We start from the raw sequence: 72,089 nt of genomic DNA on the forward strand, positions 1-72,089 counted from the left end.
ATTCTTGATGTAACCCTATCTTTATTAGAATTACTTTAGTTACTCCTCTTGAAATCCTTATATATATCCTTAATTAGCTCAATATATATTATGCTAACACCTTTATTTTTTAAAATTTTCTACATAATTTCTCCTAAACTCTATCATAAGTTTTTTTTAAGTCAGAATATCATGTGTAAATCTTATTTTTACTCCCGATATTTTTTTAATTAGTTGTTTAAGAAAATATATAGTTTTTATTATCGCCCTTCTAGGCATGAACTCAAATTGATTTTCGGTCACCGTGGTCTCCTTAATCTTTTTTTCTATTACTCTTTCTTAAAGTTTCATGATATGACTTATTAGTTTATATCCTTATATTTTGTATAATTTTGTATTTGTTGGTGCAATCATGCCCTGGAAGTTTCAATGTGTTGACATTTATTTAAGTTTAGGTTAATACGGTGGAACTAACATGCATTGTGAGTTTGCAGGAGGAGTTTCTTGCAGGTCAGAAGACCAGATGCAAGAGAAGACCAAGAAGGTCGAGGACTGGATTCTTGGCAAAAAGAGTTCTTGCAGGTCAGAAGACCAGATGCAAGGCAAGAGAAGTCCAAGAAGGTCGGGGACCGGATTCTTGGCAAGAGAAACCTCCTGCAAGTCACAAGATTATGTGTGTGATAGGCTCACTGTCAGAGATCGACTGGAAAATCAATTCAGACATGGCTGTGCGGCAAATTGCCTCTGAATCGATCAGCCGATCGATTGAAGGTAAGACAATCGATTGGCTGATCGATTGGTAAAGTTCTGCGCAGCACAGAATGCGTCTGGATCGATCAGCCGATCGATTCAAGGTACTGAATCGATCGGCCGATCGATCCGTGAACATTCTGTGCGAAGCACAGAATCGTTCTGAATCGATCAGCCGATCGATTCAAGGGATTGAATCGATCGGCCGATCGATCCGTGAACATTCTGTGCGAAGCACAGAATCACTCTGAATCGATCAGCCGATCGATTCAAGTTATTGAATCGATCGGCCGATCGATTCACGCAGCTGCTAAATTCATGAGCAAGCGTTTGAATCGATTCAAACGCTGCCCCAATCGATCCAAGTCAAATAAAAGAATCTGCACCGTTGATCTTGACGCGATGGCTTCCAACGGATAGTTGTGAATCGATTGGAATATGACCTCAATCGATCCACGGCGACGGCGGCGTGAGAAACGGCTAGTTTTCTCAACGTATAAAGCACGGAAAGAAACGGGAAAACAGATACAAAAAAAACACTATACTGTTCCATTGCTCTCCAGGCCTTTTGAAAGCTCTCAAGTGATAAAGATTCAAAGCAAAGGGTCCAAGCTCCTCACTACTACGTACTGAAATCTCACCTGCAAAGAAGAAGCTGGTTAAATCTTGTAATCCTTCTCTACTTCTTCTTTGTAGCTTTTGTGATATTTATTTTGAAGAAAAGGGAGAGGTGTATTTCTGTTAAGGTTTCTCCACCTTCGGTGTAATTCCGAGAAGGAGGGGTTTTGATAGTGAAAGAGTGTGAGTGGTGTGGATCCTTGGACTAGTCACCTCCTTGAGGAGGTGGATACCAAGTAAATAACGGTGTTAGCATTGCCTTCGATTTCCGCTGTGAACAAACAAAGTTAATCAGAAAAGAAGTGAGTCATTCACCCCCCCTCTAGCTCAACCGATCCTAACAAGTGGTATCAGAGCATTGGTTTGCTTTTGAGGATTCATCGTCAAGAAAGCACAAGTTAAAGAGCTACAAGATGTCAATGAAGGAGGGACATAGTACTTCACGACCACCATTCTATGAAGGCAGCAATTTTGCTTATTGGAAGAGCCGCATGGAACACTATCTCATGACCGAAATTGATATGTGGTTCTCAATCACGGAGGGATTCATGGCGCCAACTGAAAATGGAAAAATGCTTGAGTCATCCAAGTGGACTGTTGAACAAAAATTGAAGGCTCAAGCAAATGCAAAGGCGATTGTGACTCTTCAATGTGGATTAAGCTCGGAACAACTCAACAAAGTTGGACCCTTTAAGAGTGCCAAGGATTTGTGGGATAAGCTTATTGAACTAAATGAAGGCACCAAGGATTCAAGAATTGCAAAGAGGGATTTGTTGATAAATCAACTTCAAAACTTCACCATGAAGGATGGAGAAACGGTGAGCTCACTACATGGGAGATTCAAGGAACTCCTAAATGGTCTTCATTCAGTTGGAGAGAGTGTGGAGAACCGAGATCTCATAAGGTATGCTTTAAAATCTTTCCCAAGAAACTCTTTATGGTCATCCATGGTGGATGCTTATAAGGTTTCAAGGGATTTGTCAATAGTGAAATTGGATGAATTATTTTGTGAACTTGAATTGCATGAGCAAGCTAACACAAGCCATAAGGAGAAAGGTATAGCATTGGTTGCAGGTGAAAAGAGCAAAAAGAAGCACAAGGAAAAGAAAAAGGAGAAGAAGGAGTCATCTTCAGAATCCGAACAAGATAGTGATAGTGATAGTGATAGTGATGAAGAGCTATCATCAAGTGAAATGGCAAACTTCGTTCGAAGAATGATGAGACATTCAAGGAAGTTTGACAAAAAGGATGTTAAGAAAATCTTCAATGATGAGAAAAGAAAAGGTAAATCTCTTGTAGATTCTAAGAATAAAACTGATGTAATTTGCTATGAATGTAAGAAAAAGGGGCACTACAAAACGGAGTGTCCAAAGTTGAAAAAGCAAGAGGAAAAGATCAAGAAAAAGAAGAAGGCGTTGAAAGCCACATGGGATGACTCATCATCAAGCTCATCGGAAGAAGATGAAAGGAAGAGCTCAAAGCACATGGCTCTCATGGCCTTAAGTCATGTAGAAGATAGTGAAGATGAAGATAGTCATGAAGAAGATGTGGAGTCTTCAAGTGAGTCATCTTCTAGTGATGATGAGGTAATTTCTCCCAAGCTTGATAAGATGTCTGCCACCATTGCATGCTTAACCAATGCACTAGCTAAATCAAAAGGGAAGGTCAAAAGATTGCAAAGTGAATTGAAATCACTCAAAAATGAAATTGTGCCATGTGAAAGTTGCATGCTTCATGAAAATGACAAAAATGATGTTGATGATCTTGAAAAAGAAAATGTATCATTGAAATCACAAGTTGATGATCTTAGATGTGCTCTAGTAAAATTTACTTCAAGCTCAAAATACTTAGATATGATTCTAGGAGCTCAAAGAGGCGTGTACAATAAAGCGAGACTAGGTTTCAAATCTCAAGATAAGGAAGTTAAATTCATGTCCCTAATTAGTAGAAACCATGCTTCAAGGGTTAAGGTTGTTCAAGCTTGGGTACCCAAGCAATTTGTTATTGATGCTACCGGACCCAAAGTGTGGGTACCAAAATATTTGGTTCATCGTGTTTAAACAGGCATGCAAAAAGGGGGAGCATCCAACAACATGGTTCTTAGATAGTGGATGCTCTAAGCATATGACGGGAGACTCATCAAAATTTTCATCATTTAGACACAAAAGTAAAGGTACCGTTTCTTTTGGTAATAGTGGTGAGCTAAAAGTTATTGGAATTGGAGATATTAGAATTTCCGAGAAATTTGTAATAAAAAATGTGTTACTAGTAAAAGGTATGACTTTTAATCTCTTGAGTGTTAGTCAACTATGTGACTCGGGGTATAGAGTTGAGTTCAACTCATCTCAATGCCTAGTCAAACATAGTGAACTAAACACCAATGTTCTCATAGGCCATAGAAAAGAAAATATTTATCAAGTTGAACTATTTGGTGCTACTAATGTGTTTGCTAAGTGTCTCATGTCCAAAGAAGAGGAGACGTGGCTTTGGCACCGGAGACTCGCTCACACCAACATGAAGAATATCAAAAATCTCTCAAGGAAGGAGTTGGTGCACGGATTGCCAAAGTTGAAGTTTCAAAAGGACAAAATATGTGATGCATGTCAAATGGGTAAGCAAACCAAAGCTACTCATAAAGGTAAAAATGTTGTAAGTACTTCAAATGCTTTAGAGCTCATTCACATGGATTTATTTGATAGTAGCAAATATATTTCTTTAAACGGTAGTAGATATTGCTTTGTGATTGTGGATGATTACACTAGATATACATGGGTGTTTTTCTTGAAACATAAGGATCAAACTCTAGATACCTTGATTGCTTTTTGTAATAGAGTAGAAAATGAAAAGGCTCATAAGATAAACAAAATAAGAAGTGATCATGGAGGTGAGTTTGAAAATGATAGATTCACAAGTTTTTGTATGGAAAAAGGCTACAAACATGAGTTTTCAACCCTCAACAAAATGGAGTTGTTGAGAGGAAAAATAGGGTGTTACAAGAGGCCGCTAGGAGCATGTTAAATGAATATTCACTACATAGTTTCCTATGGGCCGAAGCAATCAATACGGCTTGTTATGTCCAAAATCGAACTTTAATACATAGGTTTCTAGGAAAAACACCTCATGAATTGTGGTTTGGTAAACAACCTACAATTAAGCATCTTAGAGTATTTGGGTGTAAGGTCTATATTCTAAACACCAAGGATCACTTGGGAAAGTTTTCCGCTAAGGCGGATGAGGGGATTCTTGTAGGATACTCAAGTCATAGCAAGGCATACCGAATTTACAACAAAAGATCAAAACTAGTTGAAGAATCACTAAATGTTGTATTTGAAGAAAATCCCTCTTTAAACGCTATAAGAACAAACAATGAAGGATTACAATTTGAGTTAGAGAAACTAACACTAAATGAGGTAAATCATCAAGGAGAAGAAAATCAAGAAAGTGATGGTGAGAAAAATGAACCTTTGCCACTTGAACCCGAAATTACAACAAATCAAGACTCAAGACCTATTAGGACTCATGTAAATCATCCCTTAGATCAAGTAGTAGGAGACATTACTCAAGGAGTGAGAACTCGATCTTACTTTAGAAATGAAGGAAGTCAAGTTGCCCTAATATCTCAAATAGAACCAAAAACCATTGATGATGCCTTGTTTGATCCGGATTGGATTTTAGCAATGCAAGATGAATTATCTCAATTTGAGAGAAGTCAAGTTTGGGATTTAGTTCCTAGGCCTAACAACAAATCAATTATTGATACAAAATGGGTTTTTAGGAACAAACTTGATGATAAAGGAATAGTGGTGAGAAACAAAGCTAGATTGGTCGCTAGGGGTTTCAATCAAGTAGAAGGGTTGGACTATGATGAAACTTATGTACCCGTAGCAAGATTGGAGTCAATTAGAATGATGCTGGCCTTTGCCGCCCACAAGGGCTTCAAATTGTACCAAATGGATGTAAAATCAGCATTTTTAAATGGTGTGATAAAGGAAGAAGTATATGTTGAGCAACCACCGGGATTTGAAAATTTGGAGTGTCCAACCCATGTATATAAACTTAAAAAGGCCTTATATGGACTAAAACAAGCTCCTCGGGCTTGGTATGAACGATTGTCAACATTTCTAGTATCAAAAGGGTTTCATAGAGGCAAAATTGATCCTACTTTATTCTTGAAAAATAATGGTAATGATTTGTTTGTGGCCCAAGTATATGTAGATGACATTATTTGTGGTTCCACAAATAAAGATTTTTAAATGAATTCATTAATCACATGGAGAGTGAATTGAAATGAGTTTGGTTGGTGAGTTGACATTTTTCCTAGGATTACAAATTAAGCAAACAAAAGAGGGCATTTACATTCATCAATCCAAATATGTCAAAGAGCTATTTAAGAAATTTGGAATGGAAAATGCAAAGGAAATATCTACCCCCATGGCCACAAATACTAAGTTGGATAAAGACATTGAGGGGAAAGAAGTTGACTCCAAAGTGTATCGTAGTGCTATAGGAAGTCTTCTCTATCTCACGGCTAGTAGACCGGATATACTTTTCACCGTAGGTATATGTGCTAGGTATCAATCTTGTGCCAAGGAGTCACATTTGAGTGCCGTTAAGCGAATTCTTCGTTATCTCAAGGGGACTCAAAATGTTGGTCTTTGGTATCCTAGAACCGAAACTTTTGACCTAGTGGGCTATACCGATTCCGACTATGCCGGATGCAAGTTGGATCGCAAAAGCACTAGTGGTAGTTGTCAATTTCTAGGGTCCTCTTTAGTAAGTTGGTCAAGTAGAAAACAACATTGTGTAGCTCTCTCCACAACCGAAGCGGAATATATTGCCATGGGAGAGTGTGTATCGCAATTATTGTGGATGACTCATACTCTAGAAGACTATAAACTTACCTATAACAATGTTCAAGTACTTTGTGATAATGTGAGTACAATCAATTTAACAAAAAATCCCGTTCATCATTCAAGAACGAAACACATAGAGGTTAAGCATCATTTTATCCGTGATCATGTAACTCGAGGTGATATCATTTTAAATTATGTTGGATCAAAATCTAACTTAGCCGATATCTTCACCAAACCTCTTCCCGAAGTTGAATTTAGCTTTCTTAGAAGAGAATTGGGAATGTGTTATATTGATTAAATCAAATCCTCCATGGTCACTTTATAGATAGAGCCTTTGGGTTCTTCACCTTATTTTTTTTTGCCTCTCACAAATACATAGGGTTATCTTCTTTGTGTGATTTAGATGGGGGTGAGAGGTTAGGAATATTTATCTTGGTCATAATGCTTGTTATGATGCATTAAGTTGGCCAAGAAAAATGATTTTACATGAAACATTCATTTGTCCAATCATAGGGAAAGCAAGTGTACAACTCATGTGCCCGTTGCTCTACATTTATGATTGGAAATTTCCAATTGATCATGTCACAACTCACTTCTGAAACATTGGTTGAAGTGTGTTATTGGATGGGGATTATTATGAAAAAGATAGATACAAACTTCCTCATATCTTTGAAGTTTTCAATAATTTGTGGTTTTGTGTAAGTTTTCACTAAGACGAGTTTATTTTTATTAAACTTTATTTTTCCTTGATAATATGGGACATATATAGTGTCTATGCAAAATTTCGTGATTTTTGGAGTAGTGTACAATTAGTTGTGCTTTTCCAAATCTTGGTTCTGAAAGTTTTTCAGACATGCACAACTATCAGGCTTCCCAATCGATTGGTCAATCGATTGGGAGGCTCGCACTTGGCCTCAGAAGGCACCTGAATCTATCAATGGATCGATTCAGAGTACCTCGATCGATCAATGGATCGATTGAGACGCTCGTCGGTTTTCACAGAAGGTATCTGAATCGATCAATGGATCGATTCAGAGAACCTCAATCGATCAATGGATCGATTGAGACGCCTTTTCGGCTTTCCACAGAAGGCGTCTGAATCGATCTATGGATCGATTCAGACGTTCGTTCGATTTTCACAGAAGCATTGTGAATCGATCGACCGATCGATTCAATTACTCTCAATCGATCGGTCGATCGATCGAAGCCCTAAAACCCGTCTTAAACCTGTGGATCCGAATCGATCCCTTACCTTTTCCTTTTCTCTTTCTCTCTCTCGACGCGGCTTTTGCCCTAGGCGATTTTCCAGGCGACGGCTCTGCCTGTCTCGATCGTCACTCCGGCGTGCTTCTCCGGCGAAGAGGAGCTATCCCACTTCTCTTCCAGTTCTCTCTCGACACACTGGGCAGCTCCTTTCCTCTTCTCCGCGTCCTCACACAAAATGCGGACTCAAAACCCTAAACCTAGGTAAAACTCGTTGCTCTACTCCTTGTTGTTCCTTTTTGCTGCTATTCTTGACCTAATCTGTATTTTTGTATGTCTTTGTGCATTGCATTATCCCTCATTGCACTTATTGCATTACCCTTAAATCTTTGCATTACTGTCAAACCATTCACTGTCTTTTTCTCACGCACTTTGTATTCCTTCCCGTTCACTGTCAACCCTGGGCATCTCGTGCATTTGTTTTCTATCCCACAGAAAGAAGCAAAAGGTCCGTGAATCGGGCGAAGGGTCGTCTGTTCCTTCCTCACGCCCTCAACCTCCCACTGACCCTAGGTTTCCAAATGCTGCAATGCAACAATCTTTCACCAAAAACACCTTCAAACTTATTCCCCCTCGATCAGTGAATTTGCAATATTATAGATCTTCTTGTTTTGATACCTATAATAGGTTCAAGCATTATAAACTTGGCCCTTTGTTGACTTGTGAGAGGGACATCAATATAGGTCTTGTCTCCGAATTCTATAATAATTTACACACTTCAGATGGTGTAAATTATCGCACTCGTGTTGCCAAACGGAGCCTGGACTTCTCTTATGAGATTCTTCAATCTTATCTCGAATGTCTTCCCTCAAACAATGACTTTGTCTTTTATCCGAATCTTCCCGATGAGTTGCCTCCACCTTTTGAGCATATTAGCATTGACTCCATGCATCAGTTCTTCTTTGGTCGTCCTCGTCCGGATGGGCCAGATGCTCATATCACTAAGTTTTCTTCTCTTGAGTTATCGGCTGAAAATGCCGCTTTGTTTAAAGTGATCATCAACTGTCTTTTCCCCATTGCCTCTCGTGCCCTAGCCATTCTACGACCGCCTCATATGTTTGCTCTTTACGCCATTCGTCATTCCCTTGACATCAACATCACTCTGAATATCTTTCATTGCATCATCCATTTCACCCAGCCCGTGCAGCAGACGATCCATATGCCTTTCGGGCATCTTATCACCGATTGGCTGGCGTCCCAGAAGGTTGATGTCTCCCGGGGGCGGTTGGAGCACATGACAGTGGCTTATTCGCGGATTTCTTCCCGCTCTTTCAAGAAGTCGGGTCTGATTGGTGGTCCAGCTGGAGTTCGATGGATCGATGGCCGTGCTTTTGGGGAGGGACCCCGGGCTCGCCAAAGGGGGGATGCACAGGCCTTGGCTCCTGCGGAGGATGAGGCTGAGGAGGAGTTCCACGGGCCAGCTTCTCCGACTCTTGAGGAGACGGTTTCCACTCGTCTTGAGGAGCTGACCTTGGAGGTAGCCAGCCTGCGTACCACGTTGGATACTGTGGTCCAACAGCAGACTTCGATGCAGGCGACTATGACTTCGATGCAGCGGACTCTGGATACACTGGTGGACTTAGTGGGCTCGTGGGTGACGGTTCACCCGTCTCAGTCTGGTCCATCCCCCGCCCCTGTTCCTCCTGCTGAGGATGCCCCTGATCCTGACTCTGCGGCGGTTCCTGCTCCGGCTACTACGTCTGCTCCAGCTGCTGATCCTGATCCTCCTCCTCCTGGCGACGAGCTTATCGAGTTTTATGTTCCTATATGATATGTTTTTATTTGTTGTATGGATGGTTATTCTGGAGTCCTTTTTGTGAACTCTATTTTATTTTGAATGTATGATATTTTTTTGCTACACTCTCCTTTTGATTCTACATTTCAGTGTTGTTATGTTCTGTTGATATATGTGTTTTAGGGGGAGCATTCCTTGGATGTATCATATTTGCCTTGTGCACTTATTGAGGGGGAGTTATTCGCTTTTGATTTTTGACAAAGGGGGAGATCTATGTTGAAGTTCATGCTTATTGCTTATGCCTATCGTAGTAAATTAAAATCAAGCTTACTGCAATTATGCAATTATTATTTCAGCAAGCTACAATCATTATTTATCGTTGTATTGGAAATTAGCCTAAACTTAAATAGATTGTCAAACATCAAAAAGGGGGAGATTGTTGGTGCAATCATGCCCTGGAAGTTTCAATGTGTTGACATTTATTTAAGTTTAGGTTAATACGGTGGAACTAACATGCATTGTGAGTTTGCAGGAGGAGTTTCTTGCAGGTCAGAAGACCAGATGCAAGAGAAGACCAAGAAGGTCGAGGACTGGATTCTTGGCAAAAAGAGTTCTTGCAGGTCAGAAGACCAGATGCAAGGCAAGAGAAGTCCAAGAAGGTCGGGGACCGGATTCTTGGCAAGAGAAACCTCCTGCAAGTCACAAGATTATGTGTGTGATAGGCTCACTGTCAGAGATCGATTGGAAAATCAATTCGAGACATGGTCGATTGGCTCAGTTCAATCGATCACCGATCGATTGGATGGCAATCGATTGGTCGATCGATTGGTAAAGTTTCTAGAAAGCGTCTGGATCGATCACCGATCGATTCAGACTGAATCGATCGGCCGATCGATCCGTGAACATTCTCGTCTGAATCGATCACCGATCGATTCAGGGATTGAATCGATCGGCCGATCGATCCGCTGAGTCACGAAGTCAGAAACTCGAATCGATCAGCCGATCGATTCAAGTTATTGAATCGATCGGCCGATCGATTCACGCAGCTGCTAAATTCATGAGCAAGCGTTTGAATCGATTCAAACGCTGCCCCAATCGATCCAAGTCAAATAAAAGAATCTGCACCGTTGATCTTGACGCGATGGCTTCCAACGGATAGTTGTGAATCGATTGGAATATGACCTCAATCGATCCACGGCGACGGCGGCGTGAGAAACGGCTAGTTTTCTCAACGTATAAAGCACGGAAAGAAACGGGAAAACAGATACAAAAAAAAACACTATACTGTTCCATTGCTCTCCAGGCCTTTTGAAAGCTCTCAAGTGATAAAGATTCAAAGCAAAGGGTCCAAGCTCCTCACTACTACGTACTGAAATCTCACCTGCAAAGAAGAAGCTGGTTAAATCTTGTAATCCTTCTCTACTTCTTCTTTGTAGCTTTTGTGATATTTATTTTGAAGAAAAGGGAGAGGTGTATTTCTGTTAAGGTTTCTCCACCTTCGGTGTAATTCCGAGAAGGAGGGTTTTCGATAGTGAAAGAGTGTGAGTGGTGTGGATCCTTGGATTAGTCACCTCCTTGAGGAGGTGGATACCAAGTAAATAACGGTGTTAGCATTGCCTTCAGATTTCCGCTGTGCAAAACAAAGTTAATCAGAAAAAGAAGTGAGCCATTCACCCCCCCCTCTAGCTCAACCGATCCTAACAGTATTCTCCATTGATTATATATTATTTTCATTTTTAATATCATATTAAATAATTTTGTAAATCATTTAATACCTTATTCCTCTAGGCACTTCCGTACCTCTATTGAAATATCATCTGGTCAAACAACTTTTCCATTGTGTATCCCATTTAAAGTTTATTTTACTTTTAAAGTTTAAATTTTAAGATAAAAATTAAACTTTGTATACTCATTTGACTTAGTTAAATTACGTAAGTTATGTTGGTTATTTAAACATTTATTAAAAAGTTGATAAAAATATATTTTTCATCACTTTTTTTTATTTCTTTATCATTTACTTAATACCCTATTACATTCATTTTTAATATATTTTATTTAGATAAAATATGTTGTCTTCATTTCTTATTATTCTATAAATGTCTTGTTCTTCTTCTTTTATATTTAATTTTTAATATAATTGTTTAAAATTTTTATCATTTATTTTATTCATGGATTTTTTTTAAGTAAACTAATTAAATTTTCTCTAGATTTCTTAAGTGAAGTAAAGGAGCTTGCCACAGGGAAATTAGACTTAATTCTACCTTTTAAAGGTAAATATGTCATTTTTAACGGTCTCCTAGTACTGACCCTACGGATATGGATGAAAGTAAATATAAGTATACAAATATTAGACGTATAATGTGATAAATCATAAATTGTCATTTTTTAAAAATCGATCCATTGTCTACCGTTTATGGTGCGCCTTGGAGGCTTAATTCTACCTTTTAACGATACATGATCATCGCCATACTGTTTTCCTAAAAACAAAAAAAGGGTTGAATCTAATAATCAACACTAATGCTTGGGTTGGTATATGCGAGTTCATTATCAGTAATTAAAACGGTTTGAAATAACTGCTTTGTTTGTTTAACTCTAATTTTGTTTTTTTCTTATCTAATTTTAATTTAGTTGTTTCCGTTTAATAACTTAATATTTAAAAAATCATACTTGTAGTTTCTTCCATAATAACTAATAAATATTCGTGTTAGAAATATATAATTTCTTAAATATCAACTCGTGCCAAACGGCTGAGATTTTTTTTTGAGCTGGTCATAAATATGACAAGAAAAGAACTCAAATGTCAGTCCGGAGACAAAATTACACTTCTCATAAATAAACAAATTGACAGTAGCATTACAACAATCAGACAACTTTAGGCATCTGGGCGTTTTCCTTCAGGATGTGTCGATTGGCTCTTGGTTTTACACAATACTTGGGGCATCTCCAACCCAACTGCACACAGCTCGAGGCCAACGAGTTCTGATGCAGTCAACTAGCGGTGCATGCTGAGGTAGCTGATTGAGCTCTAAAATCCCTGGATCTCTCACACTTTGCTCATTGCCTGAGCTACTTACCACATCGGCGAGAAACTCTTCTTGTGTCCATCGAGGTGGCACTACCACGCTCAATTTACAGAGCCTTGGCTTCTGCAGGGGGCTCTCACCGCCGGCAGTACTGCTGGATACTGATTTTGCAATGCCATTAAAATGGTAGAGATCAAATAGCTTCTTGCCCATTAATCCGGATGAGTCCTTTAGGCCTCCACAACTTTTATCTAATTCTAACAGCACCTGCCAGAGTTCACTCCACACTATGAACTCTGAACTGCAGAGGTGATCAAACTTTGCAGGAGGAAGGTTGATGTTTGCCTCCCTGAGGACTTGTTGAAATCCTTCCACACCAATAAACCCTCCGCCACCACTTTGGTCCTGGGCATCAAATGCTTTCCTAATCTTTGACTCTCGCTCTTCCAGCTCATTCTCTTCTTGCACGGCCGGATTGAGAGCAAAAAGAACAGTGTAATGTGACTCGCTACCCACTACCCATATGGGCCATCTAGGGCATTTTAGATGCTGACCAACTTTGCAAAAATTGAGAGATTCCAGAAGTAAAAGGAACCCAATCTCTGGGGTCATAGCTACACCTTTCACGAACAAGCCATCACCAACATCCATTCGGCCATCAAATACATTGGACACAGCCTCTCCACAAATCAGCAGATTTACAATTTCCTGTGATAACCGGTTACAAGAATTAGATGGAAATGTATTAGGATTTGCGGATTATAAATTCCTGAAGCACAACTTAGCAATTTTCAGGGTCACTAGGGTTTTCAAGGGGAAGTGCATGTGATCGTAGTATAGAAAAACAGGGACCCAATTGTTTCAATCTCTCTATTTAGCATGTTAGTACGTGGTTGGAAAACCAAATGCAAAAGGATTACCATGAATAACAGAAGTAAAAGATATACAAGAATCCAGAGTAAAAAGGTTTAGTAGGAAAGAAGTGGTGGGTACCAATTACAGGAAAATATACATCAAGGCAATAAGAGAAAGTACTTTGTACAATCACTCAAGTAACAAGTTTTAGATGCACTCAGTCAGCAGCAGATTTACTTTGCATTGAACAGAGATTCATATGATTGACCACGACAGTATGATCCTCACCAGAGGGACACATTTACTCAAAAAGGGAGATTACCTCTGTGCAATGGCAACATTTGTACAACTATCACAATTTTATAATATCTTTCATATTTTTTTTCAGTAAACTATTGGAAATCATGAAAATTTTGTGAAATAAAAATCTTCCAGCATGAGCAGTTGTGAGGAAATGATATATACCTGTGAGGCATGCCCGAATGGAGCTGTGACCAATGGCTGGCTAGGGTCATCTCTATCTGCCTGAATGGACTCCTGGAATAAATGATGAAAGAAACTTCGGCAACAGGTCTTTCCAAATACCAAATAGGTTCCAAGCACAAACTAAAATACTTATTCCATTTACATATCCAACAATTGCTATTTTAGCAATTAACTGTGGATGCACTATCCAGTTATTCAGTTGTGATTCCGATGATGAACATATGATTAGATAAAAAGAATGATATAAATATTTCATCAGTTTGCAACAATGACTACTCTCCTAAATATTGGTCCAATATTAAGCAGCCACATAGTTACTACAAAAACCCAGAACCAAAAGATAAAATAAACCCTAGAAGCAAGTTGCCAACTAAAAAAAAGATATGAACATTATGCTTCATGTTTTGTATGGTGTGTAAACCATGATTAATTTAATAAAATGGAAAGTTAAACTTGCCTATAGGCCAGAGGCAGAAAGCTTTGTCAATGTAAAAAATCTTCTCATTAGTTAAATCGACCAACCAAATTTGTATCTTAGTATAGTACCTACCAAGGTCACTTTTCTGGTCTGATTTGAAACCGTAGTGTACCCAGCTTCCAGGTAGTTAAACCCTTTTTTTTCTCATACAATGGATCCTCGTTCAGTCATCTTACTTGCAGCACTAGACTACAGTCACTATCATTGCCAGTCACTAGGGTACAGGCACAATGTAAAATCCCTAGTAATTCCATATTTAGACCACCAACTCAGCTACACAGTCACTATCATTGCACCTCTACAATGATCAACACAACGATTTCTAAAATTTGCCCCTGAGCAATAAGGACGGCAGTGGTGTGGGAAGGAATTTAACTACCCATCCATATTTGCTTCCATATTTGGAGTAGCTACAACTGGTGGGGACACCTATTAGGTGAGAAAACTTGTGACCCTAGTACAAAGCAATTAAGTGTTGGTGCAATATCCCTCAGGTCAAGGTTGACCTGGGTAACCAAGCTGAGTCTTGGTTTGGGTTTAGATGTTTGACAATAAGATATTGATTGAAGAAAAGTCAAGTAGGTCAAGGTTGACTGGATACTTGACCAGGAAATCCTAACTGGGATGTTAGGCAAAATGAAAGTCCTGGTGAGTGAAGCCAGGCAGAAGAAAAGTCCTGGTGAGTGAAGCCAGGCAGATGAAAGTCCTGGTGAGTGAAGCCAGGCAGAAGAAAAGTCCTGGTGAGTGAAGCCAGGCAGATGAAAGTCCTAGTGAGTGAAGCTAGGCAGATGGAAACCCTGGTGAGTGAAGCCAGGTGAAAGTCCTAGTGAGTGAAGCTAGGCAGATGGAAAACCCTAGTGAGTAAAGCTAGGTGAAAGCCCTGGTGAGTGCAGGCAAGGGAAAATCCGGATGGATCAAGGATGATCGGACATCCGTGGGAAGTCCAAGAGATTGACTGGATACTTGGCAAGGAAGGAAGACCGGATGGGTCGAGGTTGACCAGACATCGGTGGAAGTCCAAGTAGGTCGATGGAGTGACCGGATACTTGCACGACGAGTAAAAGTCCAAGTGGGTCGAAGGGATTGACCGGACACTGGTGAGTCTGCCGGTCAAGGGAGTGACCGGATGCGAGGCATGATGTACCAACAGTCGAGGTTGACCGGATGTTGGTTAGGGAGGTTGGAACTTGGTTTTGGGCAAAACCAAGTCGGATCGATCCGTGGATCGATCCAGTCGTGATCGATCGGTGGATCGATCTAGATTCTTCCAGTGACGAAGCACGGATCGATCCGTGGATCGATCCGGAGGTCCCGATCGATCAGCCGATCGATCGGAATGTCTTGATTGGAATAGCCGGATCGATCCGTGGATCGATCCAGCGCTTCTTCGAATCAGACGCTCGGATCGATCCGTGGATCGATCCAGCCCCCGATCGATTCGGAACATTCGAATCGATCGGGATCCGACCGCTGCGTCGATTAAAGCCGCAGGCGAGCGTGGTCTTCGGAATCTCTTCACGAGCTCTTCTCAGATTCATTCCAGCTCCTCCACAGCTCTCTACAAGCACGTGATCGCCAGTTCTTGAAGGTTCTTGGAGGCTTTCCAAGTCAAGAGGCGGATCTATTGCAAGAGGAAGAAGTTAGGGTTAGGGTTTTTACTGCACATCTTGTAAGCTTTTGCTTAACTTGTATTTCCCTTTCTTCTTCTTGTATTGAGAGTGTTGTAGGCTTCTCCGCCTTTGGTAGTTACCATAAAGGAGTGTTATTCATAGTGGAGGGTGTGTGCGTTGGTGTGGATCCTTGGATTAGTCACCTCTTGTGAGGTGGATACCAAGTAAAATCCTAGTGTTAGCGTGTTTGTGTTTGTTTCAGTATTTTCCTGCGCATTCTTGAAGAAACAAGCAACACCGAGCAACGAGCACGTGACGAGCTATTCACCCCTCTAGCTACTTTTGGTCCTAACAAGTGGTATCGAGCGAGGCCGCTCTTCACGGAATCATCGCCGGAAGGGTCAAGCATAACAACAAAAGCTAGAGGGTGAAGAAGTGGAGCAAATTCATCAAAGTCAAAGAATTCGAAGCTCGACTTGAGATGCAATTCCAAGATGGACTTGGTTTTGATACAAGGGTGGCTCCACCATACACTTCCATGAGTTTCGATTCTTGGAAATCAAGAATCGAAAATTTTCTTATGATGGAGATGGAGCGATGGTTTGCTCTAATGGAAGGCTTCAAAGCTCCAACAAACTCCAAGGGCAAGTAAAGCGGATGGAGCTCGGAGCAAATTCAAAGGGGCGAGGCAAATGACAAAGTGACCAAGCTTCTGGTCAACTTATTGCCTAGCCACATCTTGGCTCGAGTTGGAGAATTCGAAGATGCCGAGGAGCTTTGGAGCAAATGGGCAACGCTTCAAGAGATCCCTCCACTGTACAAGATCATGAAGAATCCAAAGAGGGTGACTCTATGGAGCAAGACCAAAAGGAGGATTCCGAGGTTGATAGATGCTCGACCTCCAGAAGAGGAAATCCAGAAGCTTCATCCTCGAGGGAATGCAACGAAGGGACAAGGAGGGAGCGTACTCCTTGTTTCATATTCAAGATGATGAAGCCTCCACCTCAGGATTGAGGGGAGCAATCCGAGCCGGATCAAGAGGAAGGAGAAGCACATCCGGGTCAAGAGACGAAGAGGAGGAAGTAGATTCTACCTCCACAAGTCAAGAAAAATCAAATGGAGGAGAATCAAGGTCCGATCAAGAGGAAGCTTCTACCTCCGGATCCAAAGAAAAAGATGCCACCCCTACAAGCAAAGGTATAAATATTTCAATTAATAATAAAAATCATATAATATGTTTTGAGTGTAGGGAACATGAGCACTATAAGAGCAAGTGTCCCAACTTGGCCAAGAAGAAGGGCCAAGTGGCACAAAAGGGCAAGGAGAAGCCCAAGGAGACCACCCCCGGGACAAAGAAGAGCAAGGAGCACATTGTGTGCTTTTTGTGTCAACAAAAAGGGCATTACCGAAGTCAATGCCCTAAGGGGAAGAAGATGGTCAAGGCTCAAGGAGGCATTAGGCAAGGGGGAGCCTCCAAGGTAAAGAAGAAGGTAACATTTATTGAGCCTACCCCTTTACATTATGGTAAAAAGCATGATAGTTCTAACTTTTATCATTTTAATGCGATTTACCATAAGAATAGGAAGCATGAGGGCTTTAAGGAAAAGCATGTGGCCCTACATGCCAAAACTACTATCCATAAGGCTAGGAATGTAGGTAAAAACCTAGGCGATAACTCTAAGGATGTAAGATACAAGCCTAGAAACAAAAATGCTCATGGATCAAATGAAAAACCAAAAACTAAGGACTTAGTGAGAGAAAATCAAGTCTTGAGGTCAAGACTTGATAAAATGGAAAAGACCCTAAAAAGGATGGAAAATATCCTATTAGGGCAAAATGAGCATAACCTAGGTCTAGGAGCACAAAGGTCATCTAATGGCCATAGAGGTTTGGGATACAAACCAAAGGCTAAGAAGGATGTGCCCTCTTGCCATAGAGTTCCATATAGTTATGGAACAAACCCTAGGTCTAGTGGTCAAGCCAAAAATACTAGGGAAGTCATCCCTAAGAGTATTTTTGCAATAAATGTGACTAAGACTTCTAAGAAGTCTAAGAAAGTCACAAACAAGGTCACAAGGGAGGTTATCCCTAGAGTTGACCTAGAAAATGTGACCAAGGCTTCTAAGAAGCCCAACAAGGTCACTAGGAAGGTATCTAGGGAAGTTATCCCTAGTGAGTACCTAGAGCATCCAAGGAGCACCAATAGGTGTTGGATTCCTAGGAGCATCTTCTCTACCCCATAGATGGGTTAGAGAGTGTCAACTCCGATTAGAAGGGTAGTTAACCCAACTTTGAGGAAATTGACACTCAAGGAGCATTTTCAAGGTTTTTGTTAACCTTTGAAAATGAAATGGAATTATTATTTACTCCTTGAAAGAGTAAAATGTGCCTAATGGTGGAAGAATTGATTTTAATCTTAAATGGCACATATTGGGAAATTCATAAGAACTATCAAGTTGGGATTTTGGTATGTTCTTAGGCAATTTAAGGCAATCCGAGCCTTAATTTAAAAGTGCTACTCTTGTGGAAAAATGGAATATGCCAACATTTGAGGAATATACTTAATTTTAATTGGCATAAATTAATCAAGGGAATAAGAAATGCAAACTTAGGCTTTGGCATTTTCTTGAAGCACTTTAGGGCAATCTAGATTTAAGTTGTAAGTTTAGCTAAGACTTTAAGGATACTTAGATAGTTAATCTAGGTATATTTTATTTATGCTAAATCTTGCCATGATTGTTTGCCCATCATATGCCATGACATCATATTTTATCTTATTTGTATTTTGCATTCATGACTTATCATGAAAAATACAAAAATACCATGTCATGCCATACATACATCATGTAGTTATAGGAATCTTTCTTTTGAAAGCTATTTTATTTTGATGTATGCCATAACATTATCATGCATTATGTTTATTTCCTTAAAAATTAAGGACATATGGCATTAGTTAAACAAGTGACATTTGTTTAACAAGTAAATCAACAAGTGACATCCTTTGTGGATGTCTACCTCTCAAAATGCCTAGATAGATATGCATGATCCCTAGAATAGGGCAAAACCAAAATCCTACATCTCACAAAGACTATAAGGTGACTTGTATGTGTTTTAGTGCACATTAGATACAAGTGAGATGTTAGGATGATGAACAAAACTCAAGATGTTGATTTAGTGCATTCTTCTGAGTTTTAGATTCATCAAAACACATAGTTATGTGTTTTCCCATCATTGGGAAAACTAATGTACAAGTCATGTGCATTAAGCCCAAGGAACATGATGGGATATTGGTTTTGAAAATGTTTTTAAAATGTTTTTGGAAAACCTTGATGAAGGCTATCTTTTGATAGTAATCACCATTGAATAGTTAGACACAAACTTGAAGAAAAACACTAAAGTTTTTGCAAGTTTTCAAGTTTGTGTCAATCTTTGAAAATATGATGTATTTTCATAGAAAACTATTTTTCCATGATTAAGTATGCCCTAAATAATGTCTACACGAAATTTCATAATTTTTGGATTTTTGTAGAATTTTCTAGGGGTTTCTGAAGTTGACTGAAATGGAATTTCAGCAACTATCAGAGCTTCGATCGATCCATGGATCGATTGGAGTTCCTGAATCGATCCGTGGATCGATTCAAATGGCAATTCCCGCGAGCAGAAGCTCGCTGGATCGATCAGCCGATCGATCCAGGGAGTCTGAATCGATCCGTGGATCGATTCATAAAGGTTCAATCGATTGGAACCCAACTTCAATCGATCCAAGTTGCTGATTTTGGCTGGGAAGGCCTGATTTCAGCATCTTTGAACCTCTTCGAGTCTAGGTAACCATTCCAAACCCCTTAAATACATTTGTATACATACAAAGGGTGTTTTCATGTTGAAAACAAGGATGGATTGGTTAACGAAGACTAAGTAGAAGTTTAGGTTGAGGTTGTCTCAAATTTTGAATATTTGAACCTCAAAACTTCTAAATTTGGGTTTCCTAAAGGTTTAGGGATTCCAAGTCATTGTTGGTGCAATGACAGAAGTTACCACCATGTCTTTAGGGGGAGGGACTCTTTAAAGACATGAAAATTATTTTTCATGAACCTTGGAAGGTGGTTAACCTTCTGTTGTGAACTTGCTCAAGGTTGAGCATTTAAACTTGAAATGGGGAGAAATGGGGAGTGGATATCCTCATTATTTCAAGTGGACACTCAAGTGGTAGATAATGCTCAAGGTTGAGTAGTTGTCTACATTGAGGGAGACGTTAAGGATAAATGAAGGGTATGGGACCTTCATTATCGTGTTGATCACAACGAGTGATGTTGTGAACAACGATGAGCAACTCTTCGGGGAGAGTCTTCAACAAATGGATTTGTTGAAGTGTGCCCAGAATTGGAGCATAGGTTGATGTGTGTCCAACGATGGGTTGATGTGTGCCAATAGGGGGAGAATGTATGGTTAAGCTTAGTCCTTCATTACCTATGGGAAGGTCATAGGGGGAGAATGAAAGGACTCATGAAAGGGAGTAAGTTAGGCTTTCATTACCTAGAGGGAGTTTGCCCTCTTAGGGGAGAATGAAGAGCTTAATTTATGCTTTCATTACCTAGTGGCAAGAAGGAGGCTATGGGATTAGCCTAACTTACATATGGGATTGTAAGTGTTATTGTATTGTCAAACATCAAAAGGGGAGATTGTTGGTGCATATTCCCTCGGTCAAGGTTGACCTGGTAACCAAGGTGAGTCTTGGTTTGGGTTTAGATGTTTGTGATAAGATATTGATTGAAGAAAAGTCAAGTAGATCAAGGTTGTTGGATACTTGACTGGAAGTCCTAACGGGATGTTAGGCAATGAAAGTCCGGTGAAGCCAGGCAGAAGAAAAGTCCCGGTGAGTGAAGCCGGCGAGATGAAAGTCCGGTGAGTGAAGCCGGGCAGAGAAAAGTCCTGGTGAGTGGGCGGATGAAAGTCCTAGTGGTGAAGCTAGGCGGATGGAAACCCCGGTGAGTGAAGCCGGTGAAAGTCCTAGTGAGTGAAGCTAGGCGGATGGAAAACCCAGTGAGTAAAGCTAGGTGAAAGCCCCGGTGAGTGAAGCCAGGCGAGGAAAATCCGGATGGATCGAGGATGATCGGACGTCCGGTGTTGGGAAGTCCAAGTAGGTCAAAGGATTGATTGGATACTTGGCGAGGAAGGAAGACCAGATGGGTCGAGGTTGACCAGACATCGGTGGAAGTCCAAGTAGGTCGATGGAGTGACCGGATACTTGCACGACGAGTAAAAGTCCAAGTGGGTCGAAGGATTGACCGGACACTGTGGGGAGTCTGGCGGTCGAGGAGTGACCGGATGCGGCGTGATGTACCAACAGTCGAGGTTGGCCGGATGTTGGTTAGGGAGGTTTGGAACTTGGTTTTGGGCAAAACCAAGTCGGATCGATCCGTGGATCGATCCAGTGGATCGATCGGTGGATCGATCAGATTCTCCAGTCAGAAACTCGGATCGATCCGTGGATCGATCGAGGTCCCGATCGATCCATCGATCGACGCGGCTGCTTCGCGCGATAAGCGCCGGATCGATCCGTGGATCGATCCAGCGCTTTCGCGTATCAGAAGCTCGGATCGATCCGTGGATCGATCCAGCCTCCCGATCGATTCGAACATTCGAATCGATCGGGATCCGACTGCGTCGGGATTAAAGCCGCAGGCGAGCGGTCTTCGGTATCTCTTCACGAGCTCTTCTCGGATTCATTCCTCCACAGCTCTCTACAAGCACGTGATCGCCGGTTCTTGAAGGTTCTTGGAGGCTTTCCAAGTCAAGAGGCGGATCTATTGCAAGAGGAAGAAGTTAGGGTTAGGGTTTTTACGGCACATCTTGTAAGCTTTTGCTTAACTTGTATTTCCCTTTCTTCTTCTTGTATTGAGAGTGTTGTAGGGCTTCTCCGCCTTTGGTAGTTACCATAAAGGAGTGTTATTCATAGTGGAGGGTGTGTGCGTTGGTGTGGATCCTTGGATTAGTCACCTCTTGTGAGGTGGATACCAAGTAAAATCCTAGTGTTAGCGTGTTTGTGTTTGTTTCTGTATTTTCCGCTGCGCATTCTTGAAGAAACAAGCAACACCGAGCAACGAGCACGCGACGAGCTATTCACCCCCCCCTCTAGCTACTTTTGGTCCTAACATTAAGTTCCTAATTCATTCATTCATTGTGGCAAAAAAGATGATAATTTTCACCCCGGGTTCCTCCAAGACCGCCCCAAGCACATTGGAAGGAAGTAAATCACAAGGGTCATTCAGCCAGCCGAGCAGCCTCCTAGGTGAAGGGGCCTAGCACGAGGTAAAACCCCACGATTTGAACTCAAGACCTATTGTGGCAACTCCACACCCAAGTACCAACTTGGCTACGCCCGTGAGGCCCTAATTCATTCATTCATGAATCTATTAAACATGTTACTCTTAAAACTACAACATAATACTAATCTTTCCAAGAATTAAAATAACTTCTCTATATAGATAAACTACTAGTTTTTACTTTGATTGTATGACCCCTTTTTAAAGCTTAAGTGGCCTGGAAGAACTCTATTGTTCAATACCCATATTAAGTTTGATTGGATGACCATCTATACTCTCTTTAAGTTTAACCCAGTCAAGACTCAAGATACAACATTGATTTTAAACATTGAGTGTTGGTTGCATATAAATATAGGATTGCATATGAGATAAATGCAATCAACAATAATATGGTTAATTCTCTCATTTTCCCCCAAAAAGTACACAAACAAGGTAGTGGAAATTTAATGATACTTCATGTCACAAAAGGGTATGCAAAGAAAAATATGCTGACAATTATGCATACCAGTCCTCTTGAAAGTAGAGCAGATATAAGGAACAACATTGCTCCCATGCGGCTTTGAAACAAAGGAAGTGTTTTTATGAGTTGACGCATTGCAGTTGCTTGTGAACTGTATGTACTAATTCTTAAAATTTTCTGCAAATCTGAAGCAGTTGCAATAGAGAGATCTTTCAGAGCTTTTGCTAACACCTACTTACATGCAGAAACCACAAATAGTGATATAAGATAGCATATGCATGAAAACCAAAAAGACAATAAGGAGATAGTTGAGATAGTCACCTCACTTTGATCACCTTCAGATCCCTCCAGATCACGGCAGTCAACTCCTATGGTTGCAACCACAGCCTGTTTACCGCTTCCACATAGGAATAATATTTCAGCCATACTGTAAACCAAAGCTCTGAAACAAAAAAGCATGTTATTAGGTCTTCATGCCCAAAATTACGCCATTGAAGAAAAGGAATAACTCATAAGTTGATTATAACTCAGGTTCTTATCAACACTAATCAAAGAACTTGTCATGACTTTGGTTAGATTTAGATCAAAAGTTATCTCTGAGAACTAAACATAACAAAACACAGTCAAACGGGGGTATTAGTTGCTGGTCAAGTCCTAATTGGCTAGTTTACGAATTTTCACCTTTCCCTGTGGTTTTGATAAGACTATAGATTTCAAGGCAAGACAATTTATGAAGTTACTTCTATAATTCATAATTGACAATCAATCATGCCTTTCATAAATAGTATATGACCACATATGAATGGAAAAAAAAAAAAACTCTTCAGGAATTTTGTTCATTAATTTGTTTTCTGGAGTAAGTGTATTCTGCATAACGGTGCAATCCCATTCTTGTAGCATCATTACCACTCGGTTATCTCCTGCTTGTCAAATATTCTGTCCTTGCTTCTATTTCATCTCACAATTCCTTAATTTTTTCTTCTCCACTTGTTCAATGAAGCAATGCCCTTTAATTTCTTATGCCACCTTCCAGTGAAATTAGTACAATTGATTGTGATGAGACAAAATTTCCATTTCTTTTAAGCATATGAAAAAGTGTGTGGAGCTTGCAGAAATCTACTTGGATTAGCAGTATCAACACTGACGCAGGTATTTCTTCAAAAGTAAAGGGACTATATCACAGAATATAATTAATAGTGTGCTGATAAGATATGTGATTAAAGTTTCGAAATTTGAATAATTTAAGAATTCCCGAAGAGACAATTAGAAGCATTAATCTATGGTGCAAGCGTTACTCTAGGATTCTCTCTTTGATGAGAACAATTCACCGTTCAGATAATGTCACAAGACAAAGAAAAATTCAGATTGAAACATTAATGGAAAATTCAATCACCTCTCCTTTTTGTAGTCAGTAATAGATGCAAAATTGTTGCTTGCTATTTGTGAATCCTGATGAACTTTGTTCTGACCTAGTTCATATAGTGGTGTGTTCACATCCACTTTACCAAAATTGTGCGAGAAAAACAGTAGATACTTCAAAACATAAGCCTGCAAACAAGATCAATTATAAATTGTGCTTCACTGGAGTACTAAAAACAATGCGAAAGATCAGAACTTGCCAAATATATAAACCCAGCCAATATCATGAAATTCCATGTACTAAATTTCCCATTACTATGGCAGAAGATATGAGCAGTACAGTCCAAACAGCCCATTAGAACAATTATATAATCTCAATAATGCATGAATTTTAGATTGAAAAATGATTTAGTTGGAGCATCAAACCTCAACTGAATTTTTCATGTAAAATGAACCATGTTTAAGATTCCATAATATGTAGAAGCAAGAATAAAATGAGGAAGAGTTATCATATAAATTATCTTTCAAACGAAACCGAAGCACATTTCACATACCCATGATTTAAAAAGTGGAGTAGGCTGCCACCTAGGCAGAATTGAAGAGGGCCTGTTTGCCTAGGGGATAAGCAGACCCTCTTAAGCAGGTCATTTAAAAGGCAGGCCAGATAACCTGCCTAGGTGCACATGCAGCCCACCTGGGCGATGGTCTGATTTAGTATGGAGGAAAAAAAACTGGCTTTTTGAAATAGTTGGTTCACTTAATAAGACAAACCCTAAATCCTCTCCTGTTTCTCCCAAGTCCCAACCCACATGACCCCACAAGCATAACTCCTCTGCTGCTTCCGACCTGACAACCACAGGACCCTCCTCCTGAGGGAATTTTTTGTCCATCTTCCTCTTCTTACTCTCCACATCGATTGCTCCCAATCACTCCCAACCCAACACCCCTTCATATGCCACAGCAGCTAATTTTCTTACAGTAACCCCTTCTGGTCTAATCAGTATTAAGGTCAGCCATCAGCATTTATTTAATCTGAAAAATACTGAGATATTCAGTTTGATGAAATACTGAAATGATGAGTATTAGATCAGTATTAGATCACTATTGTAATTGATCTGGGAAATACTAATCAAGTAGCTTTGAATTTATCTTGCAATTTACAATTGTTGAAGTTTATCTAGCATTCGATGTAGTATTATTGTTTCAAATTTTGCATTTTTTCTTGCGTTTTTTTTGTTTAGTGACTTCAAACATGGGAACAACTTTCAGCACAAGATGGCAGTTCTAATTGCTACAAATCATCCTACTCAACTTATGAGGTGTAGAATTATGGATATCTTTCTAACAAGAAAGAACTTAATACCATTAAGTGCAAAAAGCTAAGAAAGTGATCCTATATACATAGTGTCAGCAAAAAAGAAAAATAATAATAAGACAGTTGCATGAAGAACAAAGAGGAGAAGTTCATATTTCTAGGGATGGGATGAAATCCAAGAAGTGCCATAAACAACTAAGAACTAAAAAACAAATGGATCGATTCACAGCCAGTGATCCAGAAATGGTCATGGCATCCCAGCTGAGAGGGTGGCAGTTCAAAAAAACTATCAGGATATTTTGATAATTACCCATTTTTAATTCATTTTGTCCCGATATACCCTCCCACATCCATCTTAACATCTCCGTCTCGTGTCAACTACATTTGCATTTTATTTTTTGTAACTGTTTAACATTGACTCATAAAATGCAATTATTTGTACTACAGTTAAGCATAATGATAAACTCCTCCGTATTCCTGTTACATATATTATTTGTAGTACCCTTATCAATATTTATTTCTTATTGAAAAATATATGCTAGGGTATCTTCCAGAATTCTTGCACATTCATATTAACAATTTTCCCACTTCTTTTCTTATATATATTCCCTTTAAAAATAAACTAGCTAATTCCTATTTCATAAACAACGACAACAATAACCAAACCTTATCCCACTTGGTGGGTTTTGTTTCATAAAATAAACTCTAAAATAAGATAAAATGTTAAGTTAAAGTTAAAGTTAGTTTGACCTTTAGATTTTTTTTACACCCTAAAGCTTATTTTCATTTAATTTGCCTCCTCTAATTCAGAAGGAGAGCCTTGGAACAACTTTAAGTTGTTGCCATGTGACCCACAAGGTCACGGGTTCGAATCCTGGAAACAACCTCTTGCAAAAAAGCAGGGTAAGGTTGCGTACAATGAATCCTTCCCCGAGACCTAGCATGGCGGGAGCTTCGTGCAAGGGTTGCTTTTTTTTTGCCTCCTCTAATTCACAAAACCATTTAATAAACCTCAGGCCACCTCAAACCAATAATAAAAAGTAATTTTCCGATAAGACTGTATTGGCTAAACTTTAAAATTACTTTCAAGCAGCCCAAGGCAATTAATAGTATAAATAAAAAGTTACATTTAAGTACCATTTTTAAGATATAGGACCTAAATAAATTGATTTAGTATCTATTTTCTATTTGTTATAAATCAAGATGATAAAGCACCATTCTATTTCAATGGGAGATGTCACATTATTATTTTGAGATTGTTTGGGCTAAATTGAGGCACTTTTGTAATTTATAGGGGGGTAGAGTCATCAAATTGAGGTTATATATTGAATTGATTTAATTAAGATCCATATCGAAAATAATTGAGGTCCATATCGTGAATTGTATTAGTTGATCTTCATAGCATGAATTATTTTCGTAATTTTGCAAATGATGAATCCTAAATTTCATGTTAAATTATAAATATAACTAAAAAAAATCACCATACTAATACATATAAGAACATCTTATTTTACACCATAGTATGTTTGATGAAGTACATTGCCAAAATATCAAAAAGTAATAAAAGAATTATACCTATATTAATTCTTCAAATTAATTATGTTCAAGCAGTAAGCTCAAATTAAATTCAAAGTAGCAATAAAAGAAATATACTTATACTTTCAAATTAATTAAGTTCAAACAGCAATAAAAGAATCAAGCATTCCAACAGTAATAAAATTGCAAAACAATTATACACTTCTAAATAGTTATACACTGATATACCTTGACATGAATAAAGTAAATCATTAATTTAAATTCTTCTACAAGAAAAAGAGTTTTATATGACTAAACTTAAGATAAATAATTTTATACATGAATGGCTGAATCCGCACTTGGAAATCTCCATTGTCCACCACTGTTCAGTTGATGTATTGAACTGAGAAGTCCAGCAAAAAAATTGTCATCAAAGTCTATTAGGAAATAAAGCTGCGGCTTCACTGGCATCATATGGTTGAGGGTTGTAAAAGGTAGCTTGGCTGGGAAAAGTTGCAGTGGAGGAGGCGGAGCTACACAAGGTCGTGAGCAGTGTCAAAGAGAATTTGAAGCAGCAATTGATGAAGAATCATGGCTAGGATGCAATTTTAAACCCTAAACTACTATGAGGGCCCCTTTTATTCGTTGATGAGGGATTAAGATGGATTTATATAATGATAGTTGAATCATTGCTCTTGCAATTCATTTTGTATTAGTCCGTCAAATTGGACTGATTCATAATCAATTCTGACTATGAATTTACATCTTAAATCGATTGAATGAGAAAATTTAAATCGTGAATCGTCCGATTACAATTACCATGAATTGAGACAACAAACTTTGATGGTAAATTCAGAAAACTGTAAAATTCTAGAGGCTAAAATGGTATTTACCGCTAAACCTTGCATATAAAAAGTCAACTCAATTATCTAGTGTAAAGAAACTACTGTATTCAACTAGATAGAAATTTACCTTAGATACGTGTGGCAATCAAATGGAAAGAAAAAAAAAGCAAACAAGTTGTTACTGGTGACATCACTTCTTTATCAAACAAATTTCTTTAACATGAGTGGTGCAAAGTACAATTATAGGAGGGTGTAATGTGCACAAACTATAAGATGTCGAAATATCAATAGAATAAAAATTAAAGGAGGCTACTCTCTACTTCGTAATATTAAATATTTAAAGCAGTAAAATCTTGGTCTGTGGCTGGTGATTTTAACAGATCAGCAGAAAAAAAAAATCACAAATCATAAACAATCGTATATATTTCATAAAATGATAAAAATGGAAGACAGTAGCCAAAGTAAATGAAAAATACTACCAAGAGGAGATAATAAAAGATTTCAGAGATCAAACATGAAAGAGACATACAAAACAAGAAAAAGAGAACAACCTGAATGGTGGCCAAGATACCACAAGGACCCCCCTCCTCTTGAACCAAGCCCATGCAAGTCTCCGGATCAGAGCTAAATCTACAAGCATTAGTTCATACAAAATTAACTACAGAAGAAAGACAAGATAATGCATTGGGTGACCAATCACACTAGAAATGAAAGAAGATTTCATCCATAGTCTGCACCATTTATAGCTACTTGGGATTTTAGTATTTTATGAGTACAAGATAATCCGGGCATGACATATGTAGCTATCATGTTGTGTAATCCTAAGAGAAACCATCTACCAAATTCACCAAGTGTAAATAAAATCCAACAAAAATTAAATTTGCATCAAAGAATTTCTCACGAAGGTCTATTTAATATATTAATATTTATTGTACGGCGCTGATTTTGCTCCAACAAGTGAATGTCTTTTATCTTTGACCAATGCCAAATCTTAGTAGTATAAGGTCTTTGTGTTGATTGCTTGAAATTTTACAGACAGTACAGATTTCATTTAAAAACTAGATGAAAATTGCTAATAAGGAAATATATGTTAGGACACGCATGAGCCAGACGGGGGGATGAATAGCTCGCTTCGCTTCTTCAAACTTAATGTTGCAGCGGAAAACTTGAAAAGAAGACTCCACAATGCTAACACTTGGATTTTATTTGGTATTCACCTCATTGAGGTGACCAATCCAAGGGTCCACTCCTCACATTCACAGCTCCACTATGAATGTCTCATTCTCGAAAACTTTCCGGAGGTGGAGAAGTCTCGTACAAGCTGTTCTTACCCGAATACAACAAGAAAACGAGAATACAAAGACAAATACAATCGAAAACGACTCCTTGCTTTGTTGGCTTTTTTCTTACTTTGGATTGCCTCTTGGTGGTAGGAAATGCAACATCACTTATCTCCCAAACCCTCAAGAATGGGCCACTTCAAAACATCGCAAAACCCCCTTTTCTAGGGTCTCTCTTCGGCTATAAATGCCTCTCAATCGATTGGCCTTACCACGTCAAATCGATCGTTTAAAACTTGAAAAATGGCACTTTTTTGCCCGACCAATCGATTGGTGAGTCATACCAATCGATTGATAGCTCGAATTGATTCCGAAACCTTCTGTTTTCGTGAGAAAACACTCCCAATCGATTAACCACGTTGAATTGATTGCCCCAATCGATTCAGCACCTTTATGTTTCCTTGCAAAAACCATCCAATCGATTGCCCTAATCGATTGGTGATGTCGGAATCGATTGCCCTAATAAATTCCGACACCTTCTATGTTCCGTGAAAAAGCCTTCAATCGATTACACTAACGATTGCTTTGGGCCAATCGATTATACCAATCGATTGCCCAACCCTAAATTCAAAATCAGAACCAATCGATTGGCACATCACCCCAATCGATCAGTAACACTGAATTCAGTCCTCTCAAGACTGCATTCGTGTCTTTCTTGATATCCGATTGACCTCAATCTACCAAGACTCTCTTTGCTCAACATCTTGACCTGTCGAGACTCTCCATGCCCAATATCCAATCAACCTTAACCCATTGGAACTAGCTCACCAAGTGTTCGGTCCTCCTTGATCCACTTGGACTTTCCCTTGCCAACCTTCCCATTGGACTACCACCGCCTAGCCCTGCTAGGACTTTCATTGCCTAGTTCCCACCTAGGTCTTTCACCGCCTAGCCCCGCTAGGACTTCCATTGCCTAGTTCCCACCTAGGTCTTCCATTGCCTAGCCATGCTAGGATTTGTCATTGTCTAACCTCCAGTTAGAACTTCTTATTGCCTAACATACCATTAGTCTTTTCCTTGTCTAACTTTAGTTAGGACTTTCCAAGTCGAGTATCCGGTCCTTCTTGACCTACTTGACTTCTCTCTCACATATTGTCAAACATCGAAACTCAAGCTCGGACCAACCTGAGATTAGTCAAACCGGTCAAGCTTAACCCAAGGACGATTGCACCAACAATATATGGTTGTTAAGTAGACCTATGGCATATGGTAGGTATAATCCTGCAAACATCCATCCAAAATATTTATAAATCGAACATATTTAAGACTAGGTGTACCAAGAAGGAAATACCTAGATGGATCTATACATTATCAATAGGTTCCAAACAAGAAATACTAAATTATCAAGAAACCATTTTTTTAGAATAACTTGTAATACTTTAGGTGGATGTAGAAATTGATAGTAGACATTTTACTTCAAACTTTTGATCTCAAGTAGGTTAAACATAAATTGTAGTATGCCCCGACTTCAGGAGCAAGATAATATCCTAGAATAAATTTTCCTCATTTCTTCCCGCATATTTGGGATATTTTTCTCATTTCAGAACTTTCCAAGTGCATTGTATACATATAAACCTGATCGAATCCTCATTTATCTATATGAACAATATAGCATATCACTTTGACCCATACATTAACTGATGCAGAAGGTAATCAAAGATGGTCACGTGGTACAAGTTGTCAAAGTCAATGGAAAGTCGTTTCCTGATTCTGCAATGCCCTAACTCCGGGAAGGACCCTGGCTCCACGCAGCCCAGACTGTCTGCAAGGTTCCCCGACTCCGAAGGGATCCCCTTGACTCCGAATGGTCCCAAACTCCCTGAAAGATTCCCCGACTCCGAAGGAAACCCACTCGAAGGCGAGCATTGCCATCACTCAAGGAAGATGCGGGTAACGTTGTCGTTTAGCCCGGAAGTCGTGGGCAGCGCCTTCATTTATTTTAGGAGACGTGAGTAGCATTAGTGGGAATCTCGGAACATGTGGAGATCATGAGAACACAACCGCCACTTTATAAAAGGTAGCCCAATCCTACGAGCATAGGTACGTGCACACACGCATCCAAACCCTAACTACTGCTCTTCGTTTTCCTTCCTCCACCCCCATCGAAACTGACTTAGGCATCGAAGTGGTTGCGCTGGGAACCTCAGGCTGTCATTCTAACTTTCTTTCCCTATTTTCTCTCACCAGGCCCTGGCGGACCTCTCCACAAGTTCTCATCGTTGTTTGGCGCTCGACGACCCAATCAACATCGACGCCTACTCGCCGGTGGCTCGTTTGAAGGCGTTCTCAGGCAAGATCATTAACTATGGCCAAGTGAATCTCCATTAAACATAACACGAGGAACAACAAATCACACAAAATCATTGTCAGTGAATTGGTGATTCATGAACAACCTGAAAGCTCAGTTTCTTGTCCCATATGAATTTGCCTACTTCATTACAAGATTGCAGTCAAATGACAACATACCTAGACCAAATAGATGAAAGTATCCATTTTTAAAATAAATAAATAAATAAATTGTCACATGATAAAAAGGTGTACTTGAATGAATAAGCAAATTGCGCAGCCCAATCAGCAGCCTTGTCTTACACACAAGATACTCTTATTTTCATCAACTTGAAACAGCTCACGTATAACCTATATTACATTGATAATAAACTAAATGAATTTTTTGTTATGATATATACATTGAATTATGATCTCATTTTCTGCTTCCAGATGAATTCTAAGTGAACATCTTAATCACACTTGGTTGCCAGAACCTATCCCAATTGCAATAATCACGAGAATGAAGTGGCTGAAGCTACTCCTCCTACTATATAGAGTACACTTATGGAAGAGGACTTGGCTTTTGCAGAATGAGTGTAAACAAAAAATAGTCGGCAGAAGAATAAGGTGAATGAGAAAGTATCATTAAAATTCCACCAAATGTGATCATTGGAAGTAATCTTCAACATTCGTTTAGAAAAAAAGAGAGAATGAATTCTCCACAATCTAATTAACTTGAAATCAGAAATGTCATGCCTTCTAAAGTTAAAATAGACACCCCAGTTTTGAGTAAATGTTATGTGCGCTTATATACCATTTGCATTTACCATAAACAGGTTTGTTTATAGCCGCCATGACAAAGAAAATGGACCTCACTCACCAACTAGTATTTACATATCTTTCAAGAATAATGCTCAACAACTTACTGCAAAGGCAAGTCGAACCATAATCCTAAGTTAGCTGCATAGTGTAATCAAAAGTATAATTTTCACAAATATCACGAGTCATTTTAAAGTTGATGTTAAAGTAACCATCATAAACTGAAGAAAATGCAGAAGATTGTGAAGTTGAAAGAATATGAATAAGACATAGAACCATATCAAGATACATTAACAACTTTAAACTTCTATCGCATCATTAGCTTAAGTGCTTTAATTTTAATACAACCCTTGAGTTTGTTAAACTTCCAAAGTCTAACAGAAACAATGTATATAAGGTCAATGACACTGATTTCCATAGCTACAGGCACAACTGACGCATGATATTTCAAAAAGATATCCTATGCAGCAAATGAATAAAATTGTCAGAGATAACTCGCGAGTTAACCTGATTCCCTGGTTACTCCATTGTGCTAGAACATCCCTCGACACGCAATTTCCGAACACCATGAGAAACAACTTCTCGGCATCTGCTAACGAGAGAGGCTCTCCGAAACCAAAACGCATGCCTTCCGCTCCTTCCCCCGACTTCTCTAAATGCGTGCTGCTGGTCTGATCCTTAATGACTGACGCAATCGAGCCAGTCCTATTCCCCACATCCTCTCCCGCACTCGCGGGCTTTGCAGGGCTGACACTTTTATTTCCAGCAGCCACGGCGGCCTTGATCCTCTTCTCCGCCGCTGTCGCCATGAGCTCGCGCTGCACTCTCCGGTTCGTCGCCTCAACGGACTCTTCCGTTATATCCAGCGGCTTGCTCCGCTTCGCCTCAGGCGGCAAGCTCTGCAGGCTCATCCGCAGCGCCATCTGAAGATCCTCGTCCTCTCGATCCACCATGGCCAATTCCCCCCTAATATCCCCTGAAACCGGGAACTAGGGTTTCGATCGGCAGCGTCCCGTCGCTAGATCATGCGTCCAATAAATCAACCGAATCAAATCTCAAGAATAGCTGGAGTTCCACACTCGATTCCTAGTCGAAATCTTGATGGAACAGGCGGAGATTGCTATCCTACTGATATCGTCGAAAAATAATATTGTGAGCTCGCGCGATCGAACGGGAAGCAACGCGATGAGAGAGAGGGGGGTCAATATCACTTGAAGGAGTCATCTTACGGGATTACCAAAATACCCTCCAGACTTTACAGGAAATCGATCACTCACCGTCCAATCGATGTTTTGTCGATAGTTTTACGCAGATTGTAATTGTATTAATTTTATTTTTTTAAAACAACCTTTTTATTATGTTCATTGCCCGAATTAGTGGTGGAAAAAAGTTAAAATAGACACGCAATTAAGTTTAGGGCGAATTACCGTTTACGCCTGAGGTTTGGTTAAAGTATGAATTGATCTTATACTTTCAAAAGTAATAAAAAATCCTTCAGATTTAGTTAAAGTAAAAAAAAAAAAACCGTTGACGGGTCGATGATAGTAATCAATCCGTAAAAATAAGAAAAAGATTTATATATTTTTATGTTTTAGCGAAAAAAAAGATTATCTAAAGTAACTAAAAATTAATTAAAGTAAAAAATTATTATAATTTGAGAGAGTCATTTCACTAATCGATTGTATAAATTCTAAACCCATAGAGTCAGAATATCTTTAATTATAAATTCTTTACTGAAATATATCTATTACAAAAATCCGTTCTCCTTATCTTATGCTCCAAACCATAATTAGTCGTTCTCCTTATCTTATGCTCCCAACTAGACTCCTCTTTCCTATGTTTTATTTTTTAAACTGTAAAAAGTAATCGATCAATAGAATGACTTTCAAATTGTAATAATTTTTTACTTTAGTTAATTTTCAACTGCTTCATAAATTGTTTTACATTTTTCCCGTTGAAATGCAAGGATATATATGTCTTTTTTTTAATCTTGATTGACTACTATCGTCGACCAGTCAAGGAACTTTTTTATTACTTTAACTAAACCATAAAGATCATTTCGTACTTTAACCAAACTTCAGGGGGTAAAATGTAATTCACCCTTGAGTTTAAATAAACAACCTTTATATTAATTTTTTACAAACATAATTAAAATTATTTTTAAATATTTAAAATCACCAAAAAATTAATATAGCAAACATTAACTAGCTCCTATGAATGCAGTGCATATTAGTTGGCTGCTACGATATTGTAGTTGTCAATTAATTACTTTAAATCAAAAAATTTTATAATAATTTTAATTTAGAATAAATAATATTAAGTAAGTATGTAACATATATATATATATATATATATATATATATATATATATATATATATATATATATATATATAAAAGTTGGCTGCTACAATATTGTAGTTATCAATTAATTACTTTAAATAAAAATTTTTTATAATAATTTAAATTTAGAATAAATAATATTAAGTAAATAGAAGGTTCGATATTTTTAATTAGTTAGATATTTTTAAAAATGCTACAGCATAGATGGATAATAATGATCATTTATTTTAAAAAATATGGCCATATTTGCGAGACGGGGAAAAACTTAAAAGAAAATTCTTATCCTATAAAAGTAGTCCGACTCTCATAAATAAAAATATGTGATATAATATTTGAAATCTTAATTTATAGAATAATCTTCTTGAGCATCGGACTGAACTTCCTTATCTATCATTTAATTCATTCTCTTTGAGAATTCTTCCTCGTAGGACGGAATTCTTGCCAGTTGCCACCCTCCTAAGTGTCCATAATAGCATTGACATACCGGTAAGTCGAACTCTGTTATGATGTAGTGTATTATATATACAGACTACAGTACATGAGAACGGAGTTTGACTTATTAGTATGGCACTACTATTATGGATAGTTAGAAGGGTGGCAAGAATTTCGTCAGGAAGAATTCTCAAAGAGAATAAAATATTATAATATTAAAGCTAAAAGCTAATAAATTTAAAAAATAAAAATAAAAATAAATTACTTGCTCATATTAGCATTGTGACATAAATAATATATTATCCGATTAATAGTCAGATGCCTATTCTATCGGGTGTTTATCCTTTTTCATTTACTATTTAATTGTCTATAATTAATAACTATCTATGATTTATTAGATGAATGAATACTAAAAAAAAAGTTATTTTAAAATTTTTTATATCTATTTCTGTAACTCAATCTTTAAATTAAAAAAAAAGTAAAATTTTATTGATACGTTTAAAAAAACTATTGATGTCAAAGCGTAACATATATATATATATATATATATATATATATATATATATATATATATATATATATATATATATATATATATATATATATTTGTTTATTTTTTAAAGTTATTGACATAATTAAATTTCATTTTAGAATTTAGACATGAAATTATAATATTAGGTACAAATTTAAAATCAAAATTAAATGTTTTGAGATAATCACCTTATGTGCGACGTAAGAAGTGAGGACTAACCTTTTAGCAGCTACTGATATAACAATGATATTTTAAAAAGTTATAATTTTGATAATTAAAGACACCCTTTTGATTTTATGAGATAAATTGAATCATAATGATTAATTCATATAATATCCCCATTGTATATAGACATAGTACTTTATATATAATATTTTTATAAAATTAAATTAAAAGTAATTTAATTCTATATATTATAGTAACTAACCTTTTAGCGACTACTTCCTGACTGATATAACATTGATATTTTAAAAAGTTATAATTTTGATAATTAAAGACATCCTTTTGTATTTTATGATTTTATGAGATAAATTGAAACATAATTATTAATTCATATAATATCTCCATTGCGATGGATAATAGCTGCGTAGGCTTAACATTCCGAGTGCTGATCCTCTTGTCGTTTTTCCTTTAGTTTTTTCTTGATCCGTTCTCTAGATTTTAGTTAGAATTTGAACATAATTTACTATGATTTTTTTTTTAAATTTATATTTTTATTTAAATTGTAGTTTGAATCGAAATTGAAGATCAAAAGTCGCCTAGAGACTACTCCTGACTCGGCACTCTACAGTCCGCTTGTCCGTCCGCCCGTCTATAGTTGACGGCCTCGAGATGATCTTCGACCGTCTATCCTAACTAAATTATAATACGAAGAAAAATATAAATCCAGAAAAAATTTATAGTAATTACAGCCGAATTCAAGTTAAAATCCCATTACAATTACAGAACGGAACAAGAGGATGAAAAACGGTTGAGGATTCGAACCCTACCATTTTAACTCTGTTGGTAAATGGTGGACCCATCCAAATGGTTCTTTATATAGGACGGCTAAAATGAGATAAATTACTAAGGCGCGATTCAATTTACACCGGCAGGTACACTCCAATCATGATTTTAGTTCATTTATCTTTTATTTCTAAACGGCGTATATAATGTATTTTAGCTAGAACATTCATTCTACAGTTTGTTTTTCTCTCTAATTCGTCGATAAAGAAGCATGATAACTAATCAATTACTAATCCTATATATATTTTTAATGTTACGTTGATGACAACGTGATGCGGGAGCATTCGGCAATACGATGAATTTATATTTATTTGATACGATATATTCTCCTTTTGAACTATGATGAGAAGAAAATAAGGTTACTAACCTCCTTTTTAGATTTTGAAGAAGAGCGATTGAAGTTACCTACAAGAAAGATGATTAACTTGTGGTCTTCTGACATTATTACACTCTATTCGGAGTTCAGACGAGACAGAATAAGATAACTGGGTATCAAAACTCCAAATATGATCTTTTAACTTTTTTCTTTTATTTGTCTTAAATTTTTAGGATTCATTTTTTTTCTGAAAGTTAGTTTGCACGACTAATTTAATGAAGGATCATAAAGACACTAGAGGGATGATGAATAGCGTTCGTCGTTTTTTTTTAAATCACGAGAATATGTAATGGAAAAGGGAAAGCAAATAAAACAAGCGCTAACACAAGTAGTTTTACTTGATTTGGAGCCTTCAACGACTCCTACTATAAGACCTGCACTCACTGAGTGCTTTCGTTGGGCAATCACTATAATTATGAATGATAGATACAGAAATTAAGTACAAAATGTAGAAAATAAAAGTATATTGACAATACAAAAATGGAAGACTCGAGCGTAGCTTGTCGGAGTAGCTTTTTGATATCCCGGAGATCTTTTCATAGCAACGCGTGAGTATGTAAGTCATAGGAATTAGTGTTTTGAAGCTTCTTATATAGGTTGTTCTGGGCACCTGGAGCTCCTTTCCGGGCACCTAGAGTGTGCTGACGTGACTACACCTTGTCGAAAGTTTATCCCATAAATTTTTTCCACCTTTGGACGTCCGGACCTGTCTGAGCACCTAGATCATGACGTGTGTCGGCCAAACAGCGATAGCCACCTCAGCTAGTCACCTCCTATCACACCCACCTTATCCGAGCATCTGGAGCAACTCCAGTTGCCCAAAGGTTCGGGTGTTTGGACAAGGTCCGGGCGCTTGGATAAGGTCCAGGCGCCTGGACAGCCTTCTTCCAGCCTTTTCCCTACATCAAAGTGTTAGTAAAAATACCCTGTAACACAGAGTTGGGGCAGTATAAAATAAACAGAATGATTATTAATTAGATCATGTCTTTCCAATATCAGGATTTAGTCATGGTCTAAACTTAGACTTCTAAAATGACTCTAAGTTGGACCAGCGCCTATAGCCCCTAACTGGAACTCACCCTCACTAGTACTATCTCCTCCAGTATTTACCTCACTTATTATTGCAGACTTACTTGACTCTTTAATTCATTAGGTCTTCCTGCCAGATGCCCCATCTGGCTTCAACCAGTTGTTAGGTTCTACAAACCCAATTGGACTTCTTACCAAATATCATGTCACTCTTTGACCTATTTGAACTTCGTGCCAGTTTTCAAATCCTCCAGACCTAAATGGAATTCAACCTAGTGTCAGGTCCTTATCTTTTAGTCTTGCATATTTAGTAAAAAAGTTAGACAAACAACACATCTAACTTTAATCTATTTGTCATACATCAAAACCTGATTATTAGTTCAATCTGCACCAACATTTATGTCCTTTAATACAGCTATGTTCCCCTTCGAGCTATGACAACGAGAAGAAAACGAGGCTACCAACCTCCTTTTTGGGTCTTGAAGAAGGACAATCGACTTTACTTACAAGGAAAATGATTAGCTCGTGGTCTCCTGATATAATTGCACTATATTCGAAATCCAGACGAGATGGAATCGGTTAACTGAGTCATCAAAACTCTAGATTTGATCTTTTAACTTTTTCTTTTATTTGTTTAAAATTTTTAATATTAATTTTCTTTTCTAAAAGTTAGTTTAGGTTTTATATCCTTGTTTAACATTACTTTTCTTTTACTTTTCCTTTTTTTTGTTACGACTTTTTCTTATTCTTAGGCTATTTATAGATGAGTTAGGGTTCTTGTAAAAAGATGTTGATGTGATGTTGAGTTTGATTTTGATCTGAATAAATAAATTATTTCCATTTAAACCTAGAGGCAACTCCTCTTTGTTTACAAATTATTTCCTATGTCTTTAATTTCTAACTAGAATATCGCGTTCGGAGTTTCTTCCCTTGTGTTAGTTGGTATTAGAGCCTTAAATCCCTAGATGATCATCATGGTCATGATCATGGTCATGAAAGACAGGTTCCAATTGAAGAAGTCTCACCCTAGGATCGAAGCGTATCCTATGAGCTCATCGAAGATCTACAGAGACAAGTCACAGAGTTATCCAAGTGTCTAGCGGCATAAGATCTTAAAGATCGTGAGGTATGTGGTCGAGATCATAACAGACATGTTTCGACTAAGTCTCACATTGTGATCGTAGTTCCCGAGATTTTAAAGGTCGTAAGTTATTTTATTTTTATTTGAATAAAATTTTTCTTGAGAAAGATATAGTCGACAAGATTGAAATTGTCGGTGATCCAATTTACAACGAAGATGAGACCGAGTCAACTAGCGAGCCAATATATGTCGAGCACTTGAGAACTTTTGATCTTGAACACACTACCACGAACTCGAGTTCTTTTCAACTTGGGGCGTCTAATGCAAGAGTGTCACGCCCCGGGGGAGTCCATGCCAGAAGAAATTTCGACAGCATCTCCCCTGTACGGGTGACAATCTGGAACTTACTACAATGCCCTCAGGGCTACATATACCTCGGCCAACACGACCGGAACAATAACAATAAATAATAATGCAAACACCCACGCAGTTTAATAGTAAAACTAATCTAAAGCAATGATAAGGAGAAACCATCTCAAAAATCCTACTCAACTACACCCATAAAGCTCAAATCACAATATCCTATTTAACTACACCCATAAAACACAAATAACAACGAACTCACCTCTTCTGCTATCCATGCAGGCATGTAGCAAAAAAACATCCAAATAAAACTCATCGGCAATAAAGATAACACAATATCCATATGTCAGAAACCAGAACAAATCTAGATAGTAATAAGAAAGCCAAAAGATAAAACACACATCCTCGCAATCTGCAGGAGACTAGCGACTGGAACTCCCCCAGACAACCTCAACCTGAAAATAGTAAATATCCACGGGGTGAGTCAACTCCTAGCGGGTAACTACTGATATGCATAATAAAGAAAATAACAAATAACACTAATCATGCGTACAGTCTCCTGATATAAGAAGGATAAATGCAAACTGAAATAAATAGGAGAACAACTGTACTGTGTATGGATAATAACCCGAGAGGTATAGAAATCCTGTATGCATGTCAAACAAATACATCCATCCAATATGCAGCATATAAGTGCAGCAAACACAAACAATAAATGCATCAATGCGTATGATGCCAATGACATATCCTGATCACCCCTACTGCCAGTCAGCCGTCTCACACACTATGGTGAGACCGAGTGGGTAGGGCTGTGACAATCGTGCACTCTGCCATCACTACTCCTGATGAGTAACCGAGTAGACGGGATGCTGTCGGAGTACACCTATCCTCCTACCCCAAATCATAAGTGGGAGAGCGCAATGCTCTCATCTCCCTGAGCAAGTCCAGAGGAGGGATCACTGTCGGCTACCACGTTGCGTCACACTACCCATGAACGGACTAATGGAGCCAAATAGAGCAAAACTGTTTGCCGACTACCACGCTGCGTCTCCAGACCAGTGGAGCCTAACAAAGCAGAACTGTCTTCCGACTACCACGCTGAGTCACTGGACCAGCGGAGCCTAACAGCAGAACTACCACACACCTGACATACCACTAACTCATGAGTGGTGGTGTGTGCAGATCTATGTAACTGGCGATGTGTTCAACAATAATGGAGCCGATTATCGGACAGCATGCAATCATGTGAGATGGTGCATGATACTAAGCATGGGAATATCCTGAATCTATCCATCTCTACAAAATGTGTACGATAGGACAAATAAATCCAATCAATAATCTAGGTACACAGATCAGATAAGGTATAAAAACCTAGGTCTTGAACATAATAGAGCATGGTTATGTCACTACCCCTATAAGCATATATAATCAGGTGGGTACTAACATGAAATACATAACAAGTAAACAAAACAAGCATGTAACAGGTATCGGGTAGTGACCAACCGATGCAGATAAGAAACATAATCATTACTATTTGTTAAAAACACTAGTATGCATATCAAATAACATATCTAAAAGATAAGTCAAGGTACCCGCCTCCAATATAGATAGAGCTAATCAACCTCTATGTCGAAGTGCTCGTCCTGAATCAAAGTCCTGTGATAAATCGTACATGTAGTGCTTTATTTAGCTAAATTCAAATGAATTAAGTAGCTAAATAAAATGCTCAAACCTAATTAGGGAAAACCCTAATCAACATGATCATTCACCCTACCAAAATTAACACTCCTTGCTAACATAACTAGAAACCACCTACAAAATATTTTCAAATTCTTATGTCTTACCTCAAATCACAACCCTGTTTTAGAACAAGAAGCTGCTGGATGGAAGTGGCTGTAATATTAGGGATGTTCGTCGCTGGAAGGCGGTTGCTGGACCCAAGAACAACCCATAGCACAAAACTACCCTGCTGGAATCCTTTCCTCACAGCCGTGATCACTGATCCACTACCAAAAGATGGTTGCTGCCCGGATCCAGTGGCTGTAGCAAGGTGGGATTGCTCATCTACAACACAAATATCCTAAAAACACAAACAACACATTAACCTTTGAGCATAAGACTTGATCTTAATCCACCACTTCTAAACCATACAACTTACCTTTGTATTTCTCTGATTCCCCGTCGGAACAGTGCTGTTTGGCCAGGATTCAGGCCGAAACCCCAAATGTTGTTGTGGTGGTGAACTAGGGCATAGCGTGGAGGCGGTCGGCGCACAGGGCGGAAGCAAGGCAGCAATCGCTCCAGATCAGAGGCGCGAGGAGGAAGGGAAGAGGTGGAAATCGACCGGCTCCCCCCTCACTGCGACGGTTAGGGCAAAGAAGATTAGTCGGTGGCCGACGCTCGGGAGAAGAGAGGAGTCGGCGTCTGCGTCGGCAAGAGGAGAGGAGAGATGGCTCTCGTCACCGGCGAGAAAGGGGGTGAGGGCGTGCGCGCGAGGGAGATGAGGAGAGGATCGGGTTTGGGAGAGGATAAAGAGATCAAGAGAGAAGTAGTAGGAGGAGGACGATTTTGGGGAGAAGGAAACCGTCGAGTGAGGGCTCAGCACACGGGGAAGGAAACGAAGGAGAGAAAAGAAAATAAAAAAGAAAATTAAAAAGAAATATTTAAAGAAAAATCAAACATTTCCTCGTTAAAATGGGGTAGCCTAAATAGGCTTTCCCGGGTCCAGTTTTTATCCCCGTAAACTCGTCATACGAGCTTAGAAAAATTCTCAGAAAATTTCTAAAAATTTCAAAAAATTCTGTTATGGTGATTCGCCCATTTCCGGTATTTTACAAAGAGCATCCAATAGCACGACCAATTTATGTCTTTTGATATGACTATCTTCCCCTTTGAGCTATGACGAGAAGAAAATAAGGATATCAACCTCCATTTTGGGTCTTGAAGAAGGACGATTGGGGATACTTACAAGGAAGATTATTAGCTCATGGTCTCTTAACATAGTTGCACTCTATTCAGAGTCTAAATGAGACAAAATCGGCTAACTGGGTCGTCAAAATTGTAGATTTAGTCTTTTAACTTTTCTTTTATTTGTTTTAAATTTTTAGGATTAATTTTCTTTTCTAAAAGTTAGTTAAGATTTTATTTTTTTTAGGATGAGTTTTCTTTTACTTTTTCTTTTTCTATTGTGATTTCTTCTTATTTCTTAGGCTATTTAAAGAAGGGTTAGGACTCTTGTAAAAATATATTGAGTTCGGTTTTGATTTGAATAAATAAATTATTTTGTTTAAACCTAGAGGTGACTCCTCTTTGTTTATGAGTTATCTTCCTATGTCTTTCTCTGCAGACCTCTAATTCAAACATTATACCCCGAGTTTCTTCTCCTGCGATAGTTGGTATCAGAGTCTTAGATCTATGGATGATTATCGTTGTCATGACAGTGATAGTGAAAGATAGGTTCCGGCTGAGGAAATCTCACACTAGGATCGAAGCGTACCCTACGAGCTCATCGAAGATTTATAGAGACAAGTCACGGAGTTATCCCAGCGTCTAGAAGCGCAATATCTTGAAGATTGTGAGGTACATAGTCGAGATCATGACAGACAGGTTCCGACTGAGGAAGTCTTATACTGTGATCGTAGTGCCCGAGATCTTAAAGGTCGTAAGTTATTTTGATATTGAATTAATTGGTTTCGCTTAGACCATGTTACGTCTACATCTCTTTTTCTTTGCACTCTTGATTTTATAATAGGTTTAAACCTAATTTTGACTATTCCTTTTTTTGTGTTACTTCTCTCTTATTTTCTTGTTAATCCCTCTGCAACTTCACACCTCGAAATAATATACATATTCTGCTCGGCGTCAATTGGTATCATTGAAGTCTCATTTTATTTTATTTTAATTTTAATAAAATTTTTCTTGAGAAAGATATGGATGACAAGATCAAAATTGTTGATGATCCAATTTACAATAAAGATGAAAACTGAGTCAGCTAGCGAGCAAGTATATTTTGAGCACTTGAGGACTTTTGATCTTGAACACACTACCATGAACTCGAGGACAAATTCTTTTCAACCTGATGCGTCTGATGTAGGAGCATCCATCAACATGACCAACTTATGTCCTCCGATATGACTATGTTCCCCTTCAAGTTATAATGAGAAGGAAACAAGGCTACCAACCTCCCTTTTGAGTCTTGAAGAAGGATGATCGAGGCTACTTACAAGGAAGATGATTAGCTCGTGGTCTCTTGACATGGTTGCACTCTATTCGGAGTCTAGACGAAATAGAATCAACTAACTAGGTCATTAAAACTTTATATTTAGTCTTTTAATTTTTTTTTATTTTAAATTTTTAGGATTAATTTTCTTTTCTAAAAGTTAGTTTAGATTTTATCTCCTTTTTTAGCATTAGTTTTCTTTTATTTTTTTTCTTACAATTTTTTTTATTTCTTAAGCTATTTAAAAATGAGTCAGGGCTCTTGTAAAAACATGTTGGTGTCAAGTTTGGTTTTGATTTGAATAAAAAAATTTAATTTTGTTTAAACCTAGAGATGACTCCTCTTTATTTATGAATTATCTTCCTATGTCTTTCTCTGCAAACCTCTAATTTGAACGTCGAAGTTTCTTCCCTTGCGTCAGTTGGTATCAGAGCCTTAGATACATAGATGATCATCGTGTCATGGTCATGATCGTGAAGATAGGTTCTAGCTGAGGAAGTCTCATATCAAAATCTAAGAGAGTCACAAAATTATCCCAACGTCTAGCAGTGCAAGATCTTGAGGTACATGGTCAAGATCATGACAAACAGGTTCTAATTGAGGAAGTCTCACATTGTAATTAGAGCAATATTTTTAGAGCTGTCAGACGGGTCAACCCGTGGCGGAGCGGGTCGGCCCGTGGTGGGCCAACCATTTGGCGAGGCCCGGTGGGTTGACCCGTCAACTTAGCGGGTTGGGAAATTTCTAACCCAACCCAATCCAAGGCGGATTGCGCGGGCCAACCCGCGAGCCCATCAAATTTTATTAAAAAATTTTAAAAAATATTTCATATCTTTAACGTTTTACTTCGGAAAGGCTTCATCAATCAAATATATCTATAAACATGTATTTTAAATATAAATGAACACAAATGAGTACTTATGTGGGATAAAAGTACTATTTTTATTTCAAAATTATAATAAAGAAAGATAATAAATTGACATAAAACTTAGCTTACATGTGTTTCTCAACCCGTGGGCCAACCCAAGCTCGTCGCGGGCCGACTTGTGTGGGTCGCGGGCCTAGGCACATCAGCCCGTGGTGGGCTTGGGTTGATAAAATTTCAACCCAACCCGCTTAAATTGTTTGGCGGGGCGAGCCAACCCGATGAGCCCAACCCAAATTGACGGCTCTAATTATTTTCCCCCATCTTTATTTGATATCATGCTTCACTTAACAGTCCATCTTGTTCGAGAAGTTTGATTATGTGGAGTTGTTTACTTCAGAAGGATGTATCTATTTGAAAGATGCATGAAGGTGTTTAAGAGTTATGTAGGTAGTCGAAAACATCCTGAAGAATGCATTGTTCAAAGATATTTAGCAAAAGAAGAAATTGAGTTTTGTTCGGAATACCTTAATGACGTTGATCCTATTAGGGTCCCTCAATTAATTCAAGACCCAAAAGCAAATGTTTCTGGCTTCCAAGCATGCAACACACCAATTATAGTGCAACAAGTTGATCTGCAACAAGCAAAGTTGACTATGCAAGAAAATATGGAAGAAGTATCACCCTATATAATATAAGTGTATTGTATTATTTATAATTCTACATATGTAATAGAGATTATCTACTATCTCATACAAATTTATATATTAATAGTTGTATAGTGAACATAAAACTTTCTTGAAATCAATGTTTCCCAAAAAAGAGAAAGATGAAAGGTGGATACAAGATGCTCACAACAAGAGGTTTATTGACTGGTTTCATGAAGCAAAAGTGGATATTAGATTCATCAATTTATTAGTGTCATTTGCAGTGAACAATTTGTAACTACTATTTTTAATCACCATATTCAATTTGAATACATGTCAGGTGGCTGCTAAAATTGACAGTTGCAATTGCGGAATGACATCAACATTAACATAGTTGACCCATGTACCATGTGTACAAATCCTTAAGTATAATAGTTATGTAATAAAAAATAATTTATACCAAACAAAGGCGCGGGATGATGACAAAGTTTGCCAAAACAGTGGGGTTTCTTTAATTGCCAACACCATGCTTGTCTGTAGTTCTAAAGATAAGAATCTCTTGCTAGCTGAAGTGTCTTTCTATGGAGTGATTGAAGAAATATGAGAATTAGACTATCATCAAATTCACATTCCTTTTTTCAAGTGCGCGTCGGTTGCAAATGACAAAAGAATAATCAGCAATGATGAATGTGGCTTCACTTTGGTCAATTTGAACAAATGAGAACACAAGAATGATGAATTTGTGCTTGTAAGTCAAGTCAACCAAGTCTTTTATATTGATGACCCATTAAAAAAGGGAGTGGTCAATTGTGCTCCCAGATCCTAATAGATATTATGAGGGAGATGATGATTATTGGAGCAGTGTTCTTGACTCTCGACTAATTGATGATGTTGATCATCATTGCATTCCTGCTCATGAAAAATACTTTAGATCAGAAGTTGAGGGTGTCTGAGTCACAAAAAAGTAAAAAAAAAATAATGTTTTGCATTTTTATGTCATGTTTATGTTATGAACAAGAAAGGATGTTTTATGCACTTTAAAAAATTATGTTATGCAATTTTATGTCATGTCTATACTTGTGTTGTTATTTATTTATGTTTGTGTTATTGTAATTATATATGTCATGTTTATGTTACTGCTATTATAAATATTTATGTTATTGTACAAATTTTAACCTTAGTTTCATTTATATTCTTATACAAACAATACTCAATGGATCATAAAAAATAGGGAGTAGTAGTTGAAGAGACACATGAAGTAGCAGATGCGGAGCTACATGGAGTAGTCGATGCGGAGTTACATAGAGTTACTGATGGAGAAGAACGTTCTGTAGATGTGCAGTAGAACAAGCGAGGGCCTACATCAATGTGTAAACTCACTATAGTTGTAAGATGGGGAAAGAAAGCAAAGATTGATTATGATGACATGGGGCGGCCATTATACAATACAAATGGAAATGCATTGCAATTGTACATTGGCTCTATTGCTAGAACTATGGTGCCAACCAACATAAAGTCTTGGCTAGTGTTTCAAAAAATGTAAAATAAAAATGGTGGGAAGAGATCTCGAAAAGATTAATATATACATATAATCCCAAATCAAGTTGGCTTTTCAACTCTGTGTCATTGCCTTCTTTAATTCATTCTTGTCATATTAGTTGTATAATTATTCAGCTTGTATGTTGATTATTTTCTTATTCATGTTCAACTTCTCTATTAATAGTATCTGAGAATATTTTGTGTTGCAGAATGTGTTCGAATTAGCACCATAAAGTGAAACTGCTATGATGAATTCAACATCTCAAAAGTAGAGAGATTTCAAAAACAAACTCACTAAGCAAATTTGTTTGGCCAAATAAAGGCAATCCTGAAAAATTGAGTTCTCCACCGGGTCAATATCAGATCCCAAAAATAATTTGGAAAGTATTTATAGATGAGAGACTTCATCCATCATGGGAGGTGCGTACTCATATGAATATTGTCATGTTTCCTTTTATGTTCATCTTAAACATTAGAAAGATTGTATCTTTTGGACTCACTCTGAATGTTGAGTAACAATGATGTTCTTAGTTTTGGGATTTCAATTTATTGGGGTTGCATGAGATCTTGAGACTATGCACTAGGTGTACAAGTGCAAATCTCTGAAGTACCTCAAAGATAATTTTTCCCACTGAAATATATAGGAATAATTGCATGATCTTCCTAATTACTTGTTACCTCTATTGTGATTTCTTATAGGGATATCCTGCTCTTATTACAATTAACATAGCTATAAGTTATCCATATAAGAAACCCATATTATAAATCCAGTAGCTACAAGATGAAGTTAGATAAAGGAGCTGGGTTTTGCAATTGCTGATGAGTTGTTTATTGAGTTGTTTACTCATTTTCCTTTTGAGTAAAAGGAGCTTGGTTTTGCAATTTCTGATGACGAGGAGGAGCTACAAGAAAATGGAATAAACAAAAATATCCTGCCTCATTGTTGATGAGGGCAGACATTAGTTTGCCTACATTAATAATATCATTACCCACATCTTTAGACTGCTACAACATAAAGTTAAATAATATCCTACCTCATTGTTGATGATTGTCGCAACATTTTAGTATTCTTATCTTGCTCAAGAGACGAAGAAAATGCAGGATTAACATGAAGTGTTTCATGATTATTTTCATAATTGTGTTAATCTTTCGCTTTCAAGATTATTTCAATATTTTAGTATTTTTTTTATCTCGATTCATATATAATGGTGATCTTTTGCTTTCAAAATTATTTCCATACTTAATTCAAGAATATAATGATATATGTTATTCATGGAAAGCAAAAAGAACTGACAATATATTATAAATATCATCATCAATTGTCTCGTAAGGGTTGCATTGACTTAGAAGCTAAATTAGTAAGCTATGGAGCATTTTATTTGTCATTTTCAAACAAGTACTTAATATTATTTAACTGATCAATTTTGGAATTGTAGAGGGGGAAAAATTAATTAATGAAAATGAGGAAGGTGATAGATCAATGCTTTGACTTAAAGCCCATGAGGACAAATCTGGCAACATAACAAATATGAAGATAGCAGAAGTTGCTAAGAAAATTGTAAATATTTAATTTTATCTAATTTTCATATTATTTAGCTAAATAATATTGGAGTTTTTGGATTGATTTGTTACATCCTAATTGTAGGATGACTTGTTGGAAAAGAAGGTCAAAGGAGAGTTTAAATCTTATGAGATGAATGATGTGTTAACTGCCTTAAGCAATCGGGAACACTATGGATGTGTTAGAGGTGTAGGATGATGTGTAAAACCTCAACTCTACTTTAAAACTGCAAGGAGTAATAGGGAATCAATCGCAAAGGATTCGACTGACAACTTCAAAGAACAATTGGAGGAGAATAAGAGCTTGAAGGCTGAAGTAGAAAATTGAAGGCTCAACTTGCTCAGGTCATTAATGATCAAACTTATGAGGTTGTGATATCAAACAAGTCCTCAAACATTAACGACCCAAAATGAAGAGATGATGTGGAGGTTTATAAATGCGACACTTCAAACTTGGAGGTTTTATATTTCTCAATTTTATATCAAATTGATTTTATTTTATTTTTCAAATTCAGATATTTATATACAATTTCTTATTGTTCTTAAAGGGGGAAAAAATATAACTTGGTCGTGAAACAACGTGAAAATGTGATGGCGTACGACACAATACTATCAGAAGGAGGCCCAAATATATTGATTCATCATGTTCCACCTAGGGAAGGGAATTTCAAGATATATGTTAATCTTATCATAGATGAAGAAATAGAGCTTCCAATCCTAATTCGATCTGGACCAACAATCATCAATGTTGCTGTTAAAACAATTGTTACTTGGCCTAAAGAGTTGGTAATTTTACCAACGAAGAAGGTACTTTCAATTTCTATGAAAAGTTGGTATTTAAAAAATCTTAATTATCATTTGAATACTCATATGAATATTTTAAAATATTGTAGAAGAATGCGCAACCTCAATCATTTGCTCTTCAGATGTTCATAGTCAGCAGGACAAGTGCAAGGAAATTGAAAGAACATTGCCGATGACATGCAAGTATATCTATTTATATGTTGTTAGATTGATGTCTGAAGATGAGTGCATACACATAGAATTTGATGAAGCTATGTCTAGATGTCCTAAAAGTATATGGTTGCTAAGAGAAGATATCTTGTGCTCTATGGAGATGAAAAAGATAGGTGATAGGAAAATTTTAGTTTACATGGGGTATATTACGTCATAAATACAATATTTGTTCAAATACTATGCTTTGCTCATAATATTTGTTCACATGTTTTTGCTTTCGTTTACATAGGGAATATTTAGATTTACCATTAGTTTGTCATTACCTTGCAATTACCTTTACAAATACTTGAAGAATTAAATAAAGCTGAGTATGTCTCATTTATAGATCTTGGTCATATACCTACATGCGATGTGGGCAAAGAAGGCATCAAATTGTCACAACATATTGCTGCTCAGTAGAGAGCATCGAACAGAGATAGCATCCGTTTCATCCCATACAACATTGGATAAGATTTTAATTATTTATCAATTTCTACTACATACTAGTCAATGTTATATTTTCATTTGTAAAAGTATCATTGGATCGTGACTATAATTAATGAAGATAAGAATGAATATGATATATTTATTGGATTCTTTGAGTAATATGAACTAAGATCATGCTTAGCAAGCTATTGTGACCAAGTAGGTAGTAGATTATGTTGATTGTGAATGCATTCAATTTATTAGAAGTTGAAAAATAATTTTCTATTTTTTACAATATAGTGGGGTCAAGATATACAATGCATTAAGAGATATTTCAAAATGACCAAGTTTTAAACAATTAAAGGTATGTATTGTGACTATGTATTTAGACATCAATTAATAATTCTTATTATTTGAATTGTGACTTATTGCATGACATTTTCAATTTTATTAGGGTAATCTAAAATAAAATGATGGTGTTGAATGTGGATATTGTATAATGAGATACATGAAAGAGACAGTCTTGGATGAGTATCCACAATATGAGATGAAGGTGAATTTCTTCTTTATGAAATATTAAGTCATTTTGCATTGATCCTCAAACTTCTGTTAATGTTTCAGTTTGTAACATCAAAAAACAAATAGTATTACAATCAATCTCAGTATGATGAAATCAAAAGTGAACGGAGCGAATTTGTCTACTTCTATTGATCCCGTCCAAAATCGGTAAAGACGGCGGGCTGGGAATGTGGCGCTCTCCCTGACCCGATGAAGATTTTTCGTGATCTACAAAATAGGGAATGTCAATGCCAGGCTGGGAAGGAGTTCCCAGCGTTGGCCTTCTGACGCTCAAGTCAGTTTTCGACGATATGTAAACTAGCAGAAATAATAGCATAAGCGTGTAGAAACAAAGTTGCACATACCTCTCCCTGTAGATGGGAACCACCTTTTATAGCGTCACTATAGTATTCGTGCATGCATCCCCAAGCGTAGATATATTTTCCTAGGTGTCCTTAGAAAATATAAATAAAAAAGTATCCCTGACACCATTCCTTAAGTAGCCATACAGTTCTTTGATGTGACAACCTGGAAGCTTCAAAAGTCGATTGCTTGCTAGACATTCCTTGCTGTCAGTGGCACAAACTCCTAAAAGGATATGACAAGATATTTGGTAGGGTCATGTGTAGTCGGTCGGAGTTCGCTTGGTTGGGCTATAGAAGTATCCTTAGGGCATGTAGACCCATCTCTTTCCTTGCTTCCTGGCCCTTATCGGTTATCCCCCTTTGACCGGATGTGAAGCCTGGTAGGCGAGAATGCCTGTTGCTTAGCTCTCTTTGTTATTGGAGGACAATTTTATCCTACCGGGGAGAGCCCGACGTACTTGTCTCCTGAGCTAGTACCATCTGCTCGGCAGTGCCCGGTCCGCTTGATAGACTTGGCTACCCCGCTTGACTTTGTCTTCCATGTCAGCCGGTCTTTCTTACTTTGACCTATCTTTGTTGGGACCTCCCATCATTATTGGATCACAAGCCTCTCTTTCAAGTTTAGTTGAAGGAGGTTGCAAGTCTGACTGACTAGACCATTAGTATGTTCCTATGCCTCTCTCCCTGATCAGGCGCTCGACCACCTAGGGTCTCCAATAGACTTTGCTAACGTCCTTATACTGTTTTATAGCCGTCGTTCGACTGTTGATGGCGAAAACATTTGATTTTATAGCCACCGTTCAACTGTTGATAACGAAGACATTCGATTTTATAGCCGCCGTTTGGCTTTTATAGCCGACATTCGATACTTAGCCAATTTTCTTACTCTTTGCTGAGCTCTGCTTCCGACTACAGTGCTTCCTAATTGCCGCTAATGTCACCATAATTTCTCAAGAATCGTTCAAATCTTCACCTCTTAATGCAAAGCACACTCAACGATGGCCTGTAATCATGCTTTCTGCCTCATCATTAATGTCACTTGTAATAGAATGCCACGTGGTGCCTTTGCATGCCGCCACATGCGTAATGTGACAGACGATTGTTTGGAATCGATGTGACTGCTACCTTTTTGAATTCAAAGACCGCGATGAACTCCCATTTTCTAAAGTTCTTGATCAAACGGCTCAGAGCGGCTGCTGTCTAGGTTTTTAAGCCCATACCCTTTCTTTTGGCTCCATCGTCTTCCTCACCCTCACCTTTTTCCTTCTTTGTTCATCACCGACGGTTTCCACTGCTCCTGTAAGTTCCTCCTCCTTTTCTACTCTCAATCCTTAATTTCTATTCATGATCCCATGACCCATCCTACTTCTCCTCCTCAAGTTGTTGCCGGCTGGTGATATACTTCCACAGAATCTAGTTTGAAAGGGGATGAGATTCTCCAAATGCAAATGACATACCACATCCCTGACGACTACCAAATTATTATCCCTTCTGCCAATTTGCGTCCCTACACTTTGCCAGATGGCTTCCTTCCCTTCTTTAAAGATCAATTTTTGGCCGGTTTGTGTTTTTTGATCCACCCTTTTTTTCTAATGTCTGTAGATACTTCCATATTCCTTTGCACCAGTTAGTGCCTAATTCATTTAGGTTACTATATGGTGTGGTAATACTATTTCGTCTATACGGAATTCCACTCGTGCCCCATATTTTTTATTATTTTTACTATCCCAAACTATTCGAGTCGGGCACCTTCCTCCTCCAAGCCCGCGTGGGCTCTATATATATATATTTTAATACAATGCCTTCTTCCAATAAGCACTAGAAGGAGCATTACTTCTTTATTCGCCTTCCTGACCAGCCTCTTTCCCGACCAACTGGCAAACACTCATGTGTTGAGCGGGCATGTTATAAGTGAGCTTAACCCTCACGTCAAGTGTCAAAGACTCACATACCAAGTTATCGTGTTATAAGTGAGCTTAGCCCTTACGCCAAGTGTCAAAGGCTCACATGCCGAGCGACCGTGTTATAAGTGAGCTTAGCCCTCACTCCAAGTGTCAAAGACTCACATGCCAAGCGACCATGTTATAAGTGAGCTTAACCCTCATGCCAACTGTCAAAGACTCACGTGCCGAGTGGTCGTGTTATAAGTGAACTTAACCCTCACACCAACTATCAAAGACTCACTTGCCCAACGGTTGTGTTATAAGTGAACTTAGCCATCACGCCAAGTGTCAAACACTCACGTGCCGAGCGGCCGTGTTATAAGTAAGCTTAGCCCTCACGCTAAGTGTCAAAGACTCACATACCAAGTGGTCGAGTGTCAAAGACTCATGTGTCGAATGATCTTGTTATAAGTGAGTTTAGCTCTCACACAAAGTGTTAAAGACTCAAGTGCCGAGCGGCCGTGTTATAAGTGAGATTAGCCCACACGCCAAGTGTCAAAGACTCACGTGCCGAACGACCGTGTTATAAGTGAGTTTAGCTCTCACACAAAGTGTTAAAGATGTTAGGGTCAATTTGTAGCTAGAGGGGGGGGGGGGGGGGTGAATAGCTCATCGCGCTTCGGTTGCTTACTTTGATGATATTGTTGCAGCGGAAAACACTCAAGCAACTCTCACCACAGTAACACAAGGGATTTACTTGGTATTCACCTCAAGAAGAGGTGACTAATCCAAGGATCTGACCCTCACTCACTCATCCATTATGAAATAACTCCTTCTCGGTAACTACCAGAGGCGAAGAAGCCTCGTACAAGCTCACACACAAAGATATATAAGAAGAAAGAAATACAAGCTAATACAATATCAAATCTTACAAGATTTACAATGAACAAACCCTAGCTTACTTTTCTTCTTGCTTGAATATACCTCTTGACTTGCTTGGAAGTGCAACAACACTCCTCTCTAATCCTCCAAGATCTGGCGTGTGTCGGTGAGGTCAGTGGAGAAGAGTACTGTCGAGTTAGGGGAAGAGTTGGCCAAAAATCTACCGAAGTAATCGCTCGCCAACGACTTTATCCTGCGCAACGGTCATATCCCAATGGATCAGTTGATCAATTGGGGAGGCTGAATCGATCGGTTGATCAATTCAGAGTGCTTCTTTGCTCGCTAAAAACTACTTGAATCGATCAACTAATCGATTCATGATTTCTCGCGATCACGCGAGAAGACCAGCCCCCAATCAATCGACCGATCGATTGGGTCGTATTCTGTGCTCACGATTTAAGCTCCCAATCGATCGGCTGATCGATTGGGCTGCTATTATCGCAACACTGTGCCCAATCGCTTAACTAATCGATTGATTTTGGTCCAATTTGATCACTTGATCAAATTGACCAACCCTTGTAAGGGATCGGTGGCCGGCTTGAAGGGGGGTTGTATAGACGACACCCCCAAATCGATATCTTCCTACACTATTGTTAGCTTACGCAGCGGAATAATACAAAAATAAACAAGCTAAACACTAAAGGAAAGAAACAAGCAAACCGCTAACACGTTGTTTAACGTGGTTCAGAGATTAAGGCTCCTACTCCATGGCGTGTCCTTGAGGTGGACGATCCCGATCCGTCGGTGGAATAGCCTCCGGCAAACTCCGGCTATCTCAAGTAGCTTCTTGTGGGTGGAGAAACCCCACCACAACACTCACAAACACTTGAGAACAAGTAGACTACTAATTAGGGTTTACCACCACTAATTTCGTCAGGGATAACCAAGCTTTCAAGCCTTGGTTATATAGGTCGCAGATTGAAAACCCCGCATACCAGTCGATTGCCAAAACACGCAGTCGACTGCCCTCTGTAGAAATTCGACCGTTACATCCCAACGGCTCGATACCAGTCGACTGCTAAAACTAGCAGTCGACTGCTCCACATTGTCCGAACGAACAGAAGCATTCTGTTCGCTCCCAGTCGACTACACGGTCGACTGCACAAGTCGACTGCTAAAACATGCAGTCGACTGCTACAGTAACGCTACAGTAAACCCCTAAACCTAGGATTTTACTCCAAGTAAAATCTCTCGTGCACTCATACCCTCACCCTTATGACTCACTTGACGCTTCTTTGCAGCCTTGACCTCTTGCCTTCAAGCCTACTTCCTTTGGCTCTCATCCCTCGGATGCATTCAAGCCTGCGGCTCATCCCCAATGCCATTTTTCGCGTATGCCTCAAAGTCACTTCCCTCGGCCCTTGTCCTCGCTGCCTTGTCCACAGTCCATCGGATGCTCCATCCTTCACCGGACCCGAAGTCATTAACCTGAGTCACATGTGTATCCTGCAAACCTGCATAACTCAAATACACATATCAAATACAAGGGTGAACCTAACTTAAACCCTTTGCCCAAACATCAAAATACATGGTCGCACGGACCATTGGGATTGCTCCAACAACCCTAGCTTGCCCGAGTCAAGTCTAAGGCTCCCAAACCCAACATCTAGTCAACCGTGATATGTTGGGACTCCTTGTGCCTATCATCCAGTCAACCTTGATCTACTGGGACTTCTTCACCAAGTGTTTGGTCAATCCTTTGACCCACTTGGGCTTTTCTCCTCATGCCAAATGTCTGGTCAACCTTGACCCACTTGAACTTACTGTCTCGTGTTAAGTGTCCGGTCCTCCATGACCCACTTAGACTTCCTAACACCAGGTATCTGGTCAACCTTAACCCACCTGGTTTTTCACGTGTCTGGTTTCACTCACTAGGACTTTCCTTCCGCCTAGCTTCACTCACTAGGACTTTCAGCTGCCTGACTTCACTCACCAGGACTTTCACCTAGCTTCACTCACTAGGATTTTCACCTGGCTTCACTCACTAGGATTTTCCCACTGCCCAGCTTCACTCATTGGGACTTTCCATCTGCCTAGCTTCACTCACTAGGACTTTCACATAGCTTCACTACTATGATTTTCACCTGGCTTCACTCACCAGGACTTTCAACTGCTTAGCTTCACTCACTACGTCTTTCACCTAACTTCACTCACCAGGATTTCCAACTACCTGACTTCACTCACCAGGACTTCCACTTACCTAACTTCCAGTTAGGACTTTTCCAGTTAAGTATCCGGTCAACCCTTTAACATACTTGACTATTCTTTACATCTAATTGGTCAGACCTTGACCAGAGGAGAATTGCACCAATAATCTCCCAAATCGGACGATTGCATCCATAATCTCCATATATTGTCAAACATCGAAATCCAAACATAGAGATTCAAACTTGAGCTAACTCAATCTTAGTCAACCTGGTCAACCTTGACCCAGGGGATATTGCACCAACAATCTTCCCCTTTTTGATGTTTGATAATACCTTTAAGTTAGGCTAATCCCATAACCTCAACTTCTCTTCATGCCAAATTATGAATGAGAGTTTCCTTCATTCTCTCTCTTTCCTAAAGGGCAAACTCCCTCTTTGGGTAATGAAGGTCTAACTTAAACCCTACATTCTCCCCCTTTGGTACACATCAAAAACTCTCCCCCTGAAGAGTTACTCATACGTTGTTCACAACACCACAATTAAGGTCACATACCCTTCATTGTGTCCAATGCTCAACTTTGAGCAATAACCCCTTCGCAATGCTCATCCTAGAGCATTCATCATTCCAACAATGAAGGTCTCATACTCTTCATTGTATCCAATGCTCATCCTTGAGCATTGATCCACTTCATAATAGTTATCCTAGAGCATCCACAACTCAACAATAAAGATATCCACTCTCCATTGTGTTGGTGCGGGAAGCATCCGACGATCGAACCCAAGTTTTGATAATGGCAAAGGGTTCAAAGTTAAGTTGTTTTGTGATCTAACAGTTTGAATGAGCTTGCAGGAAAGTCCTAGCTGCGGTTAGACAGGTGGAAAACCCTAGGGGATGGTAACCTTAGGTCATAGGGGTGGTAACCCTATACGGAAAGTCTTGGTAGGTCGAGAGCTTCGGGCAAAAGTCCTAGGGGGTGGTAACCCTAGGTGGAAAGTCCTGGTGTCGTGAACCAGGTGGAAGACTAGACGGGTCGGGGAGCGGGCGTCCAGCAGAAAGTCAGGAAGCATCGAGCGCAGAACGAAAGTCCAGTCGATCTGGAGGATCGTATTGGCAACAGGTAAATCTCTTGAGTGGAGTAGGTGAGGACGCGTTCCCCACAGAGGAAACAGTAGGCGTCGGGTTGACCTAGGGTTTCCGGTCGAAAATCTGAAGTCAGACCCGGACAGTCCGAAAACTGTTGATATTTTGTTTATAAATATTATGTGCTAACTTTGTTTTGCAGGGTATGTGCTTGGGACTAACACATTTTGTAGGAACAAAGAAACAACCTTAAACCTTGGATGAACAGTGGCCGAGGCGTCTCCATGGAGCTTGGAGGCGCCTCAGGTGCAAGGCTGAAGGAAGTTGCGCACCAGGCCTGGAGGCGCCTCAGACTGAGCTGGAGGCACCTTGGACCACAGCTTGGAGGTGCCTTGGAGTGGCTTGGAGGCGCCTTCGAGTGGATGAGGTGCGGCCTGTTCTGTGCTGATCCATGCGGGCGACTCAGGAGGGTTGGAGGCGCCTCCAACAATGCATAAAAGGAGGTCTCGAGGTAGCACTCAACACAACAAGTTCCAAGTGATCCTACTGCAACGTGTTGTTAACAAGACTCTCCGACAAAGCTACGACAAGTCCCTGACAACCCGGAGCTTCATTTTCGCTAATTCTGTTGTTGGTATAGCTTTAATATTTCAGTTCTGTAATACACATTTGTACTTTGCAATCTGATAGTGAATTGCCCAAAGTAAACACTCAACGAGCGTGGACCTTGGAGTAGGAGTCGCCCAAGGCTCCGAATCAAGTAAAAATACTTGGGTCTTTGTGTTTGTTATTTCTATTTATTCCGCTGCTTAATTCTCGAACGTTTTTAGGAATCCAAAATGCGTGAAAAAGCCACGAGCGCTATTCACCCCCCTCTAGCGCTTTTGATCCAACACATTGTTTTACAATGTTCAACCTTGAGCATTTACTCTAACGAAGGTTAAACAAAAAAAATTAATTTTCATGTCCTTAAAGAGTAACTCCCCCTAAAGACATGCTCCAAACTTCTGTCATTGCACCAACAATGACTTGGAATCCCTAAACCTTTAGGAAACCCAAAAACTTAAAGTTTTAAGGTTTAAAAGATTCAATATTGAAACCAACCTCATCCTAAACTTCAATCTAGCGTTCCTTAACCAATTCTCATGGTTTTCATCATGAAAACTACCCTTAAATATATATAAATATATTCTAAGGGGTTAGGAGTAGTTAAAGAGATTAAAAATGGCTTAAAGTGTTGAAATCATACTTTTCTAACCAAAATCAGCCTTTTCAATCAATTGGGTTAGGACTCAATCGATTTCCACTTGCTCAATCGATTCCGCGAGCTTCTGTTCGAGAAAAAACTACTTGAATCGATCAACTGATCAATCCAACCAGGGTTGAATCGATTAGCTGATCGATTCAGCGAGCTTCTACTTGCGACAATGCTCTTCTCAATCGATTGACTGATCAATTGAGCATGCCCAATCGATCGGCTGATCGATTGAGTTTCTGAATTTCTGAAATCCAATTTCAACCGAAATTCAGAAATGCCCTAAAAATTCTACAAAATTCTAAAAATCATGAAACTTCTTGTAGACATTATTTAAGGCATATACTATCATGAAAATAAGTTTTCTAAGAAAATATTATTGGAGCAATCCCAATGGTCCGTGCAACCATGTGTTTTGGTATTTGTGCAAAGGGTTTAAGTTAGGTTCAGTCTTGTTATTTGATATGTGTATATGAGTGTGCAGGTTTGTAGGATACACATGTTACTCAGGTTGATGGCTTCGGGTTCGGTGAAGGATGAGACATCCGAGGGACCGTGGACAAAGCAGCGAGGACAAGGGCCGAGTGAAGCGACTTCGAGAAATACACGAAGGATGACATTGGGGACGAGCCGCGGGCTTGAATGCATCCGAGGGATGAAAGCCAAAGGAAGTAGGCTTGAAGGTAAGAGGTCAAGGCTGCAAAGAAGCGTTAAGTGAGTCGTAAGGGCGAGGACCCGAGTGCTGAGTGAATGTACTCGGGTACTAGTCGATTAGTGGTTTCATCAGTCGACTGGTGTAGTCGATTGGGTAGTCGATTAGGAGCGAACAGAATGCTTCTGTTCACTCGGCCAGTCCAACCGACTAGTAAATAGTGTTGGATTGAGAAGCGCTAGAGGGGGGGTGAATAGCGCTCGTGACTATTTCGTTCGATTTAAAACGTGTCGAGTAAATACGCAGTGGAAAATAAAATAAACGATAAACACAGAAAGACACCAAGGGTTTACTTGGTTCAGAGCCTGTGACGACTCCTACTCCAAGGCCCACGCACGTTGAGCGTTTACATTGGGCAACAACTATAATCATGAAAAGTATTACAAACTAAGTACAATTATGAACTGAAATAAACTTTGTATCGACAACAGCTAGATTGAAACTGAAGCTCCGGGTCGTCGGGATGTCGCTATAGCACTTCGGGATCGTCTCGTTAGCAGCTTGTAGCACAAAGGTCGCTTGGTAGAAGATATTCTAGACTGCTGCTCAAGACATCCTTATAAAGGGTCTTCAAGGCACCTCCATTAAGCTCCAAGGCGCCTTCAACCCGTCGAGTCAGCCGCATGGATCAACACTGATCCGATCGTACCTCATCCACTTGAAGGGGCCTCCAAGGCCTGGTTCAAGGCGCGTCCAGCCTATTCCAAGGCGCCTCAAGCCTTGCTGCGCTAACTTCTTCTGGCTTGCACCCGAGGCGCCTCCAAGCTTCATGGAAGCACCTCAGACACTGTTCATCCGAGGCCAAGTGTGCTCTTTTATCCCTGCACAATGTGTTAGTCCACAAACTACACATATACCCTGCAAGACAAGGTTAGCACACATAAATATGATAAGAAAGGTGTTTGACAGTCTCTGGACTGTCCGGGTCTGATTTCGAATTTCCAACCGGAAACCCTAGGTCGACCTGACGCCTACTGTTCCCTCTGTGGGGAACACGTCCTCACCTACTCCTCTCAGGAGAGTTACCTATTGCCAGTACGATCCTCCAGATCGACTGGACTTTTGCTTAGTGCTTGATACTTCCGGACTTTCTGCTGGACACCCGCTCCCTGACCCGTCCAGTCTTCCACCTGGTTCGCGACACCAGGACTTTCCACCTAGGGTTACCACCCCCTAGGACTTTTGCCTAAAGCCCTCGACCCACCAAGACTTTCCGCATAGGGTTACCACCCCCTATTACCTAGGGTTACCACCCCCTAGGGTTTTCTACCTGCCTAACATCAGTTAAGACTTTTGCCTAAGTACACTTAGGACTTTCCTGCAAGCTCATTCAAACTGTTAGATCACAACATAACCTTAACTTTGAATCATTTACCATTATCAAAATACTGGTTCGATCGTTAGATGCTTCCCGCACCAACAATCTCCCCTTTTTGATTATGACAACTTAAATTCAAAGTTAAGTAAAACAGGCATAAGTAAACAAATGTATCAATAAACATAAGTATGCTTTTTAAGTAAAAAAGTTCAAGTAAGAACGTAAGCAAGTTAAATGTCTAAGGCTCCCCCTTAATAAGAGCTCTCTTAACCTTAATTTGAATTTGTCCTACTCTCCCCCTTTGTCATATATCAAAAAACTTTTGTAGGGAAAAGACAAGATGAAAGGACTAAGTTTTTAAATATGTTTTCAAAGAAGTTACTGTTGGGACCGAAAAGTAGCTAGAGGGGGGGGCCGAGGTGAATAGCTCGGTGCGTTCCTCGTGTGCTTCGTTGTTGTTTCTTCAAAGATGTGCACCGGAAATACAAGAAACAACTACAACAATGCTAACAAATGGATTTTACTTGGTATCCACCTCACAAGAGGTGACTAGTCCAAGGATCCACGCACACACACACCCTCCACTATGAATAACACTCCTTTATGGTAACTATCAAAGGTGGAGAAACCCTACAAGACTCTCAATACAGAAAGAAAGGAAAGGGAACAAAACTATAAGCAAAGCTTACAATGAATACAAGAAACCCTAACCTAGCTTTCTTCTTCTTGCTTTTGATCCACCTCTTGACTTGGAAGAACCTCCAAGAACCTTCAAGAACTGGTGATCTTGAGCTTAGAGAGAGTTGTGGAGTTGCTGTCAAGGATCTGAGATGAATCGGTGAAGTTCTCTACCGAAGAAGATGCACGCCAACGACCTTTATCTGCTCCAACGGTCGGATCCCGATCGATTGGATTGCTCCCAATCGATCGGGGAGGCTTTGGATCGATCCACTGATCAATCCAGAGCGCCTCTGTGCTCTCGGGAAATGCCTGGATCGATCAACGGATCGATCCAGGGCTTATCGCGATATATCGCAGCTTCCCAATCGATCCACTGATCGATTGGGGCCTCTGGATCGATCGACTGATCGATCCAGTAAGCTTCTGTGCGCTCGCAACTGCCTCCCAATCGATCGACTGATCGATTCAGTGGATCGATTGGGATGAAGGCTTCTCGCGGGGACTCCCAATTGATCGGCCGATCGATTGGGCTCCAGCTAATTGATTGCTGATCGATCCAGCTGCTGGTTTTTGCCCAAAACCAAGTCCCAAGCCCCTCAAACTAACACCCGATCAACCTTGACCTGTTGGTACATCATGACTAGCATCTGGTCACCCTTGACCTGCTATGACTCCCCACCAAGTGTCCGGTCAATCCCTTTGACCCACTTGGACTTTTCCTCATCATGCCAAGTATCTGGTCACTCCCTTAACCTACTTGGACTTTTCTTCCTCGTGCCAAGTATCCGGTCAATCCCTTTGACCTACTTGGACTTTCACCAGATGTTTGGTCAACCTTAACCCATATGGATTTCCCCGTGCCTGGCTTCACTCACCATGACTTCCTTTCTACCTAGTTTTACTCACTAGGACTTCTCTTCTACCTGGCTTCACTCACCAGGTCTTTCACCTAGCTTCACTCACTAGGATTTTCTTCTGCCTGGCTTCACTCACCAGGACTTTACCTAGCTTCACTCACTAGGATTTTCTTCTGTCTGGCTTCACTCACCAGGACTTTCACCTAGCTTCACTCACTAGGATTTTCTTCTGCCTGGCTTCACTCACCAGGACTTTCACCTAGCTTCACTCACTAGGATTTCCAATCAAGTATCTGGTCAACCTTGACCTACTTGACTCTCCATCACAATCTCCACACATGAACAACTGCACCTGCATTGTTCATGTGTCGTCTGCATGTATTGACAAACATCGAAACCATGACCAAGACTCAAGCTTGGTCAACCAGGTCAACCTTGACCTAAGGGATATTGCTCCAACAATCTCCCCCTTTTTGATGTTTGACAATACCTTTAAGTTAGGCTAGTCCCATAGCCTCAAACTTCTTTCTCATGCCACTAGGTAATGAGTGCGTAAGTTACAACCTACATTCTCCCTCTAAGAAGGCAAACTCCCTCTTAGATAATGAAGGCCTAACTTAAACCCTATATTTCTATCCCTATTGGCACACATCAACAAATTCACTTGTTGAAAAACTCTCCCCTTTGAGACTCTCCCCCTGAAGAGTTGCTCATCGTTGTTCACAAACTTCACTCATTGTGATCAACACGATAATGAAGGTCCCATACCCTTCATTATCATGAACCCTACATTCTCCCCCAATATAGACAAATGTCCAACCTTGAGCATGTTCTTAAAAGAAGGTTAACCACCTTCCAAGGTTTATGAAAAATAGTTTTCATGTCTTTAAAGAGTACCTCCCCCTAAAGACATGGTCGTACCTTCTGTCATTGCACCAACAATGACTTGGAATCCCTAAACCTTTAGGAAACCTAAATTTTAGAAGTTTTGAGGTTCAAAAATTCAATATTGAAACCAAATCTCAACCTAAACTTCACTTTAGTCTCTTCAACCAATCCATCCTTGTTTTCAACATGAAAACACTCTTTTTATGTATACAAATGTATTTTTAAGGGTTTAGAATGGTTACCTAGACTAAACACGGTTCAAAATGCTGAAAATAAGCTTTCCCAGCCAAAATCAGCATCTTCAATCGATTGGAGTTGGGTTCTAATCGATTGAACCATCTTGAATCGATCCACTGATCGATTCAGAAAGGTTGGATCGATCGGTGGATCGATCCAGAAGGCTTCTGTTTGCGAGAAGCCTGCTCTCAATCGATCGCCCGATCGATTGAGATCCTTCAATCGATCGGGTGATCGATTGAAGTATGATAGTTGCTGAAATTTCATTTCAGTCAACTTCAGAAACCCCTAGAAAATTCTACAAAATTTCAAAAATCATGAAAATCATTGTAGACATTATTTAGGGCATATATTATCATGGAAAAAATAGTTTTCTAAGAAAATACATCATATTTTCAAAGATGGACACAAACTTGAAAACTTGTAAAAAGTTTTAGTGTTTTCTTCTAAGTTTGTGCTCAACTATTCAATGATGATTACTATCAAAAGATAGTCTTCGTTAAGGTTTTCCAAAGGTATTTTAAAAACATTTTCAAAACCAATATCCCACCATGTTCCTTGGCCTTAATGCACATGACTTGTACATTAGCTTTCCCAATGATGGGAAAACACATAACTATGTGTTTTGATGAACTTAAAACTCAAGGAAATGCACTAAAACAACATGTTGAGTTTTGTTCATCATCCTAACATCTCACTTGTATCTACTGTGCACAAACCACATACAAGTCATCTTATGGGTCTTTGTGAGATGTAAAATTTAGTTTTGCCCTAGTCTAGGGATTATGCATATCTATCTAGGCATTTTGTGGATATTGAACATCCACCTAGGATGTCACTTGTTGATAAATGTCATTTGTCCTTAATTTTAAGGAAATAAACATAATGCATGATAATGTTATGGCGTACATCAAAAAGAAATAATTTTCAAAAGAAAATTTCCTATAACTACATGATGTATGTATGCCATGACATGGTATTTTTGTGTTTTTCATCATAAGGTATGAATGCAAGAATAATCATGATGTCATGGCATATAATGGGCAAACAATCATGGCGAGGTTTAGCATAAATAAAATACCTAGATTACCTATCTAAGTGTCCTTAAACCTTGGCTAAATTAAAAATTAAACCTAGATTGCCCTCTAAACGTGCCAAGAAAATGCCAAAACCTAAATTGACATTTCTAGTTCTCTTGATTAACTCATGCCAATTGAAATTAAACTTATTCCTCAAATGTTGGCATATTTTTCTTCCACAAGAGTAACACTAAGAAAATACCAAAATCCTAACTTGGTATTTCTTATGTTTTCCCAATATGTGCCATTTTAAAATAAAATCAATACTTCTCAAATTTGACACATTTTACTCTTTCAAAGAGTAAATCATAAATCCATTTCATTTTCAAAGGTTAATAATAACCTTGAAAATGCTCCTTGAGTGTCAATTTCTTCAAAGTTGGGTTAACTACCCTTCTTCTTAGAGTTGACACTCTCTAACCCATCTATGGGGTAGAGAAGATGCTCCTAGAAACCCAAAACCTATTGGTGCTCCTTGGATGCTCTAGGTATTCACTAGGGATAACTTCCCTAGATACCTTCCTAGTGACCTTGTTTGGCTTCTTAGAAGCCTTGGTCACATTTTCTAGGTCAACCCTAGGGATTGCTTCCCTTGTGACCTTCTTTGTGACTTTCTTGGACTTCTTCGAAGTCTTAGTCACATTTGTTGCAAAAATACTCTTAGGGATGACCTCCCTAGTATTTTTGGCTTGCCCACTAGACCTAGGGTTTGTTCCATAACTATATGGAACTCTATGATAAGTAGGTACATCATTTTTGGTTTTAGGTTTGTATCCCAAACCTCTATGGCTATTGGATGACCCTTGTTGTACTACTAGACCTAGGTTTTGCTCATTTTTCCCTATTAGGATATTTTCCATCCTTTTTAGGGTCTTTTCCATTTTATTAAGTCTTGACCTCAAGACTTGATTTTCTTCCCATAAATCCCTAGATTTTGATTTATCACTAAGTCCATGAGCATTTTTATTTTTAGGCTTATAACTATGGTCCTTAGTGTTATTGTCTAAATTCTTATTTACCTTTCTAAACCTAGGTTGAGAGGTTTTTGCATGAAAAGCTACATGATTTTCCTTAACTTTATCATGCCTCTTATTTTCATGGTAAATAGCATTGAAATGATATAAATTAGAATTATCATGCTTTTTACCATTATTTAAGGGGATAGGCTCAATGAATGATATATTTCTTTTTACCTTGGAGGCTCCCCCTTGAATTGAGCTTCCTCCTTGAGCCTTGACCACCTTCTTCCCCTTAGGGCATTGACTTCGGTAATGCCCTGTTTGTTGGCACAAGAAGCACACAATGTGCTCCTTGCTCTTCTTTGTTCTGGGGATGGTCTCCTTGGGCTTCTCCTTGCCCTTGGGTGCCACTTGGCCCTTCTTCTTGGCTAAGTTGAGACACTTGCTCTTGTAGTGCCCATTCTCCCTACACTCAAAACATATAATATAATTTTTATTATTAATTGAGATATTTTTACCTTCACATGTAGGGATGACACTTGGTCCTCCATGTGATGTGGATGTAGAGGCTTCCTCTTGATCCGATAGTGATGCTCCTTCATTTGATTTAGCTTGACTTGTGGAGGTGGAAGCTTCTTCATCCTCTTCTCTTATTGACCCGGATATGGAGACTTCTCCTTCTTCTTGATCCGGTGTCACCAAAAATTGCTCCCCCTCAATCCTAGAGGTGGAGGCTTCAACATCTTGTACATGGAACAAAGAGTATGCTCCCTCCTTGTTCCCTTCATTGCATTCCCTTGAAGATGAAGCTTCTTCTTGGACTTCTTCTTCGGAAGTTGAGCATCTCTCAACTTCGGAGTCCTCCTCTTGGTCTTTCTCCAATGAGTCGCCCTCTTTGGATTCCTCTTGATTCGGTACAGTGGAGGGTTCTTCATGGAGCTTAGCCAACTTGCTCCAAAGCTCCTTGGCATCTTCATATTGTCCAATTTTGCATAGAATTGTGTTAGGCAATAAATTAACCAATAATTTGATTATCTTGTCATTTGCTCCGCACCTTTAGACTTGCTCCGGGCTCCATTTACTTTTATTGAGAACTTTTCCCTTTGAATTCGTTGGAGCTTCGAAGCCTTCCATAAGAGCAAACCATTGCTCTATCTCCACCATTAAGAAGTTTTCGATCCTTGATTTCCAAAGATCGAAGCTTGTAGATGTGTATGATGGAGCCACCCTTGTGTCAAATCCAAGTCCATCTTGGAATTGCATCTTGAAGTTGAGCTTCGTGAATTCTTTGACTTTGATGAATTTGCTCCAACTTCTTCACCCTCTAGATTTGCTTGTTTTATTTGCCCCTTCCGGCGATGATTCTGGTGAAGAGCGACCTCGCTCTGATACCACTTGTTGGGACCGAAAAGTAGCTAGAGGGGGGGGGGGGGGGGAATAGCTCGGCGCGTTCCTCGTGTGCTTCGTTGTTGTTTCTTCAAAGATGTGCAGCGGAAATACAAGAAACAACTACAACAATGCTAACAAATGGATTTTACTTAGTATCCACCTCACAAGAGGTGACTAGTCCAAGGATCCACGCACACACACCCTCCATTATGAATAATACTCATTTATGGTAACTACCAAAGGCGGAGAAGCCCTATAAGACTCTCAATACAGAAAGAAAAGAAAGGGAACAAAAGTATAAGCAAAGCTTACAATGAATACAAGAAACCCTAACCCTAGCTTTCTTCTTCTTGTTTTTGATCTGCCTCTTGACTTGGAAGAACCTCCAAGAACCTTCAAGAACTAGCGATCTTGAGCTTAGAGAGAGCTGTGGAGTTGCTGTCGAGGATCTGAGATGAATCGGTGAAGTTCTCTACCGAAGAAGACGCACGCCAACGGCCTTTATCTGCGCCAACGGTCGGATCCCGATCGATTGGATTGCTCCCAATTGATTGGGGAGGCTTTGGATCGATCCACTGATCGATCCAGAGCGCCTCTGTGCTCTCGGGAAATGCCTGGATCGATCAACAGATCGATCCAGGGCTTATCGCGACATATCGCAGCTTCCCAATCGATCCACTGATCGATTGGGGCCTCTGGATCGATCGACTGATCGATCCAGCAGGCTTCTGTGCGCTCGCAACTGCCTCCCAATCGATCGACTGATCGATTCAGTGGATCGATTGGGATGAAGGCTTCTCGCGGGGACTCCCAATTGATCGGCCGATCGATTGGGCTCCAGCTAATCGATTGGCTGATCGATCCAGCTGCTAGTTTTTGCCCAAAACCAAGTCCCAAGCCCCTCAAACTAACATCCGGTCAACCTTGACCTGTTGGTACATCATGACTAGCATCTGGTCACCCTTGACCTGCTATGACTCCCTGACCAAGTGTCCGGTCAATCCCTTTGACCCACTTGAACTTTTCCTCATCATGCCAAGTATCTGGTCACTCCCTTGACCTACTTAGACTTTTCTTCCTCGTGCCAAGTATCCGGTTAATCCCTTTGACCTACTTGGACTTTCACCAGATGTTTGGTCAACTTTGACCGATCTGGATTTTCCTGTGCCTGGCTTCACTCACCAGGACTTCCTTTCTGCCTAGTTTCACTAATTAGGACTTCTCTTCTGCCTGGCTTCACTCATCAGGTATTTCACCTAGCTTCACTCACTAGGATTTTCTTCTGTCTGGCTTCACTCACCAGGACTTTCACCTAGCTTCACTTACTAGGATTTTCTTCTACCCGGCTTCACTCACCAGGACTTTCACCTAGCTTCACTCACTAGGACTTTCTTCTGCTTGGCTTTACTCACCAGGACTTTCACCTAGCTTCACTCACTAGGATTTCCAATCAAGTATCCGGTCAACCTTGACCTACTTGACTCTCTATCACAATCTCCACACATGAACAACTGTGCCTGCATTGTTCATGTGTTGTCTGCATGTATTGACAAACATCGAAACCATGACCAAGACTCAAGCTTGGTCAACCAGGTCAACCTTGACCTAAGGGATATTGCTCCAACAGTTACACTTTTAAAAAAAAATATTTTAAAACAACTTGTAAGTGAAATTTGCTAAGAAAAATTTATTTTTGAAGTAAACAAAGTAAAGCAGAAGAAATATTTTAAACACGAAGTTGGTCTAAAGAAAAGTTTAGCTAAAAAGATTTTTCTTTGAATTGAAAGATAACTAAATTAAAATTACTTTAGTTTTGAACAACTCCTTTTATTTAGCCAAAATTTGTGCAACTTTAGGAATTTTTTTTAAAAAAATATAAAACAACCGATTTTCGAAAGGCAAGTTTTGAAAATAGTAAGCTTAAGTTTTGTAATGAAAAATGACTTAGCTAGTTTCGAAAGACTTTATTGAAAAATATTTCGTTAAATTTTTAAATCCTTTTAAAAGACATTAATTTCAAAAAGCTTTTTGAATAATTTCTAAAGGTTTAAAAAAAATTAGGTAACCTTGAGACTTTTTGTAAAATGCTTGAATATAATTTTTTTTTTTGGAAAATGGTTAGCTAAGTGGAAAGGAATTTTTTGAAATAATATTAAATAAGAAATCTTTTGATTTTACCTAGTTAATTTTGAAGATGGCTATGAATTCATAAAATATAAAAAATTTTAAATTAAAGGCAAAGGAGGAGCAATTATTTAAGAACCTAATGTCCAAGCATGAGTTAAGTTAAATGAATTTCGAATTAACCAATTTTATCTAGTGAGGTATCAGAGCCCAAAGGTACAAGCATGAGTCAACTTGAAATTTTAATATTCTTAACCAACTGTCTAACCTTTAACTACTGGCTGAATACCTAGAGGGCAACAGTTTTCACTTGGTTAGTCAAGTTAAGTTAATAATCCAGTTAGATTTGACTAGGGCTGGATCATTTAACTTGATTAATGTAAAGTTAGTTTTTAACACTCAGACTGACTATGATGCACAAAAATAAGCATTCCAGAGTCCAGGCTGTACCCTATGCATCTCACGCCGTTCTAAGTTTCTTTCAAACACAAACAAGTTATGCCTAGTGTGTTTGTAAGATGCTCCGACTGAGACTAGGGAAACATGATTTCTAGGGGGAATAGCCTAGGCTAAGTCCAAATTTTTGAAAAACTAATAAGATTGGGATCTTGAAAACATTGTTTTTCTTAGAATTTTTAAAAGATAATTTTAAGATTAAGCAATTTTGAACACCAAAAAAAGTTTTAAAATTAGATTTAAGAAGTTGGTTTGAAAATCAAGATCTATTCTACCCAACACATTCCTATGTGTGCAGAATAATAAAAAAATATAAGAAACTGGTAAGCAGAAATAAGTAGAGTAACTGAATTCTACTAAGCACAAGTTCAACTAGACTAGGAAATGAAAGTGTCTGTGTCCAAAATCCAAGGTATAGTGCATGAAACGATAGCGTCAATGAGTAGGATCATCAGCTGGAGGGTCGTCAGCTGGAGGTGGTGCAAGGGGCTGCTCGGGTGCTGGCTGTCCCTGCCGACGTATCTCATCTCGGAGAGAGGCAAATCCGGCAGCTATCTCGGATCGGAGGAATCGGAGGGAGCGATGACTATCTAGAACAGTCCATCGCGTCTGAATGGACTGAACCTCGAGACGAGCGAGTCTATCCTCGACGGAGAGAGGTGCCGAAGTCGAAGGCCCGATTGACGTGGAAGGTCCGACGGAGGTGGAAGGTAATGGATCTCCGAATAACTCCTCGGCCAAGAAGTCGGGTCACTCCTCTCCCTCGCCCGGGATAATGTCGAGAGGTGCATCCTCGGCCTCTGGATCAATTGGAGCAACGACTGGCTGTGGTCGACCCCTCCAGGCTAGAATCCCCTCATCGGTGATGTGAACACGGGCTAATTTAAGATTGCGCTGCCCAAACTCGTCATATAGGGTAAGAGGGATCACTGTCCCTCTGGTCGTGTCTATCCTAAGGGTCGAAAAGATGTAGGTCAAAATATGACAGTAGGGCATATGGACTACATGGGATGTGACTATACTAGATGCATAAATAATGTTCTGGAACATATGTAATGCTATGTCTATGTCTAAACGGTAACTCAAGGCATACAAAATGAATGAATGCCAGGGTCACATCTTCGGGACGTCCCGAGATGAGATCGACAAGATACAGGCTATCAGGACTTTATACATCACATAGTCCTGAACCCTAAGAGAGATTGACTTGAACTCAGTCAAGCCAAGTGGTCTCTCCTCCCCGAAAAAGTACATATAGATGGTATCTAATGTAATATGGGAGTAGGGATTGCCAAATGGCAAATCCCTACTAGGGTAGCATAGAAAGGGACATGTAGATGCCCTAAGCTCTAAACTAGTGCGAATGAGTGAGGGGGTAAATTGGATGTCTGTCCCACCAACTCTGGTTGAATAGGTACTATCATCAACCCTCTCGAGGTTGTGATAGAACTGTGCACATAAATCATGATTTACTGCATTACTGTAGTAAACCAGTCTACCCAGTTGGTAGTACTCTATCATCTGAACTGATGGGTGACAAAACTGATCAAAAAATGACCTTCTTAGATACCAAGGTTTGATGGTTTCAAATGTGTATCTACCAAAGTTAATCCTATGTTGTTCTGAGGGGAATCTGAGATCTGTGGATGGGGTTCTAGCTAGAGTAGGATCAACATTGCGACGTTTCCTATTTTTGACAATATACAAGAAAAATAGCAAAACTAGCACTAAAATCATGTAGGAGATGATTAAGAGTAGTTTGGAGTATACCTAGGAGGCATTGCTAGGTGTAGAAAGGGAAGAGTTGGGTTGAAGGCGCCTTGGTTGATGGATTAGAGGCGAAATCGGCACGGGAAACTCGTGGAGAACTTCGACAAAAACGAACAGAAAGACTTCTGTTCGTGGAGAAAACTTCGGGTTTAAGGTGCCTTGGATGCGTTTTAAGGCGCCTTAAACAGGCTCTTCGAGGCGCCTTAGAGATGATCAGAGGCGCCTTTAAGGGAGTCGGCGGGAGTTTTCCCACCGCTGTCGAGGGCGCCTCCCTTGTGTCAGAGGCGCCTCAGATAGACTTTAAGCCTTTTTTTTTGAATGATGAAAGTTAATTTTGAAAAAGTTAATTAAATTTGAAAAATATAAAGTTAATTAAAAAATATTAAGTTAATTAAATTTTGAAAAATGTTAAGTTAATTATATTTGAAAAATATTTAAGTTAATTAAATTTGAAAAATATTTAAGTTAATTAAAATTTTGAAAATATTTAAGTTAATTAAATTTGAAAAATATTTAAGTTAATTTTAAGTTTGAAAAATATTTAAGTTAATTAAATTTGACAAATATTTAAGTTAATTAAATTTGATAAATATTTTAGTTAATTAAATTTGAAAAATATATAAGTTAATTAAAAATTTGATAAATATTTAAGTTAATTAAATTTGATAAATATTTAAGTTAATTTTAAATTTGAAAAATATTTAAGTTAATTAAATTTGAAACATATTTAAGTTAATTAAATTTGAAAAATATTTAAGTTAATTAAATTTTGAAAAATATTAAGTTAATTAAATTTTAAAAATGTTAAGTTAATTAAATTTTGAAAAATATTAAGTTAATTAAATTTGATAAATATCAAGTTAATTAAATTTAAAAAATATTAAGTTAATTGAATTTTGAAAAATATTAAGTTAATTAGATTTTGAAAAATATTAAGTTAATTAAATTTGATTTAATATAATATAATTTAATTTAATTTAATTTAATTTTAATTTTAATTTTAATTTTAGTTTTGTCCTTAGTCATCTCACCCGATCTAGAATTTTCAATCAGGGTATCCTATAATTTTGTGAGATGAATTAGGGTCAATTATAGGGTTTGGTTTAACTTTGTGTTAACTTCAGGTTTAGCTTTGGGCTCAACAAATAGACATTATTTGGATAAACTTCTGGGTTATGGTGAGTCACTTGGACATCATTAAAGTAATCATGCCTTCGAAGTTTTCCAAATAGTCATATCCACTGAACTTAGTACAAAACCTTGGTCTAACTAGTTAGGACGATCCATAAAGGATAGCTTTGGACAGTTCCACTTAGTTAAATGCACCAGGTCAAAGCCATATCTTCCTAGACATGCATAGACTTCCCTAACGTATTATCATCCAATAATTCACCAGTACCGTGGGTCAAGTTAAACTTAGCCCTTTTTATTCTAGCCCTAATTACCCTGTCGGGTAGGTTATGTTTGGTTACCCTGTCGGGTAGATTCCTTTTGGAGGTGCCAGCTATTCTGGAGCCTCCATTATTGATTTTTCTTTTAGCTTGTTTTTAAAGTTTTAATTATATCCCTTTAATTTTATTTGTTAAGATAATTTTTATATATTTATTTATTAAGATGAATTTAATTAATTATTTATTTGTTAAGATAATTTTTATATATTTATTTATTAATTAAAATAATTTTCCTTTTTGCTCCTCCTGGATTATAACCTCGATAAGGTTTATCAAGGTAATGTACTTGATCCTTGGGGACCCAATACTGACCAAGTCCAACTTGATTGACTAAATTGGACTTGGGTATCCATGCTTGGAATAGTTTACTATTTGATTTGTTGACTAAGGATAGATAAGATCGATATTTCCTTTTGGATTTAAAACCTAGTCCAGTTCTATTGTAAACGGCTCTTTGAGTCCCAAGAATTAGGTCAAGATTCTTGGACCCCAAAGAAAACCGTTATAGGGTCTTCTCTAAATCCTTGACCTGAGTTTTCAGACTAGAATTTTCTTCCTCAAGCTTTTGGACTTAGTTGAATTTCCAGTCTGAACTGGTTCAGGCAAGGTTTTGGAGTTAGTCACTTCTTTAA

The 72,089-nt window shown here is 38.8% G+C and overlaps 1 protein-coding gene across 1 annotated transcript; it reads right to left on the bottom strand.

Moving 5' to 3' along the window:
- Positions 1–11,916: 11,916 nt before the first annotated feature.
- On the bottom strand, positions 11,917–33,088 carry LOC122019879 (ubiquitin carboxyl-terminal hydrolase MINDY-3-like). The gene is made up of 7 exons (XM_042577465.1): positions 32,402–33,088; positions 28,019–28,097; positions 23,827–23,981; positions 22,755–22,875; positions 22,479–22,664; positions 13,542–13,613; positions 11,917–12,929 (listed from the first exon to the last, which is right to left on the bottom strand). Exons 1-7 carry the CDS (start codon positions 32,845–32,847, stop codon positions 12,120–12,122), a joined length of 1,869 nt encoding a protein of 622 aa, XP_042433399.1. The 5' UTR covers positions 32,848–33,088; the 3' UTR covers positions 11,917–12,119.
- Positions 33,089–72,089: the final 39,001 nt, after the last annotated feature.

This window comes from Zingiber officinale, chromosome 9A (assembly GCF_018446385.1).
Source record: "Zingiber officinale cultivar Zhangliang chromosome 9A, Zo_v1.1, whole genome shotgun sequence".
Taxonomy (NCBI): domain Eukaryota; kingdom Viridiplantae; phylum Streptophyta; class Magnoliopsida; order Zingiberales; family Zingiberaceae; genus Zingiber; species Zingiber officinale.

What these genes read in the sequence shown, in the direction of transcription:
- LOC122019879 (XM_042577465.1), bottom strand. Translation starts at nt 32,847, where the DNA reads ATGGTGGATCGAGAGGACGAGGATCTTCAGATGGCGCTGCGGATGAGC. An exon ending in ACTGACTACAAAAAGGAGAG is followed by an intron (nt 22,876 to 23,826) that starts GTGATTGAATTT and finishes TTTTTGTTTCAG; the next exon opens with AGCTTTGGTTTACAGTATGG. An exon ending in CTGAAGGTGATCAAAGTGAG is followed by an intron (nt 22,665 to 22,754) that starts GTGACTATCTCA and finishes GCATGTAAGTAG; the next exon opens with GTGTTAGCAAAAGCTCTGAA.